Source organism: Pelodiscus sinensis, chromosome 9 (genome assembly GCF_049634645.1).
Source record: "Pelodiscus sinensis isolate JC-2024 chromosome 9, ASM4963464v1, whole genome shotgun sequence".
NCBI lineage: Eukaryota > Metazoa > Chordata > Testudines > Trionychidae > Pelodiscus > Pelodiscus sinensis.
This window is the reverse complement of record NC_134719.1, coordinates 65,736,747-65,808,835: the sequence shown is the minus strand read 5'-3', so window position 1 is coordinate 65,808,835 and position 72,089 is coordinate 65,736,747. Positions and strand designations below refer to the sequence as shown.

Genomic DNA, 72,089 nt, shown 5'->3' with positions numbered 1-72,089 from the left:
GTCCCCCTTAGTACTGGTGCCTGCAGGACTAAGTATTTGCTAGGTGATGCTTAGATATAAATTAAGGCAATAATGCAATGAGCCTGTAAGACAGTACTCGAGCCAAATAAAGACACAAGGCGGAAAAAGCCTTAAGCATAAGTAGTAACTAAAAATAACCCTAGATAATACCGTCTTAAACACTAAAATGCTGAAATGACTGAAGAGGTGAAAGGGATCCATGGGATGCTAGTTCAGAGCATCTGGAAATAAATGAAAAAAAACAACAACAAATGGTCTGGTAGCACTTTATAGACTAACAAAACATGTAGACAGGATCATGACCTTTCGTGGACTCATGATACTATCTACATAAGAACGGCCCTACTGACTCAGACCAAAGGTCCATCTAGCCCAATAGCCTGTCTGCCAACAGTGACCAGCACCAGATGCCCCAGAGAGGGTGGACCGAAGACAATGATCAAGCAATTTGTCTCCTGCCATCCTTCTCCAGCCTCTGATGAACAGAGGCCAGGGACACCATTTCTATCTCCTGGCTAATAGCCTTTTATGGACCTGACCGCCATGAAATTATCTAGCTTCTCTTTAAACTCTGTTATAGTCCTAGCCTTCACAGCCTCCTCTGGCAAGGAGTTCCACAGGTTGACTACATGCTTGACTTCGGCTTCCTTGATCACGGGGTGCTCTTCCAGGAAGGACTGCTTGGCGGAGATGGAGTTCACCTTTCCAGGAGCGGGAAGGCCTTGTTTGGACACAGACTGGCTAACCTTGTGAGGAGGGCTTTAAACTAGGTTCGACGGGGACAGGTGAGCAAAGCCCACAGGTAAGTGCTGAATGTGCGGGACTGAGAGATGGGTTGGAAATGGGGGGGACTACTGCCTATAATGGCAAGGAGAAAGGAGGATCAGGGCACAACAGGGAGGCAAGATCAAATCAGTATCTTAGATGCCTATATACAAATGTGAGAAGTATGGGTAATAAGCAGGAAGAACTGGAATTGCTAACCAATAAATACAACTATGATATCATTGGTATTACAGAAACCTGGTGGGATGGGACGCACGATTGGAATGTTGGTATGGAAGGGTACGGCTTGCTCAGGAAGGACAGACAGGGAAAAAAGGGAGGAGGGGTTGCCTTGTATATTAAAAATGTACACACTTGGACTGAAGTGGAGATGAACGTAGGGGATAGCTGTGTAGAGAGTCTCTGGGTTAAGCTAAAAGGGGTAAAAAACGAGGGTGATATCATGCTAGGAGTCTACTACAGGCCACCTAGCCAGGTGGAAGAGATGGATGAGGCCTTTTTTAAACAATTAACAAAACTATCCAAAGCCCAAGATTTGGTGGTGATGGGGGACTTCAACTATCCAGACATATGTTGGGAAACTAACACAGCGGGGCACAGGCTATCCAATAAGTTTCTGGACTGCATTGGAGACAACTTTCTGTTTCAGAAGGTTGAAAAAGCTACCAGAGGAGAAGCTGTTCTGGATTTGGTTTTAACAAATCGGGAGGAACTAGTTGAGAACTTGAAAGTGGAAGACAGTGTAGGGGACAGTGATCATGAAATAATAGAGTTCATGATCTTAAGGAAAGGTAGAAGGGAGACCAGCACAATTGAGGTAATGGATTTCAGGAAGGCAGATTTTGATAAGCTCAGAGAACTTGTAGGTAAGGTCCCATGGGAAGCAAGACTGAAGGGAAAAACAACTGAGGAGAGTTGGAAGTATTTCAAAGGGACGTTGTTAAGGGCCCAAAAGCAAACAATTCCGCTGTGTAGGAAAGATAGAAAATATGGCAAAAGACCAGCTTGGCTTAACAAGGAGATCTTGCATGATCTCAAAATAAAAAAGGAGTCGTATAAAAAATGGAAACTAGGACAACTAACAAAGGATGAATATAGGCAAACAACACGGGAATGCAGGGGCAAGATTAGAAAGGCAAAGGCACAAAATGAGATCAAACTAGCTACAGGCATAAAGGGATACAAGAAGACCTTTTATAAATACATTAGAAGCAAGAGGAAGACCAAGGACAGAGTAGGCCCACTGCTCAGTGAGGAGGGAGAAGCAGTAACAGGAAACTTGGAAATGGCGGAGATGCTCAATGACTTCTTTGTTTCGGTCTTCACCGAGAAGTCTGGAGGTGTGCCTAACGTAGTGAATACAAGCAGAGAGAGGGTAAGTTTAGAAGATAGGATACACAAAGAACAAGTTAGAAATCACTTAGGAAAGTTAGATGTCAGCAAGTCACCAGGTCCTGATGAAATGCATCCCAGGATACCTCCTCTATCAGCTCCTTGAGTATCTGAGCCTTTAGCTATGATTTTTGAAAAATCATGGCAGACAGGGGAGATTCCAGAAGACTGGAAAAGGGCAAATATTGTGCCCATCTATAAAAAGGGGAATAAGAACAACCCAGGAAACTACAGACCGGTCAGTTTAACGTCTGTCCCAGGGAAGATAATGGAGCAGGTAATTAAGGAAATCATATGCAAACACTTGGAAGGTAATAAAGTGATAGGGAATAGCCAGCATGGGGTTGTGAAGAACAAGTCATGCCAAACTAATCTGATAGCTTTCTTTGATAGGATAACGAGCCTTGTGGATAAGGGAGAAGCGGTGGATGTCATATACCTAGACTTTAGTAAGGCATTTGATACGGTCTCGCATGATATTCTTATTGATAAACTAGGCAAATATAACTTAGATAGGGCCACGATAAGGTGGGTGCATAGTTGGCTGGATAACCGTAGTCAGAGTGTTGTTGTTAACGGTGCTAAATCCTGCTGGAAAGGGATAACAAGTGGAGTTCCTCAAGGGTCTGTTTTGGGACCCGTACCGTTCAATATCTTCATCAATGATGTAGATATTGGGATAGAGAGTACGCTTATTAAGTTTGCAGATGACACCAAACTGGGTGGGGTTGCAACTTCTTTGGAGGATAGGGACATAATTCAAAATGACCTTAGCAAGTTAGAGAAATGGTCAGAGGTAAACAGGATGAGGTTTAATAAAGAGAAATGCAAAGTGCTCCACTTAGGAAGGAACAATCAGTTCCATACATACAAGATGGGAAGCGACTGTCTAGGAAGGAGCATGGCGGAAAGGGATCTAGGGGTCATAGTGGACCACAAGTTGAATATGAGTCAGTGTGATGCTGTTGCAAAAAAAGCAAATATGATTCTAGGTTGTATCAACAGGTGTGTTGTAAGCAAAACTCGTGAAGTCATTCTGCCGCTCTACTCTGCACTAGTTAGGCCTCAGCTGGAGTACTGTGTCCAGTTCTGGGTGCCACATTTCAAGAAAGATGTGGAGAAATTGGAAAGGGTACAGAGAAGAGCGACAAGAATGATTAAAGGTTTAGAGAACATGACCTATGAAGCCAGGCTTCATGAACTGGGCTTGTTTAGTTTGGAAAAAAGAAGATTAAGGGGGGACATGATAGCGGTTTTCAAATATCTAAAAGGGTGTCACAAGGAGGAAGGAGAAAATTTGTTCCTCTTGGTTTCTGAGGACAGGACAAGGAGTAATGGGCTTAAAGTGCAGCAGGGGAGGTTTAGATTGGACATTAGGAAAAAATTCCTAACTGTCAGGGTGGTCAAATATTGGAATATATTGCCAAGGGAGGTGGTGGAATCTCCCTCTCTGGAGATATTTAAGAACAGGTTGGATAGACATCTGTCAGGGATGGTGTAGACGGAGCTTGGTCCTGCCTTGAGGGCGGGGGGCTGGATTCGATGACCTCTCGAGGTCCCTTCCAGGCCTATGATTCTATGATTATGCCAAACAGCCACTCAATGTCACTGCTGCTGAGAGCGAGACACACTTGGTGTTACCCTGACTGGCCACCAGGTGTCACTTCTTCTCTATGGGAAACACACGTTTTACATAACTCCCCATTTGGCGACCAGGTGTCACGGCTCCACCAAGCAAAACACACTGTGTGTTGCACCAAGTGGTCTCCGGTGCCACTGCTGCTCTTTGAGAGCCATACTCTGTGTATTATTCCAGCTGGTCACCAGGTGTCAGTGCTGCTCCGAAGGAAACATGTTCTGTGCATTACATTAACTAGCCACCAGATTCAAAGGGGTAGCTGAGTTCATAGAATCATAGAGCTGGAAGAGACCTCAGGAGGTCATCAAGTCCAGCCCCCTGCCCAAGGCAGGACCAATCCCAACTAAATCAACCCAGCCAGGGCTTTGTCAAGCCGAGACTTAAAAACCTCTAGGGATGGAGATTCCACCACCTCCCTGGGTAACCCATTCCAGTGCTTCACCACCCTCCTAGTGAAATAGTTTTTCCTAATATCCAACCTAGACCTCTCCCACTGTAACTTCAGCCCATTGCTCCTTGTTCTGCCATCCATCACTACTATCAACAGCCTTTCTCCGTCCTCTTTGGAACCTCCCTTCAGGAAGTTGAAGGCTGCTATCAAATCCCCCCTCACTCTTCTCTTCTGCAGACTGAACAAACCCAAATCCCTCAGTCTCTCCTCATATGTCATGGGCTCCAGCCCCCTCATCATTTTGGTCGCCCTCCGCTGGATCCTCTCCAATGCGTCCACATCCTTTCTATAGTGGGGGGGGGGGGCAAAACTGAATGCAATACTCCAGATGTGGCCTCACCAAAGCCGAATAAAGGGAAATAATCATTTCTCTGGATCTGCTAGCAATGCTCCTCCTAATGCCCCTAATATGCCATTAGCCCTCTTGGCTACAAGGGCACACTGTTGACTCACATCCAGCTTCTCATCCACTGTAATCTCCAGGTCCTTTTCTGCTGGACTCTACACTTGTTCTTGTTGAACCTCATCAGATTTCTTTTGGCCCAATCCTCTAATCTGTCTAGGTCATTCTGGATTCTATCTACCTCTCTCCCTAGCTTAGAATCATAGAATAATAGGACTGGAAGGGACCTCGAGAGGTCATCGAGTCCAGCCCCCCGCCCTCAAAGCAGGACCAAGCTCTGTCTACACCATCCCTGACAGATGTCTATCTAACCTGTTCTTAAATATCTCCAGAGAGGGAGATTCCACCACCTCCCTTGGCAATTTATTCCAATATTTGACCACCCTGACAGTTAGGAATTTTTTCCTAATGTCCAATCTAAACCTCCCCTGCTGCACTTTAAGCCCATTACTCCTTGTCCTGTCCTCAGTAACCAAGAGGAACAAATTTTCTCCTTCCTCCTTGTGACACCCTTAGTGTCATCTGTAAACTTGCTGATGGTACAATCCATCCCCCCTCTATGTCATTAATAAAAAAGTTGAACAAAACTGGCCCTAGAACCAATCCTTGGGGCACTCCGCTACCGACCGCCAACCTGACATCAAGCTGTTGATCACTATCCACTGGGCCCAGCCTTCTAGCCATCTTTCTATCCATCTTACTGTCCATTTATCCAATCCACATTCCCTTAACTTGCTGGCAAGAATATTGTGGGAGACCGTATCAAAAGCTTTGCTAAAGTCAAGGTATATCACATCCACTGACTTTCCCACATCCACAGAGCCAGTTACCTCATCATAGAAGCTAATCAGATTGGTCAGGCACGACTTGCCCTTTGTGAATCCATGCTGACTATTCCTAATCACTTTCCTCTCGTCCAAGTGCCTCAAAATGGATTCCTTAAGGATCCCTTCCATGATTTTTCCAGGAACCGAGGTAAGACTGACCGGCCTATAGTTCCCTGGATCGTCCTTTTTCCCTTTTTTGAAGATGGGCACTACATTTGCCTTTTTCCAATCATCCGGGATTTCTCCCGATCTCCACGACTTTTCAAAGATAATGGCCAAAGGCTCCTCAATGACATTTGCCAACTCCGGGTATGTCTACACTACCCTCCTAATTCGAAGTAGGAGGGTAATGTAGGCATACCGCATTTGCAAATGAAGCCCGGGATTTGAATTTCCCAGGCTTCATTTGCATGAAGCCGGCCGGCGCCATTTTTAAATGCCGGCAGTTCGAACCCTGTGCCGCGCGGCTACACGTGGCACGGAGTAGCTAGTTCGGATTAGGCTTCCTAATCTGAACTAGCTGTACTCCTCATTCCACGTGGAATGAGGAAGCCTAATCCGAACTAGCTACTCCGTGCCGCGTGTAGCCGCGCGGCACAGGGTTCGAACTGCCGGCATTTAAAAATGGCGCCGGCCGGCTTCATGCAAATGAAGCCCGGGAAATTCAAATCCCGGGCTTTATTTGCAAGTGCGGTATGCCTACATTACCCTCCTACTTCGAATTAGGAGGGTAGTGCAGACATACCCTCCCTCAGTACCCTTGGATGCATTAAGTCTGGACCCATGGATTTGTGTATGTTTAGCTTTCTGGTGCACCCTGGCCACCAGCTTCTTCCCAGTGCCAGTCAGGAGGTGCATCCCAGCCATCAGCTTTACCCCAGGAGTGGTCCAAAAGGCAGGAGAATGAACGTGTCCCCAGGGCTGGCTTGGGGGCAGGGAGTAGCCACACAGGCCTCCCACTCGTGCACCTCAGGCCAGTACCAGGGGCAGGTGGAACAAAGGCAGCCCACCAGCTCTCCCTGGGGCTGGCCCAAGGGTGACAAAGGCCACACAGAGGGCAGCAGCTGCTCCCTGGGACAGGCAAGGGTGTCAGCTGCTGCGGGCCAGTGACTTCTCGCTGGGGCGCTTGCTGCCCCACAGTGGTCATTTCACAGTGTAACTCCCTCCTACAGACACCCCTTCCTTTCCATTGTATAAGAATCAATCAAATTCCAGGCACATCTCATTGTTCTGGCACATCCAACCCTTGAACTTTCTTTAAGTTAAGATAGAGGAAGCTGCATTCCAAATGTGATGATTCTAGCTCTTACCGTTAAGGAGGAGATCTAGGACTAATAGGTTCACAGATGGACAGACCTACAGAAGCATATTTCTGAAAAATATAGATGCTTATAGAACACTTACTAGAGATCAGTGTTTCCTCTAAGCCAGGGGTGTCCAAACTTTTTTCAAAGAGGGCCAGATTTGATGAAGTGAACATGCGTGAGGGCCGACCATTTTGCCTGACATTCTTTGAACCATTAAAATTAAATGCAAATTAACTATTTTATGCAAAGTTTATTGCAAACGGCATACTTTTCATTTCGTCACATGGATGACAAATCTAAACAGGTGTTAAATCACTCTGCCTTTCATATCTGAAGGCCAGATGAAAAAAAAATCCAGGAAGCTGAAATATATGTCAGGAACATTGTAAAGTACATGACATATTATTGGTAATAAAGGTTGTCTGTCAACTTTTAAGTTCAAAAAATATGAACAGGAACATAACACCAAGTATACATGTTGTGTCAAATATATTTATAACTGATTTAGACCAACTGACTAACTGAGATTTTACAATGTATTCATCTCAATACATATGGATTCGCTGGGGGCCATAAAAGATAGATATTGCCAAATTACCTGGGGGGCCGTATTAAACCGGAACACGGGCCACAATTGGCCCGCGGGCCGGACTTTGGACATGCCTGCTCTAAGCTGTGCAGCAGCACAGCTTCAGAGGTGATTAATCAGTCCTGCCCAACCAGTCAGCTCCATGCACAGAGCCCTGAGCCTCTGCCTGGGCCCGGTTGATTAATCACCTGTGAAGCTGTGCTGCCCCACAGCTTAGGGAGAACACGGCTAGTGATCTAGGTTTTAAAATTACTCTATACAGGCAGTCCCCGAGTTACGCGGATCTGACTTATGTCGGATCCGCACTTACGAACGGGGCTTTCTCGCCCCGGAGCTCGCAGGCAGCGGGACCGCCCAGAGCGCGGCAGTCCCACCACCTCCACCTCCGGGGCGAGAAAAGCTGCTCCAGGTGCCCCTGGTCTGCTGGGGAACGTCTCCAGCAGACCAGGGACACCTGGAGCAAAGCCGGGGAGGCGCGGCACCCCATCGCCGCTGCCGCTTTGCTCCCGGTGCCTCTGGTCTGCTGGGGACCGTCTCCAGTAGACCAGGGACACCCAGAGCAAAGCCGGGGAGGCGGAGGCGCAGGACTCCGCCACCGCTGCGGCTTTGCTCCCCGTGTCCCTGGTCTGCTGGGAGGGGGCGGGGGGCGCAGCTAGTGGCCCCCCCCCCAGCAGACCAGGGAGACGTGGAGCAAAGCTCCGGGCCTGTGGTAGAGCAGGTGGGGCGCTGCCGGTTGGTCCCGCAGCACCGCTCCTCGGTGCTACGGGACCAACCCAGCAGCACCCCAGCTGCTCTGCCCCAGGCGTCCCCAAGTCAGCCGCTGCTGAAACTGACCTGGGGTTGGGGATGCCTGGGGTTCTTAAGTTGAATCTGATCAGTTTCAGCAGCGGCTGAATCTGGACGCCAGTTCCGACTTACATACAGATTCAACTTAAGAACAAACCTACAGTCCCTATCTTGTACGTAACCCGGGGACTGCCTGTACTTTTCTTACATTTTAATACATCCTGCTTGTTTTATTTGCTCACTTACTTGAGTAATTAGTAAGTTCTCTCAGCAAGCAGTGTGAATTACAGTAAGTTCACTTAGATTTGCTCACAAGAACTTAGTACCTAAAAAATATCCACAAAACCCTAAGGAAGTAGGCACAAGTACTAATTGAAAACACCCTCCCCCCCTCCACACCCATTATAAAAACAGCATCCCAGAACACAAATGAAGTTAATGTAACCCACATTGGGCACTAGAAAGAAGATGAAGCACTGCCAAAGTGTGAGGCTGTCACATCATCTCCCAGATCCTGCTGTGCTGAACATTGCTCACTCATCCTCACCTTTGCAGGACTATGTAGCACTTTAAAGACTAACAAGATGGTTTATTAGGTGATGAGCTTTCGTGGGCCAGGCCCACTTCCTCAGATCAACTAGTGGAAGAAAATAGTCACAGCCATATATACCAAAGGATACAATTTAAAAAAAGGAACACATATGAAAAGGACAAATCACATTTCAGAACAGAAGGGGGATGCAGGAGGGGGAGGGGAGGAAGGAAGGTAACACATTATCAATAAACTACAGCCTATACTGGAACAGGATACCATACTCCAAGAAGCTCTGGGAGACAGACCCATAGTCTCCTATAGACAACCACCTAACCTCAAGATGATTCTTACCAACCACCACAGGACATACCACACTAATACCAACCCTGGTACCTTCCCTTGCAACAAACCCCGTTGCCAGCTCTGTCCACATATTCATTCTGCTGATACCATTATTGGACCTAACCAAGTGAGTTATAGGATCAAGAACACATATTCCTGCGCATCCAGAAATATAATTTATACTATCATGTGCCAGAAGTGTCCGTCTGCTATGTACATTGGACAAACATCTCAGACACTTCGCCAAAGGATTAATGCCCACAAAACAGATATCAGACAAGATCACAAAGAAAAAACTATTTCTTGCCATTTTAACCAGAAAGGACACTCTCTCAATGACTTACCCACCTGCATTCTGCTACAAAGACCTTTTACATCTGCACTTGAAAGGGAATCCTCTGAACTGTCATTCATGTTAATATTCGACACTCTCCGGGGGGATTGAACAAAGACCCCAACTACCTTACCCATTACCAAGATAGCTTCCCCAATTATCACCTCTAATACCATTAGCTCACAGACATCTAACTTTCCCCACCTCTAATATCATTAACTCACAGACACTTACCTTCCTTCCCCCCCCCCTCCCCCGCATCCCCCTCCTGTTCTGAAATGTGATTTGTCCTTTTCATGTGTGTTCATTTTTTTTAATTGTATCCTTTGGTATATATGGCTGTGACTATTTTCTTCCACTATTTGATCTGAGGAAGTGGGTCTGGCCCACGAAAGCTCATCACCTGTTAAACCATCTGTGACGGACCGGGCCATGTCTGGGCACAGCTGAGGGCGTCCGCTCAGGGCGAATTGCTCGAATCCGGGGCTCCTTACAGCCCCCGACTGGCGACCTCTCCACACAGGCCACAAACCAGTCCCACAGAGCGCTTCAGCTGCCTGCCTGAAGCCTCCCGAGCAAAACCCCTCCGACACCCCAGCAATATCCGTGCCCCCGATGGCCCCGGGCCTCATACACAGGTGGGGGGTCCTAGCACCCAATCCCACCTACCCCGAACAAGTTCTGTCCGGTTCCAAGAAACCAGCCACAGATCCCTGGTCAATTTACCCTCTGGACCTTACCCACAAATCACTCTGGGCCAATCCTTTAGAATCTAAAACTAAAGGTTTATTAACACAAGAAAGAAAAGCCTGAGAGTAAGGTTATTAAAGTACAGTACGTTACATGCACCGAATCTCCCAGTCCTCGATGCAGGCTCTAGCAGAGATGTACAGCTGCTGGTTTAAAAGTTCTTATTGCACATCCTACGATCAGGATGGGTTCACAGGTCTTCCGGGCTCTTCAATCCCTGCAGTGCTGCCTCTGGGATGAAGTGCTGAGCTGAGAACAAAATGGCATCGACCGCATGGCCTCTTTATACCTCCTTCCTCGCCTCTTCTGGTCTCAGCCGGTCACCTGGTCCTCAGCCTCTCTCTGCTGGCAGCTCTTGGGTCTCCGCCCTCCTGCTTTAGGTGTGTCTTTGGGCCATCAAGGGCCATTGTTCCACAGGGCTTCACTACTCAGCCTGTCCATAGCAATCCTCAACCACATTCACAGAAATATTCAGCTTCCACACAGATTACAGATTCCTACCTACACACATAGACATTATACACTCACATAAATAGCGTACATAAGATCAACAAACAATAATCTCCCATTCAATACCCCACATGGCTCCCCCCACACCAATTTCTGGGGCCAACACCCCCACCTAGGGGTGCAGCAGCGATCTGGCTGCTTCCCTCCAATTCAGCAACGTGACACCATCTTGTTAGTCTTTAAAGTGCTACATAGTCCTGCATTTTGCTTCAGCTACCCCAGACTACCATGGCTACATTTCTATTACTATCCTCACCTTTGTGATCCTTTACGTACTTGGTCTCACTGGCTCCTGTGGAGTCAGTTTCAGATTCCATGTCCTCCACAAAGGCTCTCTCAGAGACATCTGATCATGTTGTCTCATCCAGCTCCTGACTAGCCCTCTGTCTGGAGAATGGTGCTTCCAGTAGCAGGGATGCATCAGCTGTGTACTGCACATAGTCAGATATGCCTGCCATAGAATTGGAATGGACCCTGAGAGGGTGTGATGGAGAAGGGTAAAAAGCCTGTTAAAAGGGAAAAGGGGCAGCTGAGACAGGGAAGCTACAAACTAATTAAGGGCCAGGTGAGTTGAATTAGGCTTCCACAGGGCCTCTTTAAAAGCCTTCCCTCAGCCAAAGGAGGGGGAGAGAGAGTGGAGGAGGAGCAAACAATCCAGGGGTAAGGAGATACAGAGAAGAGGAACAGGAGGAACCTCCAGCCCTGCTAAAGGCTACAGGGGGAGGTGAGGAGCTCGAGCAAGGAGTGTTGAATGGCTCCCTATTCCCACGGGGCTAGAAGAGGGCTCGCTACTCAGCTGTGACTGGTCCAGGGCTAAAAACTCGGCAAGTGAGGGCCCTGCTGCAGCCCTCAAAGGGTGAGAGAATGGATGGAACAGAGGCCAGGGTCTCAGGAGGGGGACTGACCTGGTCTCAGAGGTCCTCAAGTCCAGTCCCCTGCCCTCACAGCAGGACCAAGCACCAGCTAGACCATGCCATTATGGACTAGCCTTGTAGTGTGGCATCACTTCCCCCAGCTTTTGGGGGTCAGCAGGTTTGATTTTTCTCCGCAAAGCATAATCAAAGGAAAGTGCCATTTCATCTTGGGCAAGTGGTACCTGAAGGACGTGCAAAAGTCCAACAGGAATCATAGAATCATAGAATCATAGAATAATAGGACTGGAAGGGACCTCGAGAGGTCATCGAGTCCAGCCCCCCGCCCTCAAGGCAGGATCAAGCTCTGTCTACACCATCCCTGACAGATGTCTATCTAACCTGTTCTTAAATATCTCCAGAGAGGGAGATTCCACCACCTCCCTTGGCAATTTATTCCAATATTTGACCACCCTGACAGTTAGGAATTTTTTCCTAATGTCCAATCTAAACCTCCCCTGCTGCACTTTAAGCCCATTACTCCTTGTCCTGTCCTCAGAAACCAAGAGGAACAAATTTTCTCCTTCCTCCTTGTGACACCCTTTTAGATATTTGAAAACCGCTATCATGTCCCCCCTTAATCTTCTTTTTTCCAAACTAAACAAGCCCAGTTCATGAAGCCTGGCTTCATAGGTCATGTTCTCTAAACCTTTAATCATTCTTGTCGCTCTTCTCTGTACCCTTTCCAATTTCTCCACATCTTTCTTGAAATGTGGCGCCCAGAACTGGACACAGTACTCCAGCTGAGGCCTAACTAGTGCAGAGTAGAGCGGCAGAATGACTTCACGAGTTTTGCTTACAACACACCTGTTGATACAACCTAGAATCATATTTGCTTTTTTTGCAACAGCATCACACTGTTGGCTCATATTCAACTTGTGGTCCACTATGACCCCTAGATCCCTTTCCGCCATGCTCCTTCCTAGACAGTCGCTTCCCATCTTGTATGTATGGAACTGATTGTTCCTTCCTAAGTGGAGCACTTTGCATTTCTCCTTATTAAACCTCATCCTGTTTACCTCTGACCATTTCTCTAACTTGCTAAGGTCATTTTGAATTATGTCCCTATCCTCCAAAGAAGTTGCAACCCCACCCAGTTTGGTATCATCTGCAAACTTAATAAGCGTACTCTCTATCCCAATATCTACATCATTGATGAAGATATTGAACAGTACGGGTCCCAAAACAGACCCTTGAGGAACTCCACTTGTTATCCCTTTCCAGCAGGATTTAGAACCGTTAACAACAACTCTCTGACTACGGTTATCCAGCCAATTATGCACCCACCTTATCGTGGCCCTATCTAAGTTATATTTGCCTAGTTTATCAATAAGAATATCATGCGAGACCGTATCAAATGCCTTACTAAAGTCTAGGTATATGACATCCACCGCTTCTCCCTTATCCACAAGGCTTGTTATCTTATCAAAGAAAGCTATCAGATTAGTTTGGCATGACTTGTTCTTCACAAACCCATGCTGGCTATTCCCTATCACTTTATTACCTTCCAAGTGTTTGCATATGATTTCATATGTTTGCATATGATTGCATATGGAAGAAGCTATGAGTTAAAGTTCACAAAGAAACTTGGTTTCCACTGGGTCATCTCCCTTAAAATGGAGCTCAAGTCTTTCTTACAAATTCTGTCTCCTAGAGGAAAAGGAACTTCTGGGGGATGGATGGAGCAGAAAAGCTACCAAGTTACGTTTCAGACTACTCAGCTGCCTCATGGGAGACACATCAGGTGGTACTCTGAAGCTTACAGGCCCAACCAATGGAGAGAGACGAAAAAAAGGGACAATTGCTCCAGGGCACAGTGATTCAAAGGGGCCTGGTGCTACTGCACTAGTGGGTAATCGACCTTTGTCAGCTAAGTCTGGTGGTGGCCAACTATGCCAGGCCACAGCACTCCCCACCACAGAGGGGATGGCGGGCCAGAGAGTAGGACCCCACAGCCATGGTAGGAGTGGCAGGGGGACCTCACAGCAACAACAGGACCTTGTCCATGACCACAATGTGGCCAGACAGCAGGCCAGGTGACAGGACCCAAGTCAAAACAGTTAATTGGTTCAGTGCTCTCATTTAACCAGGTAACCATTTTACCATCCGTATGACATGGACATGGTTTTAAGGGTTAAGGTTAGAGAGGACCAGCTTGTCCCCCAAAGTGTGAGAGAGTGAGGGATTGTCATCTAAAATGGGTGGTAGATCCTTGATGATGTGTAGTAGAGGTTTTAGCTGGCGACTGTAGGTAATAGCTAGTGGTGTTCTGTTGCTTTCTTTGTAGGGTCCATCCTGTAGTAGGTAACTTTTGGGTACCTGCTAGGCCAGTCCTCTCTTACAGACAGACCCCTCCCCCCCAACCTGAAACAAATACATCCAACTTTATACCTCACAACAGAAACACTAACCCAGGAACCAGTCCCTACAATAAACCTCATTGCCAACTCTATCCACACATCTACACTAATGACACCATCACAGGACCCAACCACATCAGCTATGCCAGTAGGGGCTCATGCACCTGCACATCTACAAATGTGATAAGTGCCATCATGTGCCAGCAATCCCCCTCTGCTATGTGCATTGGACAAACCTGACTGTCTCTATGCAAAAGAGAAAATGGACACAAATCAGATATCAAGAATGGTAACATACACAAACCAGTGGGGGCATACTTTAACCTCCCTGGACATACAGTTACTGACTCGCAAGTTACTGTTCTTAGGCAAAAAAAACTTCAAAAACTGATTGCAATGTGAAACTGCAGAGCTGGAATTCATATGCAAATTTGATACCATCAGAATGGGTCTGAACAGAGACATGGAATAGCTCTCTCATTACAGTAAGTAATTTCCCCTTCAGGTACTCTCATCTTCTCATCAGTGTTAGAGGTGAGCCACATCCACCCTGATTTAATTAGCACTGATGTTACACTGCCTTTCCTTCACTTCAAGTATCTGAGGAAGTGAATTGTATCTTGGAATCTTATGCCCTAATAAAGGTGCCACCAGACTCGTTGTTTTTGCTGACACAGATTAACGCCTGTCTCTCTGAAACCTGTTGGTATAGAAAGATGGCTGCTGTGGGTTTGCTAGGGAAACTTGGTTCATAGGGTGGCTGTTAGGGAGAAGTAGTGCTTGAGTGGTTCCTATGGAGACATGGTTACTAGGGAGATATGGTTGCAGGGTGGTTGCTATGGAGATTGGATTACCATGGTTGTTTCTGAGGAGACACGATTGCCAGGTTGGATGATAGGGAAATGTGATTTCTGTGGTGATTACAATGGAGGCATAGTTTCTGGAGTGGTTGCTTAGGAGATACTGTCACTATGGAGATGTGATTGCAAGGTGGGTTTCCAGGAAGACTTGGTTGCTAGGGTGTTTACTCCGGAGAAGTAATTGCTGCTGTGAATGTTATGGAGCCATGGTTGCTAAGGAGACATGGTTGCCTGGTGGCTGCTAGGGAGAAGTGGTTGTTATGGAGACATGGTTACTAGACATGTCTGCTGGTTGTTACTCTGTAGATTGGTGTCTGCCATGGGGGGTGCTGGGGAGACGTGTTTACCAGATGGATTGTAGGGAGATGTGGTTTCCTTAATGGCTCCTAGGGAGACTTGGTTACTAAGCTGGTTACTAGGAAGAGGTGGTGCTGATGTGGTTGCTAGGGAGATGTGGTTAATTGGTGGTCGTTAGGGAGAAATAGTTACTGGTGTGGCTATTATAGAGATGCAGTTGCTAGGCAAATGTGATTGCCAGTTGGCTGATATGGGGATTTAGTTGCTGTGGTGGTTGCTAGAGACCTGTTTGCCAGGATGGATGGTAGAGAGTTATCTTTTCAGGGTGTTTTCTAGAGAAAGTTGGTGGCAGGATGGTTGCTATGGAGATTGGATTGCAGTGATGTTTGTTTGGGAGACTTGGTGGCCCTGGTGGATGGCAGGGAGACTTGGGTGCCTGTGTGATATCTATGGAGATGTGTTTGCCAAGGAGATGTGGTTGCTCTGTTGTTATGGAGATTGGGTTGCTGTGATGGTTGCTAGGGAGATTTGCTTGTCAGTGCAAATGGTAGGAAACCATGGTTTCTGGGGTGACTGGTAAGGAGACTTGGTTGTTGGGGTGGTTTCTTAGGAGACATGATTGTTCGTATAGGTGGTAGGGAGATTTGGTTGCTGGAGTGGTTGCTATGGAGATGTAGGTGCAAGGGAGATGTGCTTGGCAGTGGTTGCTACAGAAAACTGGCTGGTTGTGAGGATGCTGGCTGTCACTGCCGCCATTATGGTGAACTGGCTCATGCATTCACAGTCCAGGCAGCAGGGTAATAGCATGAACATGCCAGAAGCCTATCTCCCTTCTGTGTTCCTGCTGCAAGAGGCTGAATACATGGGGAGGGGCTGTGTGAGGAGTTTGCATTGTGTTACCAGCATGTAAGTCTGAGGTGAATGACCCCTGAAATGCTGCCTGTGGGGCTATTGCTCTGACCTTTCACCAACAGGACTCTGCAGGACAGCACAAAGAATTGGTAGGGCAGGGGCTTTCCCAATGGGAGCCTGAAATCCCTGATAAAGTGTGGGATTTAATAAGGAGAAATCTTTGGGAGTACACAAACCATTTCTAGCCTTTACATCTAGTCACCTGCTCTCAAGCTACTGACATAAACTAGCCCACATGCACTGGTTTGAGGTTGGGGAACATCAATGAATACCAAAGCCCTTTGGCTTCTCATTCCCTATGGTCTGAGGAGTGCTGTCTACTCTGCAGCGGGGACTGCTATTGGTCTGGCGCAGGTCCAGGGCAGAAAGAGCCTCTATATATGCCTGGAGAGGGGAAAGCTGCATCACAAAGAGAGCTGGAGCCGTCTTGTCCTGCCTTCTGCCAGGAGCTGCTTGAAGCTGAGGAAATAACTGCTAGACAAAATGTGCAAAGGATTAGCTGCATTGCCACACACATGTCTGGAGAGGTGAGAACTGCTGGTTGTGCAGAGAACAATATGATTGTTGATTTCAGAGCAAGATTGAAATGGGGTATTTACACATGCAATTGCTTAGCCTGATGTTGTGCTGGAGGGAAGGGTGTGAAGCAAAATCCTGAATACTGCCCTGTCCCAGGCAAAGGACAATTCCAGCAAGTATGAGAGAGCAGGTTTCAGTATTGTTCCACAGAGCAGCTGGAGGGTTTTTTTTCTGAACTGTATGTTGATCTGACTGTAATGTACTAGCCTGCAGCACGTGTATGTAGAGTGCTGATGTATTATTGTGCTAAGGACCTAGGTGGAATCTTATTGAAGTCCGGGCTGTGTTGGGGTTGTGACAGGTATGTCAGTGCTCAGAAGGAGAAGGCATTGTTTGACAGAAAGATTGGACAGAGTCTAAGCATGGTAGTAAAGTCTTTCTATTGACTGGACCGAACCAACACCACTGCCCTTGGCACCAGCCTCATTTGCTCTGGTTTGGAAAGTACTTCAGTGGGATGTGTCTCTAGATCTGGACTGTACTGCCATGGGGCTGGGTCCAAAGCTGACACCCACACTGAGTGAAGGAGAGCAGGGAAGGTAGGTTTGCATAATTTTTGCTGGCACCCAGCATGGTTGCAAGTTTCATATCCCACAATCTGTGTAAAGCTCTGAGCAGGCAGTTTGGGTGACGGAAGAGTGCAGGCTCTAGGCTGGGGCACAGGGTAGGAGTGTAGGGGAGTGTGATGTAGTGTGGGTACCTTTCTGGTTGCTAGCCTTGGGCTGTGGGTGACTCCCACTGCCCGAGTAGCTGATGGGACAGGGAGGTAACCCCAGGGAGAGGAAGAAAGGAAGGTGGAATGCCGCCCCTGACTGGGGGGCAGGGCTAGAAGGGACCGTTTTTAGTTTGTCTGGGAAGCAGGGGAGAAGGAGCTAGGGAGGGGGCTGGGATTGTAGGGTCCAGCCACCCCCCATCTCAAGGGGGGGGGGGCGCACTGAGGCCTGCCCTGTAACCAGATTACATCTGTGCTGTATCCTGGAGAAGCAATAAACTCCTCTATTCTACTGGCTGGTGGAGTCTGTTCAGGCCACTACAGGGGTGCAGGAGACGGGAAACCCCCAACGTGCCATCACAGAGAGGTTGTGGGGTATGGCTCTGGGAGGGAGTTTGGGTACAGAAAGGGGTCTGGGGTGCAGGTTCTAGGCTGCGGCATAGGGTTGGGATGTGGGAGGGGGAGTGGCGTATGGAACTAGGCAGGGGAATGAGATTGGGTTGCAGTGGGCAAGCTCTCCCAGCCCTCTCCCTAAAGGCAGCAGCAAGCTCCAGGGAGGGGGCCCGCCTCTTCTTCCCCTCCCTCATGACCTTTACCCAAGCCCTCCTCTTCCTCCTCTGTATATTCACAAATTATGCCTTTTTTCATGTTGCACAGCATCTGTGTCAGCTATCCTCTAAAAGAGCACGCCAACTCAGAGATTTCTTAACTAAACACGGAAATTGATAAAGATTGAACTACAGGTCAATCATTTGGGGTCACCAAATAAAATTAATAGGTAGCTAATTTGAAACAAACAAAAGGAAGTAGTTCTTCACACAGTGCAGTGTCAATCTGTGGAACTCCTTGCCAAAGGATGTTATGAAGACCAGGACTTTAACAGGGTTCAAAAAAAGAGCTAGATAAATTGATGGAGGATAGGTCGATCAATGATAGGTCCTATCAGTCAAGATGGGCTAGAATGGTGTCCTTAGCCTCTGTTTGACAGAAGGTGGGAATGGGTGACCAGGGAGGGATCACTTGCTGATTTCCTGCTATGTTTATTCCCTTTGGGGCACCGAACATTGTCCACTGTTAGGTGGACAGGACACTGGGCTAGATGGATGTGACCCAGTGGCCTGACACAGTATGGACATTCTTAAGTTCTGTTACAGCCCCCTAGTTGGAAGACAAACCACCTCATATCTTCAGCAGATTGGTACGGAGGGAGATCAATAACACAACTGACTTATCAGCAAGATACACATCCACATCAATACTTTACATCAACATCATATACACAATTGTGTCCAAGTCCCCTTAGCCACAACAGCAATTCAGCATTTATGCTATTTTTAAGTGTCCTTTCCCATACACACACTGTGGTTACAGTATACAGGGTAAACTGCACAGATGTTGAATAGTGTATTTTAGAAGGGGTTTTATATAAGTAGCTCGAAGTAGAACTGAGTGTGGAGTCCATTTCTGCTCATTCACACTCATGTGAAAGTCCTATCTGGCATCACCTGAATAAGAACTTCAGGATGTGGCCCACTATTATATGTAGTACCATAGGTGGGTTGAGCATAGCACCTTAGAGAGGGAAAAATCAGAGAAGAAATGGTAGGAGTAAAGACAAGAAAGCATCAGTGGGAAGATAACAGGAAAGCTGGTCTAAGAAGAAGTGAAAACATTTGTAGAGTCCTGCACGGATACGATATATGTATCCATATCCACATCTTCAGGGTTCAACAAATAATGTAATCGACTCGCCCGTGGTGAGTAGATTACAACCCGGAAGAGCCGGTGCAGAGCGATCTGTGCATGTGCAAAGCGCAGACCCATGCAGCTGGCAGGCAGGGCTTGCCGCTGCTTGGCAAGCCCTGCACATCTGCATCCACAAAAACGAGCCATGGATATAAAGCATATATCTGCAAATTTGCAGAGTTCAAGATACAAAATTTGAATTCACATTTGCAGCAGTAGCCACAAAACTGTAGGACAGATTTCTGCATTCACATCCCTAGATGTGGATATCAAGTGGATATCTGTGGATCTGCAGGTTTCTAAGCATTTGACATTTCAAAAGGAGCAGCAGGTGGCCATTCAAATTAAAATGATCCTCTGATAAGAGGGTTGTTTTTTTCCTATCACTGTTTCTCCGGCAGTTCCCTTATGTTTCATCATAAGTTCCAACCCTCGCACACTCAGCATGATGCTCTTCCAAACCCTCCTCACCACCTCCTACACCCCTCTGCATGACACTCCCTCGAGCCCCTTCTGCCCATCCCTCACCCAAGCCCTCCCCCAGCTGCTGCTAGAGGTCCAGACAAGATTAGGTATGTGAACAACTAGTCAGCTATCCAATAAGCAAATGCTTACTGGATAGTCGACACACTAGTTGACTGGTCGCTTCCTCCACCCTTTGCTGCCTCTATCAGAAAGAGACAGCAAGGGGAGGGAAGAAGAGGAGGTGCTTCAAAGCGGCAGCACCACGGGGAGCCTGTGGCCAGACCCTCAGCTCCATGTGGTGCTGCCACTTTGAAATGAAGGATGTTAAATATCGGCTAATTAAATAGTTAATGCATTTTGCATCGACTATTCGATTAGCCGATTAATCTAAATGTAACACTCCTTATCAAAATAAGCCCCCCACTTTGGAGTCAAGGGAGGGCTGCCATATGCCTCCTCCCCTTCTCCCTTGCAAACTTAGTAGCTTCCTCAACCTGACCCCAACACCACTCTCCTGTAGCCAGCCGCAGTGAGAGAACGCAATGTAGAGTTGAAGGGGGCAGCTGCTTGGCGAATTGGGGGAGGTGAACAGGGTGGCAGGCAAGGCTCAGGGAGAGACCCAGTCCCAAATATTGGTGGAGCCAGGCTCCCAAGTAGGAATATTCCTGGAGCTTAGATACTATGGGCCCATATAACTCACCACTCTGATGAACAGGTAGTGCCAATGAGAGAAGCCACAGGAAATCCTGAAGGTTCAAGAAACAGCCTTTTGAGAGGCTGTCTTCACTTAAAATGAGCTGCTGTATCACATCAGCAAAGACACTACTTATACAAACAGGAGAGCTTCTCCCATCAGTGGAGGTGCCCCGCCTCCCCAAGAGGCAGCAGCTAACTCTCCCATCCAAGCCCACCAATGGGGGCAGGCTGGAGGGGGCAAATGGGCAGTTGCCCCAGGGGCTGGTGATACAAAAGGGCCCAAAGCTCCCAGCTATCTCGATTGCAGCAGGGATGATGTCTGAAGCCTCTGGCCCTTTAAATTGCTACTAGAGCATCGCCCAGCGTGCTCTGGGCAGCACGAGGGCTGCCTAGCCACAGCCCTGCCCCTTTGCAGATGAGGCCCCATCCATTCTGGGGTCATGGAGCAGGCTCCCCCACCCTGCCTAATGGTCTGGCAGGCCCTGTTGCTCCCATCTCTTTAAACTGTCCTAGCCCCTGGTGCAGAAAGCACTATCTGTATCACTCAGAGAAATACATTTTCATACCCCTGAGCCATGGAGTTATACCCTCCTCATTTCCTAGACTAGACTTGGCCTTCATCACAATCCCTTCCTTCTTCCTCCTTGCTGGGGAGGAGAAAGAGAGGACAGTCACTTGTGCTAGCTAAGGCTACAAAAAAATGACTCCATTCCCTGTACATGTGCAGAGAGCAGGCCTACATCACTGAGCACAAGGCACTAAAGTTCAGCCCATCTCCTGACCCTCCCCACACAGCTGCTATGGAAATTGGGGGTCAATTTTCCCATGGGTGAGATTGGCAGAGACCTTCGGAGGTTTTCACCTTCCGCTGCAGTATGGAGTCTGTGTGACTTGCAGATTTAAACTAGTGTAAATGGTGAAGTCTCTGTGCCTTGAAGTCTTTAAACCATGATTCTGTGATATCAGTGCTTCAACCAGAGGTACTGTTATCTTCTGTCTTTCAGGAGTGAGTGGGTGAGGTTCTCTGGCCTGCAGTGTGCAGGTCAGACGAGATGATCTGGATTGCCCCTTCTGATTTTACTACGAGTATCTGAGTAAGAACAGGCATTAGAATTTAAAAATCTGACCAGGTTCCTTAAGTGACTTCCCAAAAGATGTCAGAACATGTTAGTGTTTGAGCTGAGTGCATCTAATATTTATGTGATTTTGTTTCTTAGTATAAGAATCAGACACATTGATCCTTTAAAATAATTTCTAAGATATAACCTGCAAAACAAAACAAAAACCCTAGAGTTTTCAGTTGCCTAAGTAGCCCCTGGAATTACGGTAAACATTGCCACACACCCTCTTTGAAAAATCTGAAATGGTGCTCCCCATTATCCTGCCTGGAGCCCTCACTCCAATACAGAAGACAAGCTCTGTCTGTGGTACACCTATTATCCCATGTCAGATTGCTAAAGAGAAAGCTCAGTGTCTATTCTCAGTCCCTGGGCCTGGCTCTAGGCAGTGCTCAGATAATGCTACTATTTTAAAATCCCTTACTTCAAGACCAAAATTCCAAAGCAAAGAGGAGGGGGATAATTAACACATTGGCCCTGATCAGTTAAAAGTCCAGCAAAGAACCTACATAAGAATATAAGAACGGCCGTACTGGGTCAGACCAAAGGTCCATCTAGCCCAGTAGCCTGTCTGCCAACAGTGGCCAGCACCAGGTGCCCCAGAGAGGGTGGACTGAAGACAATGATCAAGCGATTTGTCTCCTGCCATCCCTCTCCAGCCTCTGACAAACAGAGGACAGTGACACCACTTCTATCCCCTGGCTAATAGCCTTTTATGGACCTTACCTCCATGAAATTATCTAGCTTCTCTTTAAACTCTGTTATAGTCCTAGTCTTCACAGCCTCCTCTGGCAAGAAATCCACAGGTTGACTACACGCTGTGTGAAGAAGAACTTTCTTTTATTAGTTCTAAACCTGCTACCCATTAATTTCATTTGGTGTCCTCTACTTCTTCTATTATGGGAACTAATAAATAACTTTTCTTTATCTGCCCTCTCCACACCACTCATGATTTTATAGACCTCTATCATATCCCCTCCTCAGTCTCCTCTTTTCTAAACTGAAAAGTCCCAGTCACTTTAACCTCTCTTCATATGGGACCCGTTCCAAACCCCTAATCATTTTAGTTGACCTTTTCTGAACCCTTTCCAAGACCAAAATATCTTTTTTGAGGTGAGGAGACCACATCTGTACACAGTACTCAAGATGTGGGCATTCCATAGTTTTATACAGGGGCAGTAAGATATTCTGTGTCTTATTTTCTATCCCTTTCTTAATAATTCCTAGCATCCTATTTGCCTTTTTGACCGCCGCTGCACACTGTGTGGAAGTTTTCAGAGAACTGTCCACGATAACTCCAAGATCTTTCCTGATTTGTCATAGCCAAATTAGCCCCCATCATACTGTACGTATAGTTGGGGTTATTTTTCCCGATGTGCATTACTTTACACTTATCCACATTACATTTCATTTGCCATTTTGTTGCCCAATCACTCAGTTTGATGAGATCTTTTTGGAGTCCCTCACAGTCTGCTTCTGTCTTGACTATCCTAAACAGTTTGGTATCATCCACAAACTTTACCACCTCACTGCTTACCCCTTTCTCCAGATCATTTATGAATAAGTTGAAAAGGATTGGTCCCAGGACTGACCCTTGGGGGACACCACTAGTTACCCCTCTCCAAACTGAAAATGTACCATTTCTTCCTACCCTTTGTTTCCTGTCTTTTAACCAGTTCTCAATCCAAGAGAGGACCTTCTCTGAGGGAGACCACAGTGACCTGACTGCATTCTCCTCAGTGTGACTTCTCTGTGGGTCAAGTGAACAGACTTCTCCGTGGCAGGACTGTAGTCCCTGCACCTGAGAACATTCCTCCTCTGCAAATGTGAGCAACTCAGGAGCAGAATCCAGCTTTTCTGCTCCATGTCTCGTTTAAAAAGGCGCTTCCTCACACCTGCCTCTCCCATAGGGGAGCTGAGCTGAGCTCTCCACTGTGTGGGGTGCAGTAAGATGAGGGCATGACGCATAAGCCCATATATTATAGGCCTGAGGCCTTGGCACAATGGTCAAGACTTTGCTAATATAAAGCAAAGTGAAGCTGTGATCAAGAGGCAGGCCCTGCTCAGATCTTGGCATGAACAGGGCTGATATTACAGAAACATTCGTATTTAAGAGGTACTAAGCACAGGCTGTAAATGCATTCTAGAGTGGTCAGAACAGAACGTCTTATTAAGAAACATCTATGTACCAACACACACACACACAACAGGAACATACAGATGCAGGTTCAGGACAGGGTCTAAACTGACAGCATGACAGATAGCGATCAAACCCCCATGTACAAGGTAATGGGTGGCGTCTCGGTAACACAGAGGGTGGAAACCGGATACATCAGGAGTCATGTGCAACTTTTGTTTGTACCTGTGTATAAAACTGTACCCTAAAGGAGTTGTCTCTATCTGGCCTAAGGGGCAGTGGCACGTTCCTGTCATTGGCGGAGTTGAGTCCATTGTAACAAGCATTCATGTGTTAGCCTAACTATAGAGATCTGATCCGTGGAAGTTAGGATCGTGCTCTGTTTAAAATAAACCTTGCTGGGGATCTTCAATGCTTATCTGATATTGTGGCTTTGGAGGGGGGTGTTGTCATGATTATGAGGGTTAGCCAGCAGCCTGGGGATTAAGGGGTTAACTACACCTAGCCAGGTGGAGTGACCAATAAGAATGTAGGTGGGACTTTTCAAACTGGGACAAAGGAATTTGGGTTTTTTCTCTCTTTTCTTCCTTTTGTCTCTCTGAGAGTTCTCTGCAGCTACAGAGAGGGACAAGCATGTCTCTCTCTCCAAGACATCATTCTTCATTTTCTGTAAGTAGGGTAAAGTTTAGGTAGTTTCGTTAGGTTTTATTGTGTTATGGATTGGGTATGGGATCTGAGATCTGGCACTGCTTAAAAGATGTTTTGGCTTTTCTTTGTAACTAAGTTTTAGGCCCATGGAGTTTCTCCATGAGTATATTTTGTTACCTTCCTCTCTAGTTATTATACTTGCAACCAGAATATTGTTGTAATAATAAAAGTTCTTTCTTTTCTTTTATTAACCTGGCAGTGGTTAATGGTGTGCCTTGATTTTTATTTTAGGGGTAAGATTTCCCAAATGATCTTTCCCCTGATTTCTTTATCAACATTTGGGTGGTGGCAGCGGAAGTTTTATTCCCAAGATCTAGGTTTTTAAGATCTTGGGGGGAAGTTTTATACCAAAGCCTGGTAGATAAGGCTTTGGGGTACACTTGCTGGCCCCCACTTCTGCATTTATCATGCCAGAGTGGGGAAGGAGCCATGACAGGTGTCTCTCTCGGAGTGTACCTTGGACAGGTCTCCTGCTCCGTCAGTGATAATAACCATTGTCTGCATGACACCAAGCATGCAGACAATGGTTATTATCATTGATGGAGCAGACCACCTGTCAGGACATCACACTGATGATTTACGACTACCACATGGGGCAACAGAAGGCACAGGACTGTAGGAAAGCAAAATCATTTGCCAAACACAGCTGTGCTGTAGCCCTTCACATAAGGCTGCTGCTCTTCTTTGTGTGTGCACAACCCCATGTGGCAAGAAAAGCCCAGGCAGAACTGTGTCTAAGCCCTCCCCATCGTCACCGCAATATAAAGGCACCTCACAATCCGGTGAAGCAGTAATTGTGTTTGAGAGACTGGCCCAAGACTGGACAGAAGGTCTGTGGTACAAAGTGTTGGAATGATAGATACGATAGGGTAACACCAGATGTTCCTTAACCCCGAGTTCCATTATTAAATCCACAAGCCAAAAGAGATCCACACAATTGTTTTAAATGTGTCTGGAAAGTCTAGATAATAGGAACATAAGAAGGGCCATAATGGGCCACACTAGAGGTCCATCTAGCTGAGCATCCTGCCAGTGCCCAGTACTCCAGAGGAAATTAACAGAACTAGGAATCTTCAAGAAATCCCTCCCCTGTCACCCATTCCCAGCTTCTGGCAAACAGGCCAGGAACACCCGCCCTGCCCAACCTGGCTAATAGCCACTGATGGATCTGTCCTCCATTAATTTATCTAGCTCTTTTCTGAACCCTGTTCAAGTCCTGGCCTTCACAACACCCTCTGACAAACTGTTCCACAGGTTGACTGTGCTGTGTGAAGAAATTCTTCCTTTTCTTTGTTTTAAACCTGCTGCCTATTCATTTCATTTGGTGACTTCCCACAATCACCAGCAGTGGTGGGAGGAAGTGGAGCAATGTGGCTCTGCTCTACTCCCCCAGCGCCAGCCGCATTGTTTAGGGTAGGGGTGGAATCGCCCCTGCTCTCACTGGTGGGAAGTGGAGTGACGTGGATGGGAGCTGGGAGAGCAGAGTGACTTAGGGTCTTCTCAGTCTGCTTCCACCTGGCGGGAGCCAGGCTCCCAGTAGTCATTCGGACCAGCGCTGTGCTATCTTCACGAGGGGTCACAGCACTGTGATCCAGCCGGCCGGTATTTTGTGCCTTTCCCGATAATTAAAGGGGCCACGACTGTATTTCGGCGGCACAGCTTTTTATTTATTTATTTATTTGCCCAACAACTTTGGGTCTGGTATTTTTGGTGACACCATCTGGCGATTCGGGGATCACGAATGAAAAAAGGTTGCGCGCCTCTGATCCAGACCATGTCAGTGGAGAGCAAGAGGTGGGAGTGCGGCAGGGGCAGAGCAGCAGGAGGCTGGGGGCAGGAAGAGGCCTATGGCAGAGGGAGCATTGTCTCAGCCCTCTCTTGTGCTGGGGGGGGCATGGGGAGGAGTCGTGTGGGGGATGGTCATATGGCCAGTACCACTCCCCCCCCCCACACACACCCCTATGTTCTTCCTTACCAGCTGTCCCTGGTTTCAGTCATTAATACTTCTCAGAGTGAACAGATTGCATGTGTGAAAAATTGGTACCCTGGGGTTTTTTTTTGAAGGGGGGAGGGTATAGTTGCATATATCAGGCAAAGCCCCTAATATTGGTACATCCAGTCACCCCCTCTCAGTTTATAGGTCAAGGCAGCAGAAGGAAACCATTTGGGAGGGGGAGCTGTAACTCAGGACCCCTTACTCAAATTACCCCAACTGTGGAATTCTAATGTTTTTCTGTGCCCTAATAAAACACACCGAATGTCAAAGCAATGAGCCCTTCCTGTACCCATTCAGATTCTAAATCACTTACAAGAGTTGATTTTTAAAGCATATAAAATAGTGGCAATGGAAACTCTCTAGCTGTTTTCCTATATTGGTGCATGTACTGTGTAAAAATGTACCTTTTCCTTAACACCTGTTTTCACATCGAGTTCCCCTGAAGTTTCCAGGGCACCATGCACTATCTTGGGTAAAATACAACAGACTGAGACCATACTGACTGAGATCACATCAATAGTTTGACCGATAGCTCTGGGGAAATTAAAAAAAAATATATTTTAAAAAATTGCTATTTTGTGAGGCTTATATCTCTGGAACTCCTGGTTCAAATGAACCCAAATTTGGCAGAGTAACACTCTCGAGTCACACCAAACTTCAAAAGGAATAAGATTAGGCAATTCAGTTTTAGAGGACATTAAAAAGGTTCCCCCTCAAACAGATGTCCCAATGCAATATTAACTTTCCCTAACATGAGAATGTCATCAATACTGAAATTCCAGCCACAGAATGGTTAGCGACACGGCTGGGTTATCATGGCAATGTGCCAGATGCTTTACTGTTGTGCGGCGTACGGTTAGCTTCTGCTCAGTAGTGTTCCTTTTCCCAAAAGGGCAGCGTAGTGTCACTCAGGGACAAGGCATCTGGCATAGCCAAATATCTCTGTTGGTTTGTCTCCACTACAGACTCAATAGCTATGGCACTGCAGCCAGATAGCAAGTGTGAAAAAAGAATCAGGATCAGGGGAGCAGAGGCGACTGGTGAGGGGTGGCCCAGACCATCTCCCCCAGCCCAGGGGTGGATTGGGACATCTCCTCTCTGTCCCTGCTCTGCTCCCAGCCCACCTCTTCCCCGTACTGAGTTGGCCCAGCAAAATAGTGGAGCTGGTTCTGCCCTCTTTCCCCGCACTCACCAGCAGCAGCAGAGGAAGTGGAGCAAGGTGGCCCCAGAATGCTCTGCTTCCCCAGCTGCATCGCTCCTCTTTCCACGGGGCCCAGTCCTTGCCCCCTCTCCCCTGGAGCAGCACAACTGGGGCAGCAAAGTGAGCTGGTGCCACCTGCTGCCAGTGAGCGTAGGGGGGCTGGAGCCCTGCTGGAGGCACCCAGTCTCCCCTTCCTGCTAGTCCCCCCCACCTCACCAGCTGCTGGCTAGCCCCTCCTGCCCATCATATAGGGGGCATGCTACCCCTCGTGCCCCCACACATCATCCTTGGGGACAACGGGGTGAGTATAGTAATAGGGTTCCATAGAAGACAAAGCCCCTAATAATTGAGATGGTCCTGATAAAATTGGGACATCTGGACGCCTTAAGGTCTACACAGGGCTAGTGAGCAGACCTTTCTCTCTGAATGTCAGGGGGTTTCTGCTGCTGAAGTAAATCCACCTCTTCAGAGGCCATCTCTGGGATTGACCATTCTAAGTGTTAGGTCTAGACCAGGCCAGTGTTAATGGAAGAAGAAAGGCAAAGTCTACATCTCTCTCAGGCACACACACAGGCATCCCCGTGACCAGTACTGCTCAGCTGTACAGCCTGACCGAGACCAAGATTCAGGCAGCTGGACTCCACCTGGGGCCCCTCATGCGCCTGCCCAGATAGTCGTAGAATTTAAGAACAGAAAAGACCACCCGGTCATCTAGTCTGACCCACTGTACCTCACAGACCAACTGCAACCCCTAGCACCTGCACACTGAACTCCACAAGCCAAATCAAGCCAAAGTCTTACAGCCCACAGGAAACTAGACTATTACGTGCCAAGGCGGAGAATAGGATGGGCTGACGTGCCCCAGTGCCTGAGGCCCCCACCATGGCCGGGAAATGATAAAGACCCAGATAGTCCTGGCAAGCGTCCCACACATGCTGGGGACTTCCTTCCTGACCCCACCCACGATAATCAATTAAACCCTGAGCATGCAAGCAAGAACCAGCCAGCCATGAAATTGGGAGATACCGCTCTGCACCACAGCAGTGTCCTGGCTCTCCACACCCAGTCTCTGGCCATGGCCATCCCTGATGTTTCAGAAGGAGGAGATTTTTAAAAGGCAGAATGCCCTGGAGAAAAGAAATCCCCCTGACTCCTGCTAAAGCCGTGCTCCAGGGGAGACAGCTGAGGTGACTCAGGGTGCACTGTAAGAAATGGAACAGCCAATCCTCAAAGCGGGTGGCAGGCCCGGCCAAAGAGTTCGCGAGGCCCAAGGCAGCACGCAGCGGTGGGCTGAGCCACACAGCCGTGCAGCTCACTGTCAGGGAAGCAAGTGAGCGGCCGGGTGGGCAGGGCCAGAAGCTGGGCAGCGTGTGGCCCAAAGCAACCCCCTCGCTCACCTTGCCCAAAGGCTGGGCCTGGCTGATGGTTATATTCACCAAGCCAGCACAAAACAGCTTCTGTGTTACCTTTCTAGAAGATTTACCAGTATTGCTCAGACCCTCAACTCAAATAATGTTTGTTTTTCTTCATTTAAATCATTGCTCTGTGGTGAAGCTGGGTTTGGTATGCAGGCTGCCCCAGGGAGAGAGACAGAGGACAACCCTACCAGCCTGGAGCTAGGGGAGAAGTGCCTCTCCATGGCCACTGCAGCTGAGTTGGCACAGCCAGGGGAGGGGTGCATGTCCCCCAGCTGGGGCAGGTACAGATTAGGCTGGGTGGGGGTCGGAGAAGGACCACCTGTGCCCTGGCAGCAGCAGTTCTGAGGCAGCTCGAATTTGGTGCCATGGGTGGGAAGGAGGCACCCTCTCCCCTGGCCGCAGCATGGAACAGACATGGCTGGGGGTGGTGGAGAGGAACTGCCATGACCGGGGGCTGGTGAGCCTCCCCGTCCCACAACTCCAGCACAGAGCTGCCACAACTAGGGGAGAGGCACAGCCCTCTGCTGACCCAGCACAGAGCTGCTGGGCAGCGGTGGCGCTCTGCATGCCCACCCTGAGCCCTCTTTGAACATTTACTCAGGTTAGGTATGTCCGTTTTGAGGACTGCAGAGTCTTTCTGTTCGTGGGAGGGGGTGCATGTCCCTCAGCTGGGGCAGGTCCAGGTTTATCCACCCCCTGCATTTCCCAGCTCAAGTGAGCAATGCATCAAACCATGTACTTTCACCTGGCTCCCTGATGAAGGGTAAAGCCAGCAACATACCCCTTACAAATCAGGGGAGAGGAACTTCAGCCCCCCCTTCCCCTAAAGAGCACCTAGCAGGAGGCTCAAGACTGGGGCAGTCCCAGATGGAGGGGGGAGGAGAAAGGCGGGGGGAAATGTGTACTCCCAGCTCACTCCATTCACCTGCCTAGTGATTCTCTCTCTTTTCCGTATGAACTGGACAGAGCTGAAACCCCCGCAACCTTCCTAAAAGGCACATGGAGGATGGGAGGCTCAGGGTATCCTGGAAAGGGAGTCCCCAGCCAGCTCCTTTCACCTGCCTGGTGATTCTATCTCTTTTCTGCATGGTTTTATGAGACACAATCCAATTCTGGGCACATCCCATTTTCTTGGCACAGCCAACCCCTTACCTTGGTTTAAGTTATGATGAGAGGAAGCTGTATACCAAATTTGGTGGTCCTAACTCTTACCATTTATGAGGCATTCTTGAACAAATAGGCCCACGCACAGACACTCAAACTCAGAGTCCAAACCATGCAGTTCCTTTAAAATACCCCACGTTAGCCACCATCCGGATAGTCCCAGCCAAATAAAGTTCTACCAATCCCAAAGGATTGAACTAATACCTTCTAGGTCAATGTTTCTTAAACTTTTTAAGACCGAAGAATACCAAACAATTTTTTTTATGGGAAACACCAAGGAGTTTTTGTTGAGAAGAAAAAAACAAAAGAAGTAGCCTTTTAAGGGCAGCCATTCTGAATTCTGTTGTTCCCCACAGCACACCTCCAACTGCCTCATGGCACACCAGTGTGCCATGGAACACAGTTCAAGAAACACTGTTCTAGGTCAATGAATATTTCAGACCTTATCCCAATCCACACTTACAACCAATTTCTATTAACCAAACTAAACTTTATTTAAAAAGAAAAAAAATGAGTTAAAAGCTCAATATACGTGCAGATATTAGTTCAGTTCTTGAGGTACATAATAGCAATGATGATCTTGTACTTGTAAAAGTATCTTTAGAATTTATTCCATAGTTATAGTCCAGAATCCATATCCTAGGTGATTCCAGCCAATGACTGGGATCTCAGTTCTTGTGGCTCAGATTCCCCCATATGAAACCCTAAGCAGATCTGAGACCTGGGATCTCATCCTTTGTGTCTTGCAGCTTTCCCCAGGAGCATCCAAGCAGGTACAAGACAAAACTACTCAAAAAGGGACTTAATACTTTTGCAGCAGCCCCTTGGCCAGGGAGAGAACAATGCTTTTGATATTACCTTCTGTCTCCCAGACAACGTTAGCACAACGTAATATATAATTTAAACAGTTCACATACAGTTTTCCACAACCTTCAAAGAGACATATAGACAGTAATACTTCTTCAATCAAGTGCCTTCATAAATGATAACATTTCCTTCTGAGCTTGAATCAAAGCTATCAAAGACAAGGTTATTTGTTCACATAGCGTATGTCTATACTTGCACCCTCTTTTGAGGGAGGGATGCAAATGAAGAAATTCAAAATTGCAAATGAAGCAGGGATTTAAATATCCCGCACTTCATTTGCATATTCACGTCATGGCACTATTTTGAAATAGCGCTATTTCGAAATAACAGACGCTGTTAAGACGGGTTTTCTCTCTCCACGGAATGAATGCAAGAGGGAGTTCTGTCTTAGTACTCTGGCTGTTCCTCATGGACCATCTTGGCTTTAGCTTGCCACATGATCGGACACCCCTTCTTGCAGTTACTGAGCCTGTTGTCCCATTCACTCTGTGACTACACTCACAGAGCTGCAGCACTTTCCTCTTTGTGGCTTAGCACTGCAGAGGGCTAAGTCAAGCTGAAGTTCCCCCTTTCTGGGCTGTTATCAAAGTCTCCTTTCAGAGGCTCCCCAGCAGCCCCCAAAGAGGCTGCCCTATCTTGCCACTCTTGTAGGGGAATCTGAGCCTACCCCCTACACCACGTTGCAATCCAGGGACCTGAAACTGAACAGTTCAGAGCTTTACTGTCCTAGCCCTCACTGCTCCTCCCCTGATGTGCTTCCTATGACAGACTCCTTCTAGTCCTCACTTTGCATCAGAAAAGTAATAGAAATGTAGCCATGTTAGTCAAGTCTAGCTGAAACAAAAAACAGGACTATGTAGCACTTTAAAGACTAACAAGATGGTTTATTAGGTGATGAGCTTTCATGGGCCAGACCCACTTCCTCAGATCAAATTGTGGAAGAAAATTGGCACGACCATATATACCAAAGGGATACAATCAAAAAAAGTGAACACATATGAAAAGGACAAATCAAATTTCAGAACAGAGGGGAGATGGGGGGGGGGGGGGAGATAAATGTTTGTGAGCTAATGATATTAGAGGTGATAACTGGAGAAGCTATTTTTGTAATGGGCAAGATAATTAGCATCTTTGTTGAGACCTCGGCGTAAAGTGTCAAATTTAAGCATGAATGACAGTTCAGAGGATTCTCTCTCATGTCTGGTGTTAAAATGTCTTTGAAGCAGGATGCAGGTAATCAAGTTATTGAGACAATGCCCTTTCTGGTTGAAATGGCAAGAAACTGTTTTTTCTTTGTGATCCTGGCTAATATCTGTTTTGTGGGCATTGATTCTTTGGCGAAGTGTCTGAGACGTTTGTCCAATGTACATAGCAGACGGACACTGTCGGCACATGATAGCATAAATTATATTTCCGGATGAGCAGGAATGTGTGTTCTTGATCTTATAACTCACTTGGTTGGGTCCAATAATGGTATCAGCAGAGTGAATATGTGGACAAAGCTGGCAACGGGATGTTTTGCAAGGGAAGGTACCAGAGTTGGTATTAGTGTGGTATGTCCTGTGGTTGTTGGTCAGAATCAGAAAGTGTGATTATCACCTCTACTCCCTTCTCCAGGCCTCCATCCCCGGCTTTAGCAAAACCCTGCCTGGTTTTGCCCAGGTGAATTTCATCCCCAAATAAGGCTCATTGCAGCCTCTCTCCCCTCCAGCAGCAGCCTATGGCTAAGTAACCTTGCTTGCCTCTTTTAATGCTGCCAAGGCTAGTGTGAGGTGAGTGCCCCAACATAAGGAATGTTAGGAATAGATGGCATAACCTAGAAGTAAGCTCCAGGCCTGCTGAGTTCTGTGTCTCCCATCACAAGCAATCTCCCCGGACAATTGTACTCATCATTGTTTGCCCTCACACCTACTGGGAGACTCTGCCGTCCCTCTCGTGGGTAGAAATTGTAGCATGGCTCCCCCATTTCCTCAGGAATGATTGTGTGACCCTTGGCAGCAGCTGGGTGCAAGGAAGGCTCCCTCCTTCCTACTCCAGCTACTGGGTATCTCTGTGGGATTAGATTTGGGCCCACTCTGCTCTGCCCCACAGAGTCCGTTGTTGGAGTGGGGCTGATGGGATCCCTGGAGCAGTGGGACTCAGGGGCAGATGAGGATTTTGCAGGGTCCAGGGCAGCACAATTTCACGGGCCCCCCCTTTGACATGGTGCATGCGCGGGGCTCCTTGAAGTGCGGGGCCCCGGGCAGCCGCCCCGCTCGCCCTGCCCAAGATCTGCCCCTGGTGAGACTGGGAGAGAACACTTCACTGAGATACATGGGATGGTTCACCTCAGAGTGATTGGCTCAGAGTCTTTGCAGATACAAGAAGCATCTCTGTTTGACAGACAGACTCAGGACAGTCACCTCCCCAGACCACTGGGCTCAGGCTCTCAGCAGACTCAGGCAGTGTCCCCATGTCGAGCATATGCAGGACAGCTCACTCCTCTCAGAGGCTCTTGGCAGACTAGGGTAGCTTTACTGCATCAGTTACATGCAAATCACCTTTTCTTTTTACATTTGCACCTGTCAGGTTAAAATTCTGCTGAACACTGTTTTCCCTTTAAATAAAACCCAAGAATCTGCTGTAAGTATGTGAAAGCAGCAGCCACGGCCCTATACATAGCCATGGGGTGCGTATACTACAATCTGGTTCTAGTTTCAGGCCAGTGTCCATGGCCACTGGGATGGTGGTCAGTCTAAATGGTGGCTTTTTTTAGTCAGATGAATGTTTAGGAATCCAGGACACTTGCTGTAAGACATGGGGTTTCTAGCTAGCTATGGTGAGGATAAGCCTGGATGTCTTTAGGACTAGGGTTTGCATGGGCTAACCTGTGTCCTGCTTCTTTGTGTTCTACTGGCCCCTATTAGCCAAACTGTAGCTACAGAAAAAAACAACCAATGGTCTGGTAGCACTTTATAGACTAACAACACATGTAGATGGGATCATGAGCTTTCGTGGGCACAGCCCACTTCTTCAGATGAGTGGAGTTTTGAGTTTAGGATGTGCAGACCAAAATAAATAGGAGAGAAGGGAGGGGGAGGAAAAAAAGGAGAGGGGTAGGAGACAGGGAGCTAGAGGGAATCAGTAAGTATCTGAAGATTGGGTAGTTAAAACAAAGCAGATAAGAATCAAAAGTCAATTGATAGTATCCTTCCTGACATAGGAGTCCACACAAAGATGAACCATCGTTCATCAGGATGGAGTCCATTAGCATGTGAATTGAATTTGCGGATGAACTCTAATTCTAATGTTTCTCTGTGTATCTGGCTAGTAGAACTGGTTTGTGACAAGACAGCCACTTGAAGATCTTTTAAACAGTGATTAGGAAGATTAAAGTGTTCCCCAGTAGGTTTCTGTATGTTTCCTTTACGTATATCTGATTGGTGTCCATTGATTCTTTGCCACAAATACTGTCCAGTTTGTCCAATATATATAGCAGTGGGGCATTGCTGGCATAGATCAGATTACTAGATGTGCAGTCAAATGACCTTTGATTTAGTAGCTTATGTTGTTGGCTCCAGTGATAAATTCGCTAGTATAGATATGTGGGCAGAGTTGACATCGTGTTTGGTTGCAGGGCTGGACTCCTGGCTGCTTATGATGTGGCTGTGTGGCATGGTTACTGGAAAGAATTCGTTTCAGGTTGGGGGGTTGTCTGTAAGGAAGAATAGGCTTTTCTCCCAAGGCCTCAGAGTGAGGGATCATGTTCCAAAATGGGTTGTAGATTGTGTATATTGTGCTGGAGGGGTCTGAGTTGTGGACTATAGGTAACAACAAGAGGAGTTCTGTGATTTTCTCTTTTGGGTCTATCTTGAAGTAGTTCATGTCTGGGTACGTTTTTGGCTCTGTCAATTTCTTTTTTCACTTCTCCAGGAGGGTATTTCAGTTTTAGGAATGCTCTGTAAAGATCCTGTAGGTGTTTGTCTCTATCTGTGGGGTCGGAGCAAATCCGGTTGTACAGGCAGTCCCCGGGTTACGTACAAGATAGGGACTATAGGTTTGTTCTTAAGTTGAATTTGTATGCAAGTCGGAACTGGCTCCAGATTCAGCTGCTGCCACTGAAACTGACCAGGGGCTGACTACAGGAAGCCAGAGGCAGAGTTGCTCTGCCCCCAGCTTCCCGGAATCAGCCTGATCAGTTTCAACAGCTGCTGAATCTGGAGCCTGGGACAGAACAGCTGGGGCGCTGCCCGGTAGGTTCCCACAGGACCTGCCCGGCAGCACCCAGATGTTCTACCCGAGGCTCCTGCAACAAAAGCCTGGTCTGCTGGGGGGGGCAGCACTAGCTGCGCCCCCTCACCCCCCAGCAGACCAGGGACACCCGAGCAAAGCCGCCACCTGGGCAGCTTTGCTCGTAAAGCTGCCCAGGCGGCGGCTTTGCTCGGGTGTCCCTGGTCTGCTGGGGGGGTCCAGCGACTTTGCTGGACCCCCCCAGCAGACCAGGGAGACCGGGAGAAGCTTTTCTCGGCCCGGAGGACACGGGTGGCGACCCGCTGCCCGTGAGCTCCGGGGCGAGAAAAGCCCCGTTCGTAAGTGCGGATCCGACATAAGTCGGATCCGCGTAAGTCGGGGACTGCCTGTATCTTAGGGCTTGGCTATATACAATAGACTGAGAAATGTGTCTGGGATGGAAGCTGGAGGCATGAAGGTAAGTGTAGCGATCAGTGAGTTTCCGGTATACGGTGTTGGAAATGTGTCCATTATTTAACTGTACTGTAGTGTCCAGGAAGTGGATTTCTCGTGCGGACTGGCCCAGGCTGAAGTTGATGGTGGGGTGGAAGTTGTTGAAATGCTTGTGAAATTCTTCAAGTGTCTCTTTTCCGTGGGTCCATATGATGAAGATGTCATCGACGTAGCATAGGTAAAGTAGCAGTGTTAGGGGGTGAGAGCTGAGGAAATGTTGTTCAAGGTCAGCTATAAAGATGTTGGCATATTGTGGTGCCACGCGAATGTCCATAGCTACAGAGCAGGCTCTAACCAACATCCTGCCTGGGGCTGCACAAAACGGAATAAAATGGATAGTTTCCATAGCCCACATGTGGCATGGTAGTGTATCCACAGACAGGGTACAAGGACAGCTCCATCTTTCCTAGTCACCCTCCCCTGTCAACTCCACAAGCTGCATTCTCTCATTAAAAACAGGGGCAGGCACAGGCAATACCACAGAGCGTTGTGGGCTGCACTGCTCCTATGGGCACTTTCTGGGTCCACACTGCAGAGGAGTTGATTGCTAACGGAGCCACAGAACAGCCCACATAACCATGGTGCAGCTGCCATTTGGAGCATGTGTGCTTAGGGTGCCTATGATCCAGCCCAATGACAGTGTCTCAGCCCAGGCATTAGGAGTATGGGGACTGTTGAAGAACACGGCCACATTTATAGATGTCTTAGGAGCACGAGCGTTGGAGACTATCTTTGCATCTTCCGAGAACCCAAGCTTGCTTGGTGCTTCCCACCACCACCTGAAAAGTCGAGGACAGAAGGCTTATGTTTGGGATTTCCTGCATACATCCCAGAGAGAACAGGAGGAATGTGGGATTGATGACTAGAATGGTTAGAGACTAGACTAGGAAGGCCAGACCCCAAAGCCCTGAGAGCCCACTCTCCCTCACTGGAAGGCATTAAATAGGGCTGAAGAACTGTTAAAATGAACCTAAATAATTTTTTCAGTGATGGCCTGCCCAGGATACTACACACCTACCCTTGCCTCTATTCAAGCCCTGCACAACATAACAGCTCATTTGCCATCAAGACTGCTTTTGGACAGAAAATTGCAGGGATCAGCTAAAAGACATTTTCTTAAGAATGGTCATACTAGGACCAACAGTTCATCCAGTCCAGTATTTTGTCTGCCACCAGTGGCCAATACCAGACGCCCCAGAGGGAGGGAACACAAGAAGTAATCCTCATGTGATCCCTCCTCTGTCACCCACCTCCAGAGAAACAGAGGCTAGGGGCACCATTCCTACCCATCCTGGCTAATAGCCATTGATGGACCTAACCGCCATGAATCTAGCTCTTTTTTCACTAGAGGTGTCTGCTTTCTACCAAAAAACTTAACGTCCTACAAATGATTGGGGATGTGGCCCAGTCAGGGTCCCAGCTACAGGGAGAAGGGTGGCACAAAGGACCTAAACTACAATTCCCAGGAAGCTCTATGGCTCCATTTCCACATTGGAAAATGTCACTTTTCAGCCAAAGCATTTCAGTTTTCCATTTTTTCACTAGAAACTCAAAGTTTTCCTTAGAAATAGACCTTACTTTCAATGTACTCTGTGGCACTGCTCATCCTGCCCAATTCATGGCAGAGCAGCGAAAGCCAAGCAAGGATGTTGTAGTGTGAGGCATCTCTCACTCAGTCAGAGCCTGCTGTGTCTGAGCTGCTCTACTTCCTTTCAAAAAGGCAGGCACCAGCTTTCGGACAAATTGGCCTAGGCTTAGAGCCAAGAAACAGACAAGGGACATCAAAAGTCAGATGCCCAGTAGAGAGGGCTCAAAGTCTGTCTTTTGCATGTTTAGCGCACAATGGTTGCCTGTCTCCGGCACACGAGCCGCAATATAGAGAACAAAGGCATAACTACATGTTATATGGCTCCCACATAAATGGCTCTCTCTGATGGCAGCACTCTAGCCTCCTCCCCAGGCACATATACTCGGTAGAAATGTGATGTTGGGATTCCTTCCAAGAACTTTTCCGTTCAGCTTACACAGAACACCTTGTCCAGTTTCATCCAGTTCTCGGAGATCCAAAACACTCAGTTCAACTCTGGATTTGATCACTCCAGTTCCTTAATTTGGGTACAAAACAGCTACTGATCAGACTCAAGCATAGGGTGTGGGTAAAGGACATACACAACACATCCAAAATTGTCCAGCCCAGTGTTTCTTAACCAGTGGTACAAGTACCCTTAGGGGTACTTGAGAAAAGCTGGGGGGGAGGGGAGGTGTCAACAACTGAAATTTGGAGAAAACTGAATTTTTGTTTTAAGTTTTATAGCGCTTTATTATTTTTGTACTTTTTTTTTAAACACACAAAAATGTCATCACCTGCCTGGCTACAATTAAATTTAAACAAATGTGTTGCAATGGTAGACAAAAAATGTGTCTCTGAAAACTGTAGGTACTGGGGGTACTTATTTTTTTTTTAATAAAGATTGAGAAACACTGGTCCAGACAACCTCTTCCTTTATGGATATTAACATATGACATTGCATTTTCTATACATTACATCACATGTTTATGGCTTGGCTTTGTTGCTTAGAAAGAATCAATCCCCTTCCAGCATTCTCTGCCTAAGCACTGCTCACATGGAACCTGATCTTTATGTTCCAGGTTTACCTTGTTCAGCATACTGTCTGTCAAGCTCCTATTAACCACTTAACCTTCCATTCACCATCCCATGAAGAAATGAGGCAAGTTACCTATTTCGAGCCAGGACTATCCAATTAGTAATCATTGCCCAAGGACACTTGCGTCTACTCTCCAGCCTTCTGTTCACTCTTACTTTCTGTCCCTCTGCAGAGCGAAGGAGATCAAGACCAAATTGGGCACCCTCCTCCAGAAGCCTGATTCGGCTATTGACCTGATCATCCCATACCCAGAAAAGCCGGAGAAGCCAGCCAAGGCTCAGAAGTGAGTACTTCACCATTAATCAATGTGGGCTTCGTCAGACACACGAGATATGGGTCATTGGAACCAAGCAGAATGGCCCCTCACCCTGATCTAGCCTGGCTCAAGGAGCATTTAACTTGGGGGAGGACAGGAGAAGAGGCAGAGGCTGCTTGCTTGATGCTTTTCATTTAAATTTTCAAATCAATTGTCTAATCTAAACAGAATGTCCTGGCCAGGTCCCTGAGGGGTAATTCCATGCTCCTCATCATGTTTCTTGCTGTTCCAGCTGGCTGTGTCCTTCTTAATTTCTTTGCTGACACCCAGCTGCAGTTTAAGAAAAGGGCAATGGCCCCTGGCCTTAGTCTAGCTGCAGTTGGTGCTGAGCTGCTTGTAAAATTAGGCACCTAAGAGGTTGTAATTGTCTGTAGAATCTAATAGAGAAAGCATGATAGATGTCTGGTGACAGTTACCGTTAGGGATGAGGTTTTCCATTCTCTTTCCCTCTTCTTTGACACTCGTGATTTCTGTAATACTTTGGATTTAGATGAAACTTTATTATTCTTAATACAATAAAACTCCAATTGTCCGGCATCCAGTGGTCCGGCACTAATTGAAACCCGGAAGTGCTCCGGCCAGTCAGACAATTGGAGCTGCTGTGAGCCCCATGGGTGCTTGTGTCTGGTAAAGAAAAGGAGAGAAGAGGGGAAGGGGATTATACCCCTGTGACGGGTCTGCCTGGACTCGCACTGAGTTCAGCTGGGGAGTGGGGGGTGGGCGGGGAACGGCGTGGTGAGGGGCGAACCCTCTGCCCTTTTGCAGGAAGGCAGGGGAAGCCCCGCGCCACCGCCAAGAGTTTCCGGGAGGGGAGTGGGCCCTCCACCCCTCCAGACTGCAGTAGTTATCACCAAGCAGGGGGGTGAGGAGTGGCGCTGTGGGGCCAACCCAGCAGCACCCCAACTGCTCTGCTCCACCGCTTGTCTGCCGCTTGTCAGTTTCAGCAGCAGCAGTGGCGGACGTGGGGAAGTGACGGAGCAGAGCAGCTGGGGAGCTGCCGGGTGCTGAGCAGCAGGGGTGAGGGGGCGGTGCTGCGGGACCGAGGGGGCGGCGCTTCAGGACCAACCTGGCAGCACCCCAGCTGCTCTACTCCGCCGCTTCCCCAAGTCCACCGCTGCTGCTGCAATTGACGAGCGGAGGACAAGCAGCGGAGCAGAGCCCTTGGGGTGCTGCCGGGCTGGTCCCACAGCGCCACCCCTCACCCCCCCTGCTTGGCGATAACTACTGCAGTCTGGGAGGGGTGGGGAGCCTGCTCCCCTTCCAGAAACTCTCAGCGGCAGCACGGGGCTTCCCCCGCCTTCCTGCAAAATGGCGGAGGGGTCGATCCTTGCCGCATTGTTCCCCGCCCACCCCCCGGATGCAGTGCGGGTCCCCTGTCACAGCCCCCCACCAGAGTATCTCCTGATACTCCGGCATATCCAATAATCCGGCAACACCTAGGTCCCAAAGGTGTCGGATTATCGGAAGACTACTGCATTTGATTTTTAGACTGTGGTAGCCCTCACATGCCCCAGTCAGGAGAAGAGAACTCAATGCCTCTGCCTCAAAGCTCTAGAAAGAGAGAGAATTTCCCTGGGGAAGTCACAGAGCACTAGAGAAAAGTTACTGTTATATTGATATTTTACACGGATAAATTAGTAACTATAAGCCCATCAGCCTGACATCAATCACAAGAAAATTTGTGGACTCTCTTATATGGGAAACAGTAGCAAAGAATTAATGGATGGCAGTATAATTTAAGCCAATCTTTTTGGTTTTAACAGAAAATAGGTCTTTCAAAACAACCATGATTTTATTTTATTTTATTAATGAAATTTCAAATGTGTCTGATACAGGTAACTTTGTTGAAAAAAATACTGAGATTTAAGGCTTAGTGTTAAATACATACTGGTTAAAAAATTAACAGCACTAAAAAGAATCAGTGCAACACATTAACTGGCTAACAGAGAAGTGACTGTAAAGTGGTGAATCACCATCCAAAGCAAGTATTTCTATAGGGTCCTGCAGGAATTTCTTCTTCATCCATCACAAACCAATATCTTTAATAATGATCTGGAAGAAAATGTAACATCTTTGCTTGTCAAATTTTCATATGACACAAAAATTGGTGGGAACTGGTGAGTTCTAGAGAGAGATCTGGATCTTTTGATAGGGCCTATTTGAACCACATATGTTTCATTATGGCCAAACACAGGGTGAACATCCAGGAACAGAGAATGCAGGTCCGATTTACAGGCCCTGGAAATCTGTGACTCTGAAAAGGCCTTGGGGTTCCTCGTGGAAACACTAGTTCATGGTGCAGCACTGTGGCTTAAGAAGATCAGCATGATCTTTGGATGTATGAAGGGTCTATTGAGTAAAAGCAAGGAGGCAGCATCATCTCTGTGTACATGACAAGACCATTACTGGAGACCGTGTCCAATTCTGGTGTCCATATTTGAAACAACGTTAGAAAACTGGAAAGGAGTAAATTTAGGAAAAAAGAAAAAATTTAAGTCGGGAAAACCTGACTCACTGTGAGAAACTGAAGAACCTTATCCAAGAGAAGATAAAGAAGTGCTAACTTGCTGAATACCCAGAGTTCTAGCAACCTGTACACAGGCTAATGAATGATGGGGCATATTCAAAGGCCTCTAATGTAGTCAGGGCAAATTGATTTTCCCCAAAACTCTAAAAGACAGTCTCTACTCCTTCTGTAAGTATTCTTATCTTGCCAAATTTCATATTTTGACTTTCATATACTCCAGAATATCTGGTATTTAAAACAAAAACAAAACACACACACACACACACACACACACACACAACCAAGCAGTGATTTTTGTAAATATAAGAGGGATTTTTCCTACCACTTTGATAATTTTGGACCAGAACTTGAAAATTTTTATGAATATTTAAGAAGATAAAGTATCAAGAACTACAACCAGAAGCTTAAAATAGAAACACTCAGGCTCCTTCACTATGGCTTGTCACTTCAGTGCTGCTTTAACAAGTCAGTAAATATTGCAAAGGGATCCTCCAAGATGTGTGATGTAATATATTGTTATTGATATTATCCATTGTCATTGTTAACACCCAGTCATAATAGTCTCCGAGAAGGCAATAAAAGGATTAAAGCCATAGTCTTACAGTGCATTATGCACTCATTAACTGCCTCCAGGTGGCAGGCACTTCCAGTTTCAATTTTATACCCACAAAAATCTAATATATAATCATTTGTTTGAGTGTAACTGATACCTCCTCACACCCTCCCATCAGTTGTTCATTCTGCAATACACCTCTGAGCAGCCCCTGCCATAGAGCCCTGCATACTGAGTGGGCCCTATTCAGAAGTGTGGTAGGAGGGGCTGTTGGTTGTAGGGTGGTGGCTGGCTTAGAGTCCAGCCCAGTTCAGAATGGTGTACCCTATACATAAAGGAGTGGCCCAGCCCTGGGAGGGTATCTGCTTCTTTTCTTTCCCACAGCAGGAGACTGGGTCTGTTCCTGAATTCAGACCATAGGAGCTTGGGATATGCTGGGTCTGTCAGATGTTGCAGTCATAAGGCATGTGTGCTATGGGCGAGCACCATTTTGCCATAGATAGACCATGTACAACTGCTGAGCTCTGGGAGCCCTCATGATGGGCAAGAGGCTTACTGTTGGGGACCATCATAAGACCCTTGTCTGCTAGGGCATTACATGGCTGCCCATCACTGTAGCGTCAGGGTGTACAACTGCACGTGCCTGTGTGGGGAGCCTGGACAAGGTCATTTTCATGCTGAGGGGAATAAGGAGAACTAGAAGGGGTCCAGAGGGGATTGGGACACAAGAGTTTATCAACAACATTAATACCAAAGCACAAAGCTGGGAGCGAGGTGTGTGAGAATAAAAGGCAATATAAAGGCTGGTACCCACAAAGGACAAGCTGGGAAACCAGGGAAATAGATATCTATTAATACAGCATTATCCACATTGCATTTACTTTTGAGCCTGGTCTGGTGGATGCCAGTGCCTGCAGGTCTACAATATGAATCAGCACGCTCCTTATCTCCAAAGAACACAGACTGCCATCTGGACCATCAGCTCAGGAATTAGAACACAGCAAACCCATTAGCATCTGGTTCTCGAAGGAAAACGGATGGCCTCTTTCAGGAGCAGATGAATCCCACTTGGCTGTGTATCCGTTACTCAATCTGGTTAATTTAAAACCTGGCAGACTCTGCAGATGTGCCTTCAGAGATCTAATCTGAGTCCTAATGTTCTGTTGTTATTGACTATTAGCCTCATTTTAACAAGCTGTTAGGAACAAATTCGGTACTGTGCTTCTGGAGTGCCTGGGGGCTCCAGCTTAGCATCCTGTACCTACACATTGTGACGTGGGGATAAAGGCACAAAGAAGAGGATCTCCACACGAATGGCCCTGTGCTTGGAAGACCTGTCTGGAGTCCCTGTTCTGTGCATAGAAATAGTTTTCATATTCCGCCTCAGCATCTTCACCTGCCTGATGCTGGGGTGTGACTGTTTACATAGGGCTTTATCTCATGATGATGAGAAAACCTCTTACAATCTTGGTCCTAGGGACTCATGCAACAGTGTAACTGGAGTAATCACACTGTACTGCTGTGAATATTCATGGAAATGCTCATGGTTTTGACACTGGCAGACCAGATGCCCTAAATGGTAAACCTCAACTGAACACTGACAAACGCATAGCTGGAACCACTCTAGCTAATCTGTGTTTGAGTACTGTTGAAGTAGATTGTAGTGTTATAAACATTTGCTTAGTATTTAGACTTTATGGCATGCTTGTAAATTGCTGTCTGCATTAATTTCACTTATAAAATCTGTATCAGATCCTATATGGAAATAATTAACTGTTTGCTCTGTAACTACAAATTATCAGACATGAGATAAATTAACAAATGTGAAACACTAGTTTGCCAAAGGAGGTATTATCTTTTGCCCAACAAAATAAGGCCCACCAACACCAGATGAACCATTGTGGGACATCAGATGCCAAAAGATTGCTCCGCAGCATCGTTCCCTAAAAGATGAAAAGGAGACATGCAACTGAATTCCTACCAACAGCTGAACTTGCAACTTGAAGCAGAAGAGAGAAAGGGATAACAAGCCCAAATGGGAAGAAGTTGTATCTTTTATGCTGCTTAGCCTCTGAGGGGCAAGAGTTATGGAAGTCTGGTCTACACTATAAAGTGAGATTTGATGCAAGGCTGCTTACATCAGCTTAGTTGTGCTTGTCTTTCCCATCAGTATAACTGCCTGTTAAACCAATATGGTAACACCACGTTCCCGATCCTAAGAGCCATCAAAAAGCCACAGTCAATTTACTTAAGTTGACATAGCGTGAGTGCAGAAATCACATTACTAATGTCAAGAGTCCTCCAGCTGCTGTCCCACAGTGCTACATTGTGACCAAATGTACCCTTGTGTACACAATTATGATAATTTTGTACAAGCTATGTCTTATAAGTTATCTCGTGAAAATTTGTAATTTGCTTGCAAATATTGTCCTGATAAAATATGTGTAGCATATGAAGTTTAATATTTTTCTGCTTGATATTATTAACACATGTTCCAACCCACACAGTCCAGCTCAAACTGAGGTTGGTAAACAGGTCTGTCCTAAACAAAGGAATGTGTGCTCCGCTAAATTTGCATTTAAGCAATAAACAGTTATAAAGCAGAAAGGGAAACAAAGAAACCTCTACTAGGCAAGAAAAAAATCAAGTAGGTATCATCCTTCTATATAGACACTCTCTCCCAGTGCCCAGACAGAAAGGGTCTGAAATTATAAAAAGAAGCCACAAACACCTCCACAATCTACTTGCTCATTTCATTCACTGCACCAGAAACAAAAAAGGAAGCATTAATGGACTGTGGGGGAGAAGGCCTGATCCTACATGGTTTGATCAGTAAGACTGCTGAAAACATGTGAGAAACTTTGCTTGAATCTGATAGTTTGGTTAAGTTAGGTAACAGTAAAATCTTATTTTTCTTATAACCGTTTCTGACTTTTATTCCTCATTACTGATATTCAAAATCTCTTTGTAGTTAATAAACTTGTTTTATTATTCTGTCTAACCCAGAATGTTTAAATTGAAGTTTCTGAATAACTATTTGAGATAAGGCAATATATTATTATATTTAAGGAATAACTGAATTAAAATACAGTAGACTTCCGATAATCCGGAACCTATGGGATCTAGGTGGTGCCGGATTATCAAATATGCTAGACTATCAGGAGGTACTATAAATGGTTATTTATATACTGTATACGTTATATACTGTATATAAAGTGTTCCTAACCCTTTTTATTGTACATACTGTATACAGTATACTGTAATGTTTTAATTTCTTAAAGCTTTTTTTTACCCTTTTTGCTCAGTTCAGCTGCTGCTGCTGCTACCTTGTGACTCATTTTTTGCCAAAGCTCACTCACTGGGCTCTTGCCATTTTGATGCCAGACTATCAGGAGTGCCGGACTATCAGGAGTGCCGGACTATTGGAGTTTTCCTGTATTTTGCATTGTCCAAGAGAAGGCTGGGCATACATTTCTGTCATTAGTCTGGACTGTACAATGACCACTCTGGTCACCATTGTGAACTCCGCTGACCAGAAGTCACGTAGACCACAAGTTCCCTCCCCTTTAAAGCCCACACCATTTTGAAATTCTTTTTCCTGATTGCCTGGCATAGTGAGCCCACCTAGCAGCACTCCATTCTTAAGTGCAACTGGCCCGCTGACCATGCCAGATACACAATCCAGATGCACTTCTGCATGGTGTAGACAGGACATACTGAACCTCCTGGGCCTGTGAGGAGAAGAGGCTATGCCAGCGGTGGGCAATCATTTTTTGCCGGGGGCCTTGGCCGCACCGGAGGGGGCAGGGCACCAAATGGAAGGGGCAGGGCCAGGATGCTTCTAGGCTTCCTCACCCACAGACAGGGATTGGCCTGGTGGTGGGGAATCCCCTTTGCCCCCACCCCCTCCTAGTTTCCCCACAGGCACCCATGTCCCTGGCGGTGAGAGGAGCCTTCCCATGCTTCCCCACCTTGAGGCCAAGCAGAGCCCAGGGGCAGGGGAGCATGCAAAGCTTCCTCCCGCCCTGCCACGAGTGCACAGTGCTTTGAAGCATCACGTGCTCCTGGCAGGGCAGAGGAAACTTTTTGCGCTCCCCCCGCCCTTAGGCCCTAATTGGCCTGGGGAGTGGCAGGGCGTCCACAGGCTGGATCAACCTGTTCGGCGAGCTGGATCTGGCCCGTGGAGGCCCTTTTGCCCACCCCTGGGCTATGCAGTCAGAGCTCCAAACTAGTTATAGAAATGTTGCCGTATATGAGCAGATTGCCTGAGAAATGCAGGAGAAGGGGTATGACTGGGACCAGCAGCAGTGCTGCAAGAAAGCTAAAGAACTGCAGCAGGCTCAGGGGAAGCCCAGGAGGCCAACAGCTGGGTGTGAAACCACAGGCCTGGCAATTTAAGAATGAACTGAATGCCTTACTTAGCAGTCACCTTTCCAGCCCCCTGCATCACTGTGGATACATCAATGGACCGTGAGGCACAGGCCCCTGCCATGAACAACAAGGAGAAGGAGGTGGAAAAGGAAGACGAGAAAGGGTCTGAGGGATCCAGCTGTGCAGCGAGCCAGGATCTATTTTTTACTCCACTACAGTCTTTCGGTAGGACGAAGTAGACAGCATGTAAATATAGTGGTGGGGGCCTACTGGGGGCTAACCCTGCCGAACTGCAGCTGTATTATTGCCCACTCCTCTTCTAGCCCGTCTCCCGGTCAATGGGCCTGCGGTTAGTGTGATACGCAGAGAAGTTGTCCTAACACTGCAGGTTCTTCCCCTACCTGTTGTGGGAGCCTAACAGGAAGTGCGGGAAGCACACTAAGGCCATGACCAGCACATTTTATGCCACCACTCTCCAGCACAAAGCAGCCGAAAAGTCCCCACCCCCTCCGTTTCAGTTCATTTCACAAGCAGAATCTCATTAGTCTTTTACTTCCCAAAAGGTTTAAAAACTAAAATGTTATGTTCATGTTCACTTGAGAAAGAGAGAGCAAGTGTGTGAGTCATCCCCTGTGTCCTGCACTTTTGCAGGGCATGGGAACTGGACAGGCAGACTGTGAGAGTGCAAGATAGCAGACCCACACCACAGTGGAGCAGGGAACTGAGAACTGAAATGATCTGTCCCCCCCCACCCGCTCCAGCCTGATTCAAAGGTGGTTTGAGAACACAGGGATCCTCCCATAAATCAGATAAATGCAAGAGGAAGTGAGGAGGGGCCACCCCACTGCTCATATATCAGCCCCAGCTTCAGGTCACAGTGGAAACTTTAGGGAAACTTCATCTTTATTCCCAGATGAAAACTATGTCAAATGGAAGCTTTGGGTGAAAGTGCACTTTGGCAATGGAGGGAAAACACATTTCAGCATTGTTGTGATTATCCCAAATCCAAACATCAGAAACACAGGAAATTCAGAGTTAAGGTTCAACATAAAAAATATATAGATTAATAGATTAGATGGCCAGAAAGGTCCACTGTGTTCATCTAGTGTGACCACCTGTATAGCACAGGACAGAGACCTACCCCACAAGAATCCCTACAGCAGCTTTCTTAGGAAAAGATGTCGTCTCAATTTGAAAAAAGTCAGTGATGGAGAATTCCCCACAACCGTTGGTAAATTGGTCCAATGGTTAATTACCCTCAGTGTTAACAATTATGCATTATTTCCACTCAGAATTTGTCTACATTCAGCTTCCAGCCACTGGATTGCTTCAGACCTTTTTCTGCTAGATTGAAGAGCTCATTATTAAATGGGTCCCCCAAGTAGATCTTCACAGACTATGATCAAGTCACCTCTTAACATGGTCTTTGTTAAGTTATATTGAGCTCCTAGTGTCTATCACTGAGAGACATTTTCTAACCCTCTGATCTTTCTCATGGCTCTTCTCTGAACCCTCTCTAATTATTCAACATATCTGAATCGTGGGTACCAAAAATAACACAACATTCCAGTAACATTTGCACTAGTGCTAACTACACAGGTAAAATAACCTTTCTGCTCCTAGTTCAGAGGCCTCCAAAGATGGCATTAGCTCCTTTGGCCATAGCAAGCACTGGGAGCTCATGAGCAACTGATTATCCACCACACCTCAATCTATTTTAGAATCCCTCCTTCCTAGGAGAGAGACACCCCCATTCAGCAAGAACAAAGCATGTCAGCCATACATGTTTATAATTAACCATGTTAAAACACATATTTGTTTGTGCCCAGCTCATCGAATGTTCCCGATTGCTCTGTACCAGTGACCTGTCGTCTTCACGATTTATCACTCTTCTAATTTGTGCGCCATCCGCAAACTTTACCCATAAGGATTTTCTTCTAGTTCATTATTATAAATGTTAAACAGTGCAGAAAAGTGATTCCCCCCCAGTTTTTCAATTGTGCCCCCTTTAGCAGGTCCATGCCCCCCTGGTGATGTGGGGGGTGTGAATGGAGCGGCATAGAGGGAAGGGAAGCAGTGTTCAGAGGGAAGAGGGGGATGGAGCAAGAGGGAGCCATGTTCAGGGAACAACAGGAGTGAATGGGACAGGACCGAGGAGGGGAAGTTGTGCCAAGGGTAGGACAGGGCAGCCATTCCTGGAGCACCCTCCAGCAGCAGAGACCCTGGTGGCAAAGGCCGGCTACTATGGATATCTGGACTTTTAGCACCCATGCAGCTTGGCATAGGGCAAGGGCCAGAGTGAAACTGGAAGCCAAACGGGGCTGGATGAGTCACTGCTTTCCCAGACACAGACCCTCATAGCCTGTGGGTCTTATTCCAAGATGTATGACCTATGGCTGTGTTGCGACATATATTAATACGTTTAGCAGGGTTCAGCTTGCCAAGCAGGAGCAGCAGGTTTGTAAAGGCAGGCTCTGGGAGGGAGTTTGGGTGCAGGATATGGGCTGAGGCAAGTGTCAGAGTGGGGTGCAGGCTCTGGGAGGGAGTTTGGGTGCAGGATATGGGCTGAGGCAAGTGTCAGAGTGGGGTGCAGGCTCTGGGAGGGAGGTTGGGTGCAGGATATGGGCTGAGGCAAGTGTCAGAGTGGGGTGCAGGCTCTGGGAGGGAGTTTGGGTGCAGGATATGGGCTGAGGCAAGTGTCAGACTGGGGTGCAGGCTCTGGGAGGGAGGTTGGGTGCAGGAGGGGTGAGGGTACTGGGATGGAGGCTCTGGACTCGGGCAGGGGATTAGGCTATAGGAGGGGGTGAAGGGTTCAGGCTCTGGGAGGGAGTTTGGGGGTAGAAGTGGGTGTGTGGGGAGGATGTAGTGCTTACTCAGGACAGCTCTAGTATCTACACCCCATTTGGCAGCTGCTCCTAGGTGGGGGAGGGTCTCTGTGCACTTCAGCCAGCAGGCACCATCCTACAGCTGCCATTGCTTGCAGAGGTGCTCAGAAAGGTGGAGCGTGTTCACAGACACACAGACACACAGACACACACCCTGCTCTGGGGCTGCAGGTGCATGTGGAGTGAGATCAGGCAGGAAGCCCTTTCAGCCTTGCTCTGCTGCCAGTTGCGGTGGCAGGGCCCCAGACTCTTTTAAATTGCTGGGGAGCAGCAGGGGAGGCACACGGGCAGCAGTAGGGCTGAGGGAAGAGACCCAGCCCTGAACTTTGGTGGGGCTGAGCTCCGCAGCCCAGGAACATTCCTGGAGCCCAAGTACAACAGCCCCATATAATTTGTTGCCTGTTACCAAGAGATCTAGATCACCCTGTACAGTTCCCCATCATCATCATCTACCATCCCTCTAACCCTTGGGTCAGCCACAGACATTAGGGATTTTACAACGACTGACACAAAGTGAATTGACATTTGCCAGATCACTGACAAAAATGTTCAATAGTGTCATGTCTAGAATTGATCCATGGGGAAACCCAGGGAAACTGCCCCATTGAATTATGATTCTCCATTGGATCTTAGAAATGTAGGGGTGGAAAGGACCTCAAGAAGTCATCAAGTTCAGCCCTCTGCCCTGAAGTAAACCTAGACAATGCTTGACAGGCGTTTGTTCATTCTGTTAATAAAAACTTCCAATGAGAGGGATGCCACAACCTCCCTTGAAGGCACAACCTCCCAGAGTTGAACTACCCTTTTAGCTAGAATGAGTTGTATAATAGTCTAATGTAAAGCTCCTTGCTGCATATTAAGCCAATTACTTCTTGTGCTACCGTCAGTGGACATGGAGGCTATGTCTACACAGCACGGATAAACTCAAAATAAACTACGCAACTTGAGCTATGCTAATTGCGTAGCTTAAGTCACAATTGCTTATTTCAAATTTGAGAACGTCTACACAGAATGTATTTCAAGATTAAGCATTCTTCCTCCAACTTCCTTTACTTCTCGTACAATGAGAGATACCTGAGTTGGAGTAAGAAGTCCTCTGGCTCAACATTATTTTGACAATATGTTGAAATGACTGCTTGTGTGTAGATGCAGACTATTTTATTTCAAAATAATGTCCATTATTTTGAAATAACGCTGCTGTGTAGACGTACCCTTAAAGACTTATCAAATATCTACCCACCCTCCTTCCCATATTTTTCTCAAGACTTAACATGCCCAATATTTTCACCTTTCCTTATAGGTCAGGTTTTCTAAATATTTTATCATTTTTGTTGCTCTCCTCTGGACTGTCTCTAATTTATTCCCATCTATCCTGAAATGTGGTGCCCAGAACTAGACACAGTGCTCCAGATGAGGCCCTCACCTATGCCAAGAAGAGCAGGAAAACTACCTCCAGAAGCTTGCATCCAACAATCCTGTTAATGCATTCCAGAATCATATTAGTTTTTTTGCAACTGAATCACACTGTTAACTCATTCAATTTGTGATCCGCTATTATCCCCAGCTCCTTTTCAGCACCTAGCTAGTTATTTCCCACTTCTTGTTATGGATTTGATTTTTTTTTATTTCCTAAGTAAAGTACTTTGCACTTGTCTCTATTGAATTTCATGCTGTTGAAATAAGACCAGTTATCCAATTTGACAAGGCCATTTTGAATTCTAAGCCTCACCTGCAGAGTGCTTGCACCCTCTCCCAGCTTGGTGTCATCTTCAAATTTCATAAGCATCCTCTCCTCTCCATTCTCAGTCATTAATGAAAATATTGAGTAGTACATGACCCAAGAGTGGTCCCTGTTTAACTCCCCCCGCGCGCGCACACACACACACATGCACACACACCCACCCACACCCACCCACCCACCAGTTTGGCAATCCTTAATAATTGCTCTTTGAGAAATTTGGTTCATAGCTGGTTGAAAGACCAGATACTAATTTAACTAGACCACAGTTCCCTAATTTGCTTATGAGATTCTCATATGGGACTGTGTTAAAAGACTCACTGAGATCAAAATATATCAAGTGTGCTACTGTCCTCCACTCCCTAGGCCAGTAACCCTGTCCCATCCTCATGCCTGTACACCATGGCAGATTCCGACCCTTTCTCCTCCTCACTGCCTGGGGGCCATTGAGGGAGGGCAGGCAAATAGTGCCCAGCTCCAGTGCTCAGCATCACAATGCACTCCAACCACTGGGAGTAGCAACTACAGAGCTCAGTCTTTTGACCAAGACCACAGGGGGGGGGGGGGGAGAGAAGAGGCCCCAGGTCCTTCAAGTCACTGTCAGACCCTCATGCAGTGTAAACTGAGCAGCACTGAAGTGCTGGCTGGGGGTGGGGGGGAAGAGCGGGGAGGGTTAGCCACCAGCCCCACCCTTCTGCCTGGGAGCATGGAGCTGATGCTCCTACCTCACCTTTCCCAGAGGCCTGGCAAATCTGTCTGCAACCCCGCTTTGGAGGCTGGTGTATATGCAGTCCAGTCACATGTAGGAGTCATGAGGAGATGAAGTATGCTCAGTGCAGATGGAATTTTTAGAGCAAGTAGCTGCCAAAACTCTAACCAGTTCCTACTAAGTATTTGAAAATGGCAATTTCCAAAGCTTATAACTAAGGCAAATTTGTGCAGGTTTTCATGGAGCAGCAAAAACCATCTCCTTCACACCAGAGCGACCCACAGAAAATGCATGTCACTGCTCCAACGTGCCAGGGCTCAAATGTTTCTCAAAAAGCCAGTTGTGAAAAGTTTAGCCTGTTTTCCCTAACCTTACTCTCAGAAAGTGTTCAGCCATTTCAGATGAAACTTCCCCAAAGTAGGCAGCCCAAAGCAGATAATTGGCACTGAACATTTTACCTCAAATTTTTAGTTTGATAAAGTTATAAGCAACTGAAGATGAACTCTTATAATGGGAAGTGTTGGGCAAACGTCACCACAGGCAACGCTTTCATCCCTGCTTCTAAGCAAATGAGTAAGATGTAAGTGGTTATATTAAATGATTTAGTCCAGCAGACTCTCACACTGTTCCCCATTGCACTGTTTGCAGTCCCTGGTCCTGAGCCCAGCCCTGCCGTTCCCATTCTCTGCTTGCCTATACGATCTGAATATCTGCTGCATTTCTAATCTCCTGGGTTCAGTGAGCTTGACTGCAGTCAGGATCGAGGCTATGCCAGTACAAAGAGTGCCCAACACACTGTCTCAAGGAATGCCCCTAGCACAGAGGACCTTCTCAGCAGGGGCAGGGGAACAAGCCATATTTGCTGCGCATCCTTCCCCAGGGCATTTTTATAGACTCCTAGACTTTAGGTCCAGAAGAGACCATCATGATCATCTAGCCTGACTCTCTGCACATCACAGGCCACAGAACCTCTCCCTAGAACAAACCCTGACCTCTTGCTGAGTTTACTGAGCCCTCACATCATGGCTTAAAGGTTTCAAGTCACAGAGAATCCACCACTGACACTGGCTTAGACCTGCAAGTGACCCATACCCCATGATGCAGTAGAAGGCAAAAAAAACCCCAGGGTTTCTGTCAATCTGATTCAGTAGAAAATTCCTTCATAACCCTAAATATGGCAATCAGACTAGTGGTCAGTTTTTGCCCTCTCTGCTCCCCCTGGGAGGCTGTTCCAGATCTTCATATTTTGATGGGTAGACACCTTCATCTAATTTCAAGGCTAAACTTGTTGCTCTCCAGTTCATATCCATCTATTAGTAGCATTTGTCCTTCAATCTATATCTGGGAAGTTAAAATCTCTCATAACCATGCAATCCCCATTCAAGTCAGATCCAGGAGAGTTGCATACCCCAAATACTTTCACAGGGAGCCTCTGGTAGCTGTCTTCCCCAAAGTGCTCTTGACCTACAAAGAGTCTGTTTTATCCACTCATAGAATCATAGAAGATCAGGTCTGAAGAGATCTTAGGAAGCCATCTAGTCCAACCCATGCTCAAAGTAGGACCAGTTGGCTCTGTGTGCTGCCTCACCCCTCCTGTATACTGTATCTCCAGATACAATTGCCAGGAACTGCAGCCAAAAGGAGCAACGGGGATGATGCCTCCGGCAGAGGCAGCATGCAGAACCACGTAGCCATGCCTCCACCAGGAGCAGCAGCGACAAATTGTGATTGCGGGGAGCTCTCCCAAGCCCTCCCCATACCCAAAGCCTCTATCCCAAGCTCTCTTCCACACCCCAAATCCCTTCTTCTGAGTTAAAAAGAATGTTTCACCTACCAGCACTCCCCATAACCCCAATATGCTGCATGAAAAAGCTACTTCACACTTTACCTTTCTCCCCCTTTTTCCTGAACAGCACGTACCTTTCAATATCTGTGACTCACTCATGACTACTATTCCACCATGTTTCTGTTATCTCTATAGATCTGGCTTCACCTATAGTAGTTCTAGCCCCTCATTTTATTCCCCAGGCTCCTTGCATTGGTGGTTATGATGTCTGGACATTTCTGCTTGGTTTTCCCATATTCTTCATCTGCTTAGGCACAGTCATTCCACTGCCAGCGTCTTTTATCTGACCCTTAACGGCATTGGCATTGGCACGGCATTGGCATGGGCATGGGCATGGGCATGGGCACTGGCTCTCTCTTTCCTTTTCATGCCGTCTCCTACCCACTGACACTTCTTTCACCATTGCTCTAGTCTCTCTTGATTTTCTTCCCTTTCTGTTTTCGAATCAGGCATGGAGATCACATGAGCATCTCCCCATAGTCTCCCCAAACTCCTAATTGAATGCCCTTTTAATCTGTTATGCCAACCTCCATTTCACAAGCCTCTTTCCCTCACTCCTCAGCTGGAGTCCATCCCAAGGGAGTAGGCCTGCTCATGAATGATCCCAGTGGCTGAACATCCCATTGCCCTCCCTTTAGCACCACTGCCTGAGCCATCTGTAGATCATCATAATCTTGTCTTGCCTTTGCTCTCCTCTATAGGCACGGGTAGAAATCCAGCCAAGATCATCTGAGCATCCATTTCTTTGTTTCTTCCCCATCCTCCCTGGTTGCATGCTGCCCTCTACTAGCCACTGAAAACCAAAGGGGAAAAATACCACAGAACCCCTGAGAAAGGTCAGGAGCAGAAGGGGGCATGGCAGGACTAGGTCCTGCCCCAGCTATTCTGTGACATTGCTACAGACCATATTGGTCACTACAATTAGTCAGCAATTGGTTACAGGGTGGCTGCAATCGCCACCCTGGATTTGGGAGCCCCAGGCTGAGGCAGCATAATCCCCTACCTCAGACCTTGTACCGGGATCTGCACTGTCAGGCTGTGTCTACACAGCAGTGTTATTTTGGAATACCTCATGTTATTCCAAAACAACAGTCTGCGTCTACACGCAAGCAGTGACTTCGACATAAGGTCTAGCAGGAGGACTGCTTACTCTGACTCCTGTAGCATTGTAGGAGGAGTAAGGGAAGTCAGGGGACGATTGCTTGATCTCAAAATAACTGCTGTGGAGACAGCATCAAAAGTCTAAAAAAGCTCTTTCGACTTAAGCGACGCAATCAGCTTATTTCGAATTTAGCCCTCCTGTGTAACATGCCCTAAGGGATGACTAACTTTCAGTGTCTGCAATACACACTCCATTTTAAACACGGATAAAGCCAGCAGAGTGGTGGCTGCTGTTTCTAGTTGAATAGCAGCTCTCCTCAGAGCTGCTTGATGCTCCTTCCTGGTCCAGCTATTCTCTGCACTCCCATAATACCCTGGCTCCCAGCAGTCTCAGGGCCAGGCACAATCGCAGATCATGGCTGGGCGGATGAGTGGGGGGAGAGGGCGATGCATGCTCCCAGTTTCTGCAGGCAGTTTCCTGCTCCATGCCATGTATTTCCTGAGCAGATTTACCTCCCAACTAGTGGTTTGGATTTTCTTTTGTATCAGTGTGTGGGGCAAAGACACCTCTGTCTTCCAATACAAACCATAGCTAACTCTCAAAGAGATGGGCCCAGTTATATGGTTAGTGGTTAATGCCTCACTCGGGATTTCTGGGGGCTCATCCTATCTCTGCCACTGAGTTGTAGTGTACCCTTGGACAAATCACTTCATTGTTTTGTACCTCAGTTTCTCCTCTATGCAAGAGGGGATAAGATGTGTGATATGTTCTTAACTCTCCTGTGATTTCATTGATGATGTGCTGTCACACACTCATTCTGTGGGGTTTTTCCCTTCTAGGCCCTCACCAGATGAGGCTTTGCAGTGGCGTGAGTCCCTGGAGAAACTCCTGCAAAATGCCTGTAAGTTCCTTGCACCCCTACTATCTAAACAGAAATGTTGTGTGTGAAATGTCTCCACTCATATAAAGAAGTGTCCCCTTTCTGCTGATCCTCTTTAACCACATCCTGGTGGAGGTTGGTAGCTCTGGAAGAGTATAGGAGAAGGACCTGTTGCTGCTAAGGGTTAGCTTTTCTAATGGGCCCCAGCGGGACCTGGGGAAGGTTCACATCCTCCTCCCCCCTCCCATGCCCTGGTCTCAGCCTTGAATGACCTGTCAGCCAGAAAAGAGAGACAATTCAGTAGCAGCAATGTAAAGCTGGACAAACTCCCCCGTGTAGATCTCTCCTGTAGTCTTGTCCCATGTGTCTGTCGGATTAAGCTGATCTCATTTTCTAGAGTTGACTAAGTTCAGTCTCAGTCGGTTAGCTTCCTGTTTTGCAAGCAGATGAGTTATTGATCATTCTTTTACTTAATGAAATTCTGCTCCTCTTCCTCCAGGCTTTGTGGTGGGATGAGAGAGTTCAGCAGGCTGAGATTCAGGGTCATGTCAGACATGTGCACTAGTTTTAATGCTCGTTTCTTGCTGCCTCATTCCTTCTCCAGCTGATTCCCAGAGTTCACTTTCTTGGGACTGCTCTCTGGCTAACCCTGCCTTGTGCTCACTAATTAGCATGTGGTTTGCTGCTCTCAGGGCAGAGGCTGTCTGCGAGCCAGCAGCCCTTGTTCAACATTCTCAGGGCTGTCAGACTTTACTGATTGCTGAGCCCTGCAAAAAGCTCTGTAGGGTGGTGACATGAGAAGAGGTCTACACAGCAGGCCCACCAACTGCCCCATGATTCCAAAGGGTCCGGGGCTCCTGGCTTCTGCCACTGCTACTGTGACAGCAGCGTTAGACAGAGGCCAGGCCCTTTAAATTGCCGCCTCATCCTTGGCCAGTGCACTGTGGGTAGTGCTCAAGGCTGCTTGGGGGAGACTAGCCTCAGCCCCACTCCTTCCACCTGAGGCTCTGTCCTCCCACCTTGCCAGGGGGCCCGGAGGGCAAAGAAAACCCAGGGCCAGCCTTTCCAGCTAACTCTAGGCTGTGGGGCTGGGTGTGGGAGTGTTACATGTGTGTAGATTTCCAGGCATGGGCTGAGTCCAGAGCTATGGGACTCCCACCTGTCACGCTCCTACAGCCCAAGCACCAGCCCGAGCCCAGACACCTACACAGCAATGAAAGGGCCCCACAGCCTGAGGCCAATTCAATGGGCAGAGGCCAGACACAGGGATCTAGCTGCTGTGCAGACAGACCCTCCGTCACAACAGTCTTTTGTCCTTGTTGTCTTCACAAGGATTTGCAGCTGTTAAAAGCTGCTGCCTTCCAGTGAGGTGCTGGCCTGCCAGGGCAGGCCTTTCTCCCCCTCTGGAAGAGGGGCTTTGCCACTGGGATGGGCTGCACCCAGGACTCTAAGTGGGCCTTGAGAGCAGGCAAAGGGGAGCTCTCTCCCAGGCACAGCCAAAAGCTACATTTATTTCACATGGGCACAGGTGGCTCTGTGCTGATCTCACGCTGCTGTCCTGCCATCTTTTATGTGCTGATGGCGGTGCCTTGTTCATACCCCACACAGACGCACTGACACTCACATGCTTGAGCATCCCCTCCGTTTTGCACCAAATGACTTGATGCATCCCCCCCAGCTACCAGAATCCTTGTGTGCTTTGTCTGCTGGACAGTGATCCCAGAGAAATCGTGGGGAGAGACAGACCAATACCGAGGAACCATGGGGGAAGTTGGGGCTCAGAAGTGCTCACATTCATACATTCAGCTGTAGAAGGAGAGCATAGATGGGTGTGAAAGACAGCTGGGCTCCCTGGGTATCGCACAGGCATTCCAGAAACCCCTCTAATGCCTGAATAGGGGCTCTGGAGACCATCTTTAGTCATTGTAGCTGATGGCCCCTTATGGCCTGAAAAGCTCAAAAGTGCAAAAAACCAGGAGCCAGGCTGGCAGACCCACTGCAGCGGGCAAGACGGAAACCCAGGGACAGGGAACGACTGGGCTCCCTCAGGCAACCTTATCCAGGGCACCAGCTAAATAGAACAATGGCAGCAACAGGGTTGAGAGGAGGCACAAAACAATCAGGAAAAGCCACACACCCTGGTCCCAGGAAGAGACCTCTCCGCTGTAGCCCTTTTCTGTGCACCGTACACTCTACAGCCACTCCCTGCACCTCCCCTCCCCAGCCAGGTTTCTAGGATTGGTTCCCTATCAGTCCAGGTGACCGTGGTCCTTGCTCCCTTAGCCTATAATTGCAGGGGGATATTGTAGGATTTCGTCCTTGCATCAACACCCATACGGAGGCTATGTCTAGAATGCATCCCTTTTTCATAAAAGGGATGCAAGTTAGACATATCGCAATTGCAAATGAAGCGGGGATTTAAATCTCTGCCGCTTCATTAGAATAAAAATGGCTGCCGCTTTTTTCGGCATGGAGCTTTGCCGGAAAAAAGTGCCAATATAGATGCGGATCTTTTGGAAAATAAAATAAGGGATCTTTCAGAAAAGGCTTTATTTTCCAAAAGATCCGCATCTAGACTGGTGCTTTTTTCCAGCAAAGCTCCGTGCCAAAAAAAAGCGGCAGCCATTTTTATGCTAATGAAGCGGGGGAGATTTAAATCCCTGCTTCATTAGCGATTGCGATACATCTAATTTGCATCCCTTTTTCGTAAAAGGGATGCAAATTAGACATAGCCAGAGGTTCTGAGGGCACTGCTAGGAACGGCCACCATCAAAGAGCAAACGAATTGGCAAGGACAGAGGAAATAAGCCCATGAGTGCACCTAGATTAATGGACCTGGGACACATGACCATATTAAAGTAACTGCACATGAAATGCAGACCTAATAGTAAGAATTCTTAATCTGTAAATTGGGGGTTGTTCCCTATGACTGGAGAATTACTACTATGGTGCCTATTTTTCAAGAAGGGGGGGGGGGGGGGGGGAGTGATCCAGGAACCTGCAGACCAGTTTGACCTCAGTTGCATGCAGCATCTCGAAGCCAATTTTGAAAGAGAAAATAATTGATGTTTAGACAAAGGAAATTCGGGAGATCAGATCTACCTCTGGTTCAGTAAGGCATTTGATACAGTTCCACCTAGGAAATTAAACTGGAGAAGGGGACGATTAATTTAAGAACTGAAAGGTGGAGAAAAGTGCTTAAAAGGAAGAATACAATGGATCATATGGAAGAATGAATGGGCAAGCTGGAGCAAGTTTACTAGCAGAATTCTTCAGAGATGGGTCTTGAGACCAAACCTCTTTATTTCTTACCTTCCACAAATGGGTGGAAGTTTGTGGATGACAATTTGAGGTACTGCCCATGCGGAAGAGGACCAAAATATCATGGAAGATCTGAAAGACTTTGAAAACTGGCATACCAGAAATGGGATGAAGTGTTATGGAACAGCCTCCCAGAAAGAATTGGGGAGTGGGGGGGGAAGGAAAGGAGGGAGAGGAGAGAAGAGAAAGGACTGAAAAAAGTCAAAATGGCTTCAAGACTGAACTTGATGAGTGTACAGAGGGGATGATATGATCAAACTGCTTAGTGGCATATGGCCCATCTGACTTTTTCGCAGCCCCTCTCTCCAATGGCTGGTGCTAGAACTCAGAAGAGGGAGAGCTCTGAGTGAGAACAGAATTTGTCTCCAGCTGTTTGCATATATGTTCAAGAGTCCAACTGATGTAAGGAAGGAATCTTCCCCAGGTCAGATTGGCAGAGACCCATGCATTTATCACCTTCCTCTGCAGGACAGGGCATGGGTCTATTGCGGGTGTAAACTAGTGTCAATGGTGGATTCTTGCAGCCTTTAAACCATGATTTGAGACTGTCAGTAACTCACCTAGCAGTGTGTTACAGGAGAGGGTGTGTGAGGTTCTGTGACATGCAGGAGGTCAGGCCTGCAGAGTATGAGCACCCTGCTCCCCCAGCTTTGGAAAGGCTTAAAGAGCTGGAGAGAAATTGGCTTCTGGGAGAAAACATGCATGCACAAGAGCTTGACAACATCAACAGCTTTCAGGGGACTCCTTTATTCACTGAAAAATCCCCAATCAGATTTATGAAGGTGTGACAGACTGGGCATCGCTAAGGGCAGCTGCTCAGGGCTAATTGCTCAAAACTCAGGGCTCTTTACAGCCCCTGACTGGAGGCCTTTCCCAAACAGGTCACACACCAGTCACACCGAGCGCTCCAGCTGCCAATCTGGCCAGCAAGAAGCTTCATAAGCAAAACCCCTCTGACATCCCACATCTCCCTGTGCCGCAATCAACCCTGGGCCTGCACACAGGTGAGGGGTTTTAGAACCCAATCTCACCTACCCCAAACAGGTTCTTCTGGTCCCTAGAAACCAGCCACGGGTCCTAGTCAATTTACACTCTGGATCCTACCCACAGGATCACGCTGGGCCAATCCCTTAGAATCTAGAGGTTTAATAAGAAAGAAAAGGTTGAGTAAGGTTGTTAAAGATACATTACATGCATTGAATCACCCAGTTTAATACACTGTCTTAGCAGTTTATAACACCTCTGGTGTACAGCCTGTCAGGATGGGTCCACAGTTCTTTCTGGCTCACTGTTCCTCACAAGGTTTCATCTGGAATCAGTAGCTGAACTGGAGACAAGATGGAGGGTGCCACATGGCACTTATATACCTCTCCTGGCATCTTCGTGGCCACAGCAGGTCACATGGTTGAGTGACCTGTTTCACATGCTGGCAGCCATTATGCCCTAGCTGGTTTGCAGGTACCCAGACACATTTGTCAGGTGTGCATTGGCACCTAGAGGTCTATTGTCCCTGGAGCTTTGCTATTAGCACAGTCACTGGCTCAACATTCTTTGCCCATTGCTCTGTCTTGGGCAGAGACCCTTCCAGCATAAGCGCAGAGAACATATTTATAATGCCACACCGATGTTATACAATTACATGAATAACATATATAGAATCAGTGGAACACAAGCTTTCATTTGACATCTCACATGGCCCCCTTTGTACAGACTTTTGGGGCAAACACCCCCCCCCCATGGGTGCAACAGTGATCTTTAGAATCCAACAACGTGACAGAAGGTGAATGTTTGTCCATAAAACACCAATCCCCTCCAAATGTTTTGTAGTGACACATTCAAAAAACCACTTGATTTGCACAGCACTGCCAGTCAGGGTACAAGGGGAACCCCTCCTATCCAGAAGTGTGAGAGTCACGTCTCACTAATGCCACTGGGTGGCAGCACATGTCTGATTTCATCCCCATATTGTCTGTTCTTTCTGCTCCTGTAACATCAGTCAATCCTTCCTTTCCCTGACTATGTCTACATTGGCATGATCTTGCGCAAGAACTCTTCCAGAAGAGAGCGTCTACACTGGCATGTGCTTTTGCGCAAGAGCATCCTTGTCAGTGTAGATGCTCTCTTGCACAAGAAAGCTCTGATGGCCATTTTAACCATCGGGCTTTCTTGCACAAGAAATTGATGTTGCCTGGCTACACTGGCCTCTTGTGCAAGAACAGTTGTGCAAGAGGGCTTCTCCCTGAGCGAGAGCATCATAGTTCTTGCGCAAAAAGCACTGATTTCATACATTGAATGTCAGCGTACTCGTGCAAGAACTCATGGCCAGTGTAGACAGGCAAGTTTTTGCGCAAGATTGCACCAATGTAGACAGCCCCTGTGAATCAGGCAGAGACTCCCATACACCCAATGCATTCTGGCACATCCATGCAGCTCCCTGTTGTGGCCCCATCCCCAAATCCGGGGGAGGGAGGAGAGAACTCTAGGAGAGGCCCAAATGGATGGTTTGGGCCTTGCAGAGAGAAGAGCCAGATAGGAAATTAAGATCTGAAGCACGATTCAGATGCAACATTTCCCCAGGGTTCAGGGGATAGGTCTATACAGCCGTGTTCTCAGAATAACGGCTTATTCTGAAACAGTCCGTGTCTACACTACACGCGGTTATTTCAACAGTGTCAAAATAATGTCAAGCTGGAGGACTCCTTACTTCAACTCCTGTAGCCCTCATTGTACAAGGCGTAAGAAGTCCGAGGAAGAGTGCTCGCAGACTTCCTGCTGTATAGACAGTGCCAAAATAAGCTATTTCAACTTAGGATCATGGAATCGAATAATAGAATCAGGGCTGGACTGGAAGAGACCTCAGGTGGTCATCAAGTCCAGACCCCTGCCCAAAGCAGGGCCTATCCCAACTAGACAAAGCCCTGGCTGGGTTGATTAAGCCGAGACTCAAAAACCTCAATTGAGTAGCTTAAGTTTCTTAGCTTACCTGGGCTGTAGCCCTGTTGTAGAGATGTGCTGGGGTGTCCCAGTGCAGCAATGCCAAGAGTCAAGCACCTGAACCATGCTGGGCTTGTTTGCTGAGGAATTAACACATGCCTAACTGAAAGAGCTTGTTGAAGGGAGAGAAGATTGGGTTTGAGTCTAATTGTTCTCTGCACATTGTGAGCATCTGCTGGGTTCTGCAGTGCTAATTGCATCAAGGGATTCCTGGATCAGATACAGCCTCGCAAGCAGCTCGCGGTGCTTGCTGTACGTCCTCATAACATGGCAATATGATCTCCCACTGTCAACACAAACATTGGAACAAAGCCTGGGTCCAGCAGAGATGGATGAGCCCAGTCTGGTATGGTGCTGTTTCCTCACCACTCCCCACCTTCCCCAGCCATAGCAAACTCCTTGTACTGAGCGAGGGTTGTAAAGGAGCCTTTCCCAATTTCTCTGAGCAGATGGTCTTGCCGGCTTCAGGAGCTTCCTTAGATCTGAGTTCAGTGAGGAGAACATTGAGTTCTGGATTGCCTGTGAAGAATACAAAAAAATCAAGTCCCCAACCAAGATGGCTGAAAAAGCCAAGAAAATTTATGAAGAGTTCATCCAGACGGAGGCACCTAAAGAGGTAAGTCGAGTCAGAGGGGACATTGATGTGGGGAAGGACGGACGTATACATGAGCCAAGTCCTGATAACATCAAAGCAGGTTGCTCACATTGTACCCACACTGGCATCTTGTGTAGGACTGAAGACAGAGAGTCATGAACACTGGAGCAGAGTCCAGCCACCTGGTTTATAATCCAGAGGCATGGCCAGTATAGCCTGCAGTTCCTCACTGGTGCAGAGAAAAGGATCACTGTGCTCCAAGCCTAGTGGTTGCACCAGCTTCCATTCCCCTGTAGAGCTCATGAACAAGCTCGTGTTAAGGTCATGTGAGGAATGTGCAAATATTTAGTTACATTGAAGGGGTCTGTGATGCCAGCAACAATGTTACTTGGTAGTTTACTTGCCTCCGGCATATCTACATCTTGTCATTCCTGAGACATGTCCAAGACTGGCTGATGTGTCACTGAAATCTAGCACAATGCCTCATCTTCCCTCGCTCCCCATCCTCACACCAGACTCTCTAGCTTGCCTGTCACTCACACCATTAACCAGCATGTCACTTTGACTTGGCCCTCACCCAGATCTACGCATCCATACCTCACAACTATGGCCCCTAGGAAGGCCCAGTCTCACTGGCCAATAAAGCTCAATGTTCTTGTGCAAGCCCCTTCCTTGGTTCTTATGATCTCGTCATGAACCGCAGGACTACAAACTAACACTCACAGCTATTTACAATACTGCTACAAGTCCATTTTTAACCCTCCTCCCCCTGCTCCGTCCCTTTGTCCTTTCTCCAAGCACAAGACTTGTTTACACCTTCCCTCGCTCTTAGCTCCATCCATGGGAATCTCATCGTTTCCAGCAGTGCCAGGAAATCCACTGATCTGTCTCGTGCAGAAACCCTATGGCCCCAAGAAACAGAGTGAGAAGGCAGGAGAAGCAGCCTGAAGCTGCAGAAGAGAAGCCAGTTTCTCCTCGGATGTTTTGTGTTTATGTATAGTCTCACACAAACTATTGTAAGATTAAGTTGAGTGTGTATTGGTAATTGAAGGGAAACATTTATAGCAATTACTGCCAAACTGTTAATCCATGGCAAAGAGCCATGGTAACACATTTATGGTTGCTTGGTGATGCATTGTCCTGTGACCGAAAACTCAGTAGCACAAAATGCAAGTTTCTCAAACAGGAAATGCAGTTTAGATTTCTCATGCAAAAATGTCCTCTTTCAGCAATATGCATACTATTCCCCTGCCAATCTCACAATTGCTGAAGTGTACCAGCATTTTTCCTCCTTTTACAACTCACATAATGGGGGTAGAGGTAGGGACTCTCTCCCACAGCATTCCAGCTAACACACCAATAGGTTTTTTCATTGCATCAAGGTTTTTTCTTTAAAACAGGAAAGAAAGTTGTTGGTAGGTATTAGTAGCCATTTAGGCAGCTGTACATATGTCCCATGATTAGCATACTGAGCCAGCTATTTCCCCATGCCAATATAATAAAGTGAGGCAAGTCAGGGTTAAGGGAAATCTAAACACATTAAGGGAAGAACTGCATAGCTCTGAACTATCAGTTTCCATTCCACAGCACTTTACAAAGCAGGTCAATAACATTAAACCCATTTTACAGATGGGAAAAAGGAAAACTGAAAGGGGCAGTAACTTGCCTAGGGTCCAAATGTATCCCAAGTCATAGTCCAGTTCACTATCACCCAGCCAGGGTGTGTCTAGACTTCAGGGTTTTTTCAAAAGAGTGGATTTCCAAAAAAACGCTTCCCCTGCATCTAGACTGCAGCTACATTCTTTCGAAAGTAAATCAAAAGAATGCAGCAGTGTTTTCTATAGCAGAAAACCTCATTTTATGAGGAATAACACCTTTTTTGGAAAGTGCTCCTTTGGAAAAAAGAAAGGCACTGTGGAACGTGAACTGTGCTTTTTGGAAAGTACTGGCTGTAGTCTAGACCCTCTCTTTTGAAAGAGGCTTGTAGTGTAGACATACCTCTCCACCACTGTCCTCTAAGCAGTCTACCATCTTTAACTCTGCCCTGCTGCAACCCCATGCAATGAAGATAGAATGGGTTGAAAGCATTTTTAGTGTCTGCACTTCCATATTAATTATCTGAATGTATGTTTTGTCTGGGAATAATTTACAATTGCATACACAGACTTCAGAGGAGAACCCCAACGCAAATCCTAGAAAAATGCAGTATTGGAAAGGAGAGGATAATAGTCAGCATTGACATTAGATTATTCTTCTGCAGCTGAGCATCTGAGGACAGATTCCCAGGGCACCAAACCAGAGAAGTCAGCACACGCTGGGAGTACAGCTGCTTGGTATTACCAGAGTAGAGCTAAGCAGCCCAAGTGCACTGCTGACTGTGCCCCCTAAAAGTTTAGCATGTCTGCACTATTAAGGACACTGAACAGAGGCCAGGCCAGACCAATCAAACAATACCATTCTTCAAGGTGGATCATAATTAGCTGATTAAAGGATTTTCCTTTGAATTCCCAGCACTTTCCCAGAGTCAGTGCTGTAAGTCAGGGGAGTGCACATACTAGATGTCATACAGAAAAAAGAGGCTAAATCTCATCTTTAAACAAAGAGCAAAGCTTCACCTGAACTATGGAGTCATGGCCAGTGCTTCCCAGAGCCCAGTAAACCTGCTTTGATCATTTACCTGATTCCTAGTGCGTCTGCTCCTGGATAGCACCACGTGAGCCCCACTCCTTGCTTGGAGAACCAAGTCCTTATCCTGTTCACTTCCTATTGTGTCCCCGTCACAGGTGAACATTGACCATGGCACCAAAGCTGTCACCATGAAGAACTTGGTGGAACCATCAGCAAGCAGCTTCAATGAGGCCCAGAAACGGATCTTTGCCCTGATGGAAAAAGACTCCCTGCCCAGATTTATGCGGTCAGAATTTTATCAGGAGTTAATCAAGTAGCAATGTGGCCAGGCTGTGAATGCAGCCCCTGCTGGCCACTCGCTGCCAGCCATACTATTGCCTATTTCCAAAACCCGCCTTTAGTCTATAGCTGCTTTGCCTTAAAGAAACCACACTGGGAAAGCGCTCAGCTGCATTGCAAACTCCTTCCTTGTTTTGAGCTCTCTTATGTGCCAAATGTCTCCTCTTCTACCGTTTCCCTTCCCAAGATCCCATTGATGAAAAAGCCTAGTGATTTTACCCATTGCTGTTAGAGTGCAGGTTGGCAGCTAGTTGACAGCTAGCTTATCCAAAGCAGCTCCATGGAGATGCAAAGGAGGCTTGCAGGAATCTTTGCACACATCTGTTACGCAGGGCTTGACATGCAGAGCTTACAGGTCCTACGTTTTGTCCACACTATAGAGTTTTGTTGATAAAGTTACGTCAGCATGCTGCAAGGGCTGTAATTAAACCACTGTTGCATGTTGTGGCGGCGCGTCGGGGTCCCCCGCCTCCTGAACCCCCCATAGTGGCACAAACAGACTCCCCCAGCCAGTAGAACAGAGGGAGTTTATTGCCTCTCCAGGATACAGCACAGCACAGATGGAATCTGGTTCCAGGGCAGGCCTAGGATGCCTCAGCCCCCCCTTGAGGTGGGGGAGACTGGGCCCCTAAATCCCAGCCCGTTGCTTAGGCTGCTTCCTCCATACCAGACAAAAACTCCCCCAACTTCCAGCCCTGCCCCCCAGCCAGGGGCTGCACTCCACCTTCTTTCCTTTGTTCCTCTCCCTGGAAGGTAACCTGTCCCATCAGCTACTCTGCTGGGCAGTGGTACAGACAGCAGCCAGTGGGGTCACCCACAGCCCAAGCCCAGCAACCAGCAAGGAGCCAACACTACATCACACGTGTCCACTCTCCACACCTTGTGTCAGCAAAGCACACCCACACTGGCAATTCTTGCATCAGCTCAGAGCAGTGCACAGGGGTAGATAGCCCTCCGTGCAACGGGCCACAGTACGCTTTGGGAAGGGTTTGCAGGGCCTCACAAGAGCAGGTTCTGCATCACTTGGTACAGGTTTCTCAGTCACATTGCTCCATGGGCATCCTACTAGCGTGCCAGCCTCTTTGCAATTGAAATGGGGGAGGGGCAGAATGTATGACAAGGAGTGTGGGGTAGAAAATGTGTGACAGGGTGTGTGAGGGTGGAGAGTGTGTGACGAGAGGAGTGTGTGACATGGTGTGGGTGAAGAGTGTGTGACGGGTGGGGGGAGAGTGTGTGATGAGAGAGGAGCGTGTGACATGGTGTGGGTGAACAGTGTGTGACGGGGTAGGGGAAGATTGGGTGACGGGGTGGGGAGAGAGTGGGTGATGGGGTGGGAGGAGAGTGGGTGACATGGTGTGGGTGAAGAGTGTGTGACGGGTGGGGGGAGAGTGGGTGACGGGGTGGGGGGAGAGTGTGTGACGGGGTGGGGGGAGAGTGGGTGACATGGTGTGGGTGAAGAGTGTGTGACGGGATGGGTGAACAGTGTGTGACGGGTGGGGGGAGAGTGTGTGACGGGATGGGTGAACAGTGTGTGACGGGTGGGGGGAGATTGGGTGACAGGGTGGGCTCCCCTGCCATGCCCCTGGCAGCTGTCCTGCCTGCAGGCTCTGAGAACGAGCTCTCCAGAGTGAGGTGTATCAAAGCTTCCTAAAGTTATGAAAAACTTCCTACCTGTCAGGATAGTTAAGCACAGGAATGAATTGCCTGGGGAGGTTGTGGAATCTCCGTCTCTGGAGATATTTAAGAGCAGGTTAGACACACACCCGTCAGGGATGATCTAGCTGGTGCTTGGCCCTGCTGTGAAGGCAGGGGACTGGACTCGATGGCCTCTCGAGGTCCCTTTTAGTTCTAGTGTTCTATGATTCTAAGCTTGGAAAGGGGAGGGGTGCATGCCTGCAGAGTAGCTGAGTTCAAAACAGTGAGCAGAGCAGCACACACACCTGTCTCCTCCCACCACGGCCCCGGGCCCTGTAAGTGCTCGTACTCTGTGCTGCTGCCAGTCATTGAGGAAGGAGAGGTTTCACAGGACACCCCACTTAGTGAAAGCTACTTCAGCTCTCCTGGAGCATTTGCTCTCTGGAGTCCTGACACTGAGTCTGAGACCTTCTAGTAACAGGGTTGTCTCTAATTGCACTTTGTGTCCACACACAACATGGTCACTGCACGGTTAGTAGCCATAGTCATGGCAGCACCCGTGTCTTGCCTCAGGCCATGACAGAGACTGCCATGTGGCTACCTTCATGGAATCTGGGATATGGTTATTTGCAATGTAGATTCTATCTGCAAGCTGTGTTCACATAACTGCTTTGGCCTGCCCTCTCTCCAGCCTGCTTTTCAAGCAGAAGCAAGGCCCACTTGCAGTTTGTTGGACATGTCTGCTGGTCACAGAAGCACTATGGGGCTTTCCCAGTGTGCACTGATACAGTTATGGCCAAACAACATGGAAGGTGCTGACACATGTGCCACAAGGTTGTCTTTTGAAAACAGCTGTGGTGCAGACAGAAGTAGGTGGGATGAGAACCACAAACAGCTCTCAGTGACAGTTCTATGCATGACACACCCAGGTACCGGATGTAACTAGAGCTTCCAGACTGTGGTCTTGAGCTAGTAACACACTTCCCATTGCTAGAGCGTTGGGGGAGGCTTTTCAACACAACACCTCTGCTGCAGCAAACAGTGCTCCTTTTGAGCTGGAGACAGGGAGAAGAATAAAACAAATACCGTTTATCCAAAACATGGGATTGCAGTCTAGCACTCTCCACCTACATTAGATTTCGCGAGCTTGTCATTTCCAGAGCCATATACAACCCCACAACGCCTGTGCACAGCCGTATTCAATGGTCCTGCAGTGTTTAGAGGTATGTTTGACTCGCCAGTGCGGGTGTTCTGCTGAGGTTCTTTCCCTATTCATCTTTCGAGAGCAGCATGCCATAGGGAGAGTTCTGCACCAACCCAAACGAGAACGTTCATTACAGGAGGTAAAACTTGTTGAAAGAACATGACTAATAGAAACAGTTTGGGTCCATTGCTGAGAACAGCCCTGAAGAAAAGGGATCAGGGGATACAGGAGAACTAAAAACCCTGCCTTCTTGAACACATGGCAAATGGTACTGAGCTTTGTGTCATCTGTTTCCCTCTGGCCAGGCACCGCATTCTGTGTAGATGGGGCATGCATGTATATTGCTGACACAATTGGTCATCCTGTGTCCAAGCAGGATGGCAGGACCGGTGGGTCTTTTGGAGGGTAACAGACTTGTTTCATTTTGAAAAATATTACAGCTCATAGATGTTAGCCTTTGCCGTGGGTTCCAGTCCATCTCAGCCCCCTCAGAAGTTGTGACCATCTGCAGACCCTTGGGGCTGTGTCAAATGAAGCTGAGGTCTCAACCCAGTTTCCATCAGCAACAGGTTTGACAGTAACTGGCCCCCTTGCTAGGGTAAAAGACCTTGACATGAACATCTTTTCTCCTCTAGGGGGATTTCCTAGTTCACAGCTGGCAGAAGCAAAGGTAGGAAAGGTGCAATGTACTTACTTGTAGTAAGACAGCGGCTAAATACAGGAGATCAGTCTACACAGCTGACACTCCAGCATTTTTATTTTTTTAAAATAAGTTACAAAACTCTCAGCAGTTTGTTAAAATGGGCCACCCACGCTTAGAATCCAGAGCTAGCAACCCAGATTATTGGAGACTGTGCAACATGCAATAAAATAAACAGTGGGTTTGCAAACCTTTTCTACACTTACAAAAATTATCAAAAAATCATAATCTCCAAATATTTACAACTCATTTCCATGGTGACAGAATAAAAATACATGTGTAGTTGGGCTGAACATTCCAGGAAACAAACTCTGTGTTAGTGCATTTATTTTTCTTTCCTTCAAGCAAATGGCCTGGGAAAGTCAGAGGTCTCATGACTGGGCCAGTGCCTGGTCTTCTCATTCCCGTCCTCTGCATGAAGATGTAACCCCTTTGTCAGTCAGTCTGAAATTTGGTACAATACAGTATCACAACCGGTCCAACCTATTGTAAAGGGGCCTCACACATCTTTTGCCGGCCCCCTTGAGAAAGTAAATGAGTAGAGTGGACAGTATCCCACAACAGCAGCCTTTTGCTGTCTTGCTTCGAAGAAAAATAGGTGAGATACAGACTTGGGGTAAGACCAAAACTGGTTCAGGAGTTACAAAATAGTATAAACATCCCACCAGTGGGCTCCTTCCATCCTGAGGTAATTTAGGGCAGGTCTTTCAGAGCATTTGTTTGGTTCAGTATGTCTCTGCATAACACAAAGGGCCATACAGAGCACTCTCAAACGGGCTCCCAGGAGAACAACTCCAGCACGTCATTTACTTGTGTGAGATGTTGCTGAACAGACTGAAATGCCTCTCAGATACATCAGGAAATCAAATCTGCAATCACAAATTAACCAAACAAATCTTGTTTTAATTGTCAATATATTTAATCCCCGTCTCTTTCTCCAGTAAAACCTGCCCTGAGGAATGTTAACAGTAGGGGATTTCTTTGTTAATTTAAATAACCTCTTGAAAGTATCATCTGCATGTTTCCAGTTCTCTAGTTAAGTCATTTTGTACTAGGTATCTGGTTTGGCTGGTCCTTTGGATGGTTACTTAAAATGCCCAGGTCTCTCTCTCTCTCTCTCTCTATATATATATATATATGCACACACATTGGGCATATCTGCACTACAGAGAAGATCAACCCTTTAGAGAGCGATCATCTAGCATTTGATTTAGCAGCTCTACTGTAGACTCCCAAATCGAACACAGAGGGCAGCTCTCACTGGCATCTGATATTCCTTGATCTGCAAGGAGTAAGAGAAGCCTTCAGGAGTGTGTGCTCCTGTCAGCCTCCTGCAGTGTAGACGCTGAGGCAGTTCAGCTACAGGTATACTGAATCCAGCTATGCATTTTGCACCTCCTCGCATGTGCTATTGTACCAGATTCTCATTCTTATCAGATCTTCCACAGCCAACCAGATTTTTCCTTCATAGTGCTGCTTAGAAAATCCCTCTGTGTCTCATGAAATCACAAGCCTCTCATTCTCATAAAAAACAGATGTAGGAGGATAGCACACTAATGTGATGTGTGACTCCGTTCTGAGATGTAGTTTGAAGCCTAAATTCTGCTTTGGTTTGTCATGTGCTGTCAAAATAACAGCACAAATAGTGATATCACAGCCACCACTGGCAGCACCTGGGCAGCAAAAAGCCTTGGGCCATGGTTTGAATTCTTTTGAAAATGCAGTCAATCAGAGAAACCCCTCCTGGCCTACACTTCTTCTACAGAAAGGGTAAACCTCCTCTCCTCCAATACTTTATTTTAAACTAGGTCCAATTAAGCCTAGTTCTCCATTAGCTACCAAAGGGCCAATGCAACATAACCTCAGAAACATCTGGGATTTCTAAAAGCTGTGTTTGGGTAGACTCTTCACTTTTTGTCACTCTAGCATTCAGGCAGTCTGAAAGGTGACAAATGGCTTTGTTTGATGAGGAAGCAAGTAATTCTGAAATCCAAGCCAGATCTACTATGAGACCGTTGCCATCTATAATGTGTCTGTTATCAAGTATTTTATATAGTTTCTATTGCTCATACTTTTATTAGTCTTAGATGAGTAGCCATGTTAGTCTGAAAAAAACCTTAAACACGCGGTCCTGCAACACCTTAGAGCAGTGGTGCTCAACCTTTTTTCATTCACGGCCCCCCAGAACCGGGAAAATTTTTGTTGACCAAAAAAAAAAAAAGCTGGGAAAATGTTTGTTGAACAACAACAAAAAAGCTCGGTGCCTTTAATTGAAAGCGCCAGTCCGCTCCCCTGATACTCCTCCCACCCCTGCCAGATTGTGCAGCACTGTCTTAGAGCCTAACAAAAAGTTAATATAGTATCATGACTCTTTGTGGGCACAACCCACATCTTCAGATGAGTGGAGTAAGAGACTTGATCCACCCATCTGAATAAGTGGTTTTTGTCCACAAAAGATCATGATACTATATTAACATTTTTTGTTAGGCTCTAAGGTGCTACAGGACTACTCTTTTTTAAGTTTCTTTCATACATGTATTGTGTTACACATATTTCAGTACAATATATACAGCATTATATATCTGTATTCTTATATACGAAGTATATATTCATTATGTTAACTCCACTTCTTAATGAGTCAGTGAATCAAAACAGACCATTTTAAGTTCATGTTAGCTAGCCATAAGATTGCCCATTCCCTCTAATAGCTATGAAGAGTGAGCAGAACTAGGATTATTTTAGCTATTTTATTGAGTTAAAGCTCAGCTTTTCACTGGTATCTTCCTCTCTCTTTCTTTGCACTGTGTTGATAGATGACTACTCTTTTACTGGAACAGCAGCTATCATCTGTATTAAAAAGCAAGTGGATGTGTACTGCTCTGGGGAAAGGCCAGTGATCAGGGACCTTTCCTGGAAAGGCAACCCCAGGCTGCATTTCTAGGTCACTGGTGTCAGTGCATTGCTTTCATGTCAGTTCACTGGCTCTAGAATCCTGACAGAGCAATCACTGACGTGAGTGTTCCTCTGTTGGCAGGTCCCATTGCCCCAATGGCTTCCTGGCCATTGGGTTGGGGTCACTTGCCCGGTGTCTCTGGTAGACCCTGTGATATGAACGCTCTTCAGTAAGAGCCATTCTCATGGTGCATTGTTTAAAGCCAATATCCATTCCATCGTGCCTGTGCTGTTAACCACCCTGAGCAGGCTGTGGAAATACTCTGTGCACCTGCTATGGAACCTGGAGATTCTTCAGACCCGTATTCTCTTTAAATTTGCCCTTTGTGCACTGAAGATGTTGCCATCATGTAATGTCAAACAACTCACATCCTAAGACAAGAGGTGAACATCTGTACGGGTCAACACCCTTCCCAGGGCCTGTCTAGCTGGGTGCTGAGTGGCTCCTCCACAGGGCTCGTCTCCATCCACAGCCATTTGTCATGTAGGTTAACTGGTTCTGTTCTGTAATGTGTCTGTAACCTTCAGTATAAGCAGAATATAAAAGTATTATCACTGGCATCACTCCATGGCTTGTTTCTTTACTT

The 72,089-nt window shown here is 47.3% G+C and overlaps 1 protein-coding gene across 1 annotated transcript; it reads left to right on the top strand.

Moving 5' to 3' along the window:
* Positions 1-16,384: 16,384 nt before the first annotated feature.
* On the top strand, positions 16,385-66,322 carry RGS5 (regulator of G protein signaling 5). Its single transcript, XM_006137206.4, has 5 exons — positions 16,385-16,539; positions 38,380-38,490; positions 55,094-55,155; positions 61,899-62,065; positions 64,828-66,322. The coding sequence occupies exons 1-5, from the start codon at positions 16,496-16,498 to the stop codon at positions 64,987-64,989; spliced, it is 546 nt and encodes a 181-aa protein (XP_006137268.1). The 5' UTR covers positions 16,385-16,495; the 3' UTR covers positions 64,990-66,322.
* Positions 66,323-72,089: the final 5,767 nt, after the last annotated feature.

Excerpts from the sequence above, each read along its gene's own strand:
- RGS5 (XM_006137206.4), top strand. The coding sequence starts at position 16,496 with ATGTGCAAAGGATTAGCTGCATTGCCACACACATGTCTGGAGAG. Across the intron at positions 38,491-55,093 it reads AAGCCAGCCAAGGCTCAGAA|GCCCTCACCAGATGAGGCTT; the intron begins GTGAGTACTTCA and ends TTTCCCTTCTAG. Across the intron at positions 62,066-64,827 it reads AGACGGAGGCACCTAAAGAG|GTGAACATTGACCATGGCAC; the intron begins GTAAGTCGAGTC and ends TCCCCGTCACAG.